The sequence below is a fragment of the Amblyomma mixtum genome, chromosome 6 (genome assembly GCF_055824585.1).
Source record: "Amblyomma mixtum isolate Tamu chromosome 6, ASM5582458v1, whole genome shotgun sequence".
In the NCBI taxonomy this organism is placed as follows: Eukaryota; Metazoa; Arthropoda; class Arachnida; order Ixodida; family Ixodidae; genus Amblyomma; species Amblyomma mixtum.
The window spans coordinates 75,673,658-75,745,746 of NC_143017.1; the positions used below are offsets into that span (position 1 = coordinate 75,673,658).

Here is a 72,089-nt window from a genome sequence, read left to right on the forward strand (position 1 = left end):
GACAACTTCTTTTACTGCTTTAAAGTAAAATCCACTGGAACTTCTTCCTGGAATTTCGTGACAATTCATCATTTGATTATAGTCATTCAAAGCATGAAAATTCTCACAATAGCACAAAAGCATCACTAGCAAATATTTTGCGCTTTGAACGGTGTAAAATTAACCGCATTATTCCACCTGCAAGCTCATGAGACTCGGTGACACGGGGCAATAAGTGGCTGCATCAACTTATATGTCAGCTGGGAACCTATGTGCCTGGTTTAAATGCGCCAATGCTTCCTGCGTGCAATCTTAGGTTTTATCAAAACGTTTTAACGCCATCAGTGCTGTTTTTGGCCTTTGTTTTCCTCTGGTGAGCGTGTTCACCCTGTTATGCAAATACAACAGAGGTGTGTATGCCTCTGAATGCCACATTCATGTTTTTCACATAGAAAACTATTTTTACACTATGTATGTAGTTATTTATTAAACATACTCATCATCGACTTCTCTGAACGTGCTTGACCATCGCCTGTCAACTTTTACTAAGACCTCACACTTCGGCATTACGGTGAGAAGTTACTGTAATGAAATCGATTCAAGAAGTAACGTACATGGTTGGCTCGCATCACTCGACTTTTCTTGGTGTAGCATACCCTTGGTTCAGTCAGCAAATATTGTCTTAGGTACTGTATATAGTAATACGCTTGCGGTCTAATAAATGAACAGCTTGCTAGAAGATCACTGCACAAGATCGACGCAAGTGTGTTAAAAATGGTATACTTGCTCCCAACCCTTAAACGAAAACTATCTGACACGTTTCAGGCAAGCAACAGTGTTCAGATTTAACAACGCCCATGATTAATATGTTCAGGTTTTTGCGGACATACACGTTTTGCTACTAGTTTCTACACAAAGCCCTTATAGTTATATCAGTCCTTTCCTACCTCAGCTTTAACTAAAAAAGGAAAGAGTTGTGAATGCAAATTTTGAACTGCTCACAAAGCTGCTCATAGTTAACAAAACTAAACTCTGTTGAAAACAGACCGAGTCAGCAAAGACGCTGAAATGTCTTCGTTGACATTCGTTGACGCTGAAAATTAACTGACAGTAAGAAAGAATGATAAATTATCAGTTAACCGTGAACCTACGAACATTGTAGTTCGTCCTAAAAGCAGTAGGGGCTAGCTCTTCATATCCGTAGAATTGCCGCGCCAGTGTTTTTTTACCGATTGCAAAGGCATCTTGAGTTGGAAAACCTTTCTTTCTTTCTTTCTTTCCTTCTTTCTTTGTTACTTTCTCTCTTTCTTTGCTACTTTCTTTCTTTCTTCCTTTCCTGTTTTCTTTCTTCCTTTCTTTTTTTCCTTCTTTCTTTCTTTCTTTCCCTCGCTACCAGGCATTAACGCAAAGGTAAGTCACATGGGATCAGATATCAAGTCACTAAAAGGTAAGGCTCTTTCAGAAAAGTATTACTCAATCTCTCGGAAGACAGTGATCTAAAAGCCTTTGTGCTTAACCTATGGCACGCGATCGAGGCCGGAAAAAAATATAAAGCGAGAGATTTAGTTTTTGAGAAGAGCAGGGAAAGGTGGTATTTGAGCGCTACAAGAGCTTGCGCAGGGCCTCAACTCGCGTTTCTCCAGGCAGTCGTTTTGAAATTATCCACTGTTGCTGCACGAAAATGGTTGCTATTTAGTTTTGGTCAATGTCACGGAGCGTACTTGTTCCTGAAATTTTACAGTGAAAGCTGCAAAACCTGAGCAAAAGCTCGGCCGGTCAGTGTTAATCCGTACACAAACCACACAGAAAGACGGACAGGACGGGCGCTGAACACAATGTCACACCAACTAGCCCAGTAAGGTAGTGTTAATCGAAATACTTATTTCAAACCCCACTGGCCCCGAGAATGTTGACACAAATGTTTACAACCGCAGGTGCGACAGTTGTAAGTTACCTCCGTGCTCTCTCTTACGGGCCTCTGGACCTACGTAAACATGCAAAAACGTTTTATGACGCATTATTTTGTTAAATACACGGACGTCAGAATACGTGTTTTAAAAGATTCAAAGAAATCGTACTGAAAACACGAGAGACGTGGGAACTGCTTGGCCACTGGGAGAAGAAATCTGGTCCAGTAAAACTCAAGTTTGGGCGAATTGGTTCATGTTGAAAGAAAAAAACTGGTAATGGCGCAAGAAACGAGGACACGGAAGGCACACAGTCTTGTCTTTTGTGTGCCTTCCGTGTCCTCGTTTCTTGCGCCATTACCAGTTTTTTTTCTTTCAGAAGAAATCTGGTTTAGACATCCAAAACTTTGGAGGCTCCTCAGAGCCCCCCTATTGCTTAGACTTGTTGCAAAGTGACCACTTGGGAGCACAGTGATTTCTTTGATTTCCAACGGACTCGAGCGGCGGGAGTGATGCACTTTTTATCAATACCGTAAAAGACAAATATGCATTCTAATCTACGCAGGGACTGACGAGGATAGCTTTGGCTTAGCGTCAGCCTACTTATTTAGCAAATCAATTAATTAAATCTAACTTAGTGAATTTGGAGTCAATGAAACTGGAGAGATGGGAATTTCGCTCTCCACGTTTACAGGTGATCAGGGCAGGTGCGAGAGTGAAGAGAGAGAGGGTGCGAAAGGACGGGTGGCCAGATCAGATTTCGCCGATTCACCTAAGCACGGCTAGGCTTTCCCTTAGGGCTGGCGATGTAGATTCAGCGGCAAAATTCAGGGCTAATGCTAAACCATAGCCGTAAAACCTTTCGCTGAGTAATGCGCTAAGCAGGTAGGCTGAGCTCTACTAATTTTTCCTAATATAAAATGACATAAAACAAAAGGTAACAAAGCTCGTAATCGGTAGTGGTTTTGCCAGAAATAACAAACGAGCAGATAACTTGCCACAAATATATGGTCTAAAAGTTCCTGGTAGTACAAGACCTCGTTAAGAGCTCTGAAGTTCGTGCAATAGCGATTGGTGCGGTAATCTGTTGCGGCCCTGAGAAGGTTTATAAAATGGCGTTCCCACCGACCATGTCAGAATCTGTCAAAAACACTGAAGTGATGCTGAAGCTTTTAACGGCCAGCCCTGCTAGTTTGCAGAAGAAATTGTGGTGGCGCTAAAGAAAAACAGAAAAACAAAAAAAAATCGCGCTTTTCGCTCTCCGTCGGAAAGAAGTGATAAAGCTGCACTGATACTTGCGTGGTCCACGTATCCAACATGCGCACATGCGTCCACTCCTCGCCCAACAGGGAACAACATCCTCGTGGCCAACAGGTAAACGCAGTAGTTCTTGTTTTAAGATATACGACCATGGCAACGCAGGCGCCTCCTACTCACCTATTGCTGCAATAACTCGTGGACCTTTCGATATCCTGTGAGGCCTAGACAATGCTTTCGGTACTACACACTCCACCCACTCGGGATGTCCGTCCAAAGGTACCGACATCGGACATGTCTTCATGTTGAACTGCATATTGTTCATGTGGCCGCCATGGGAGCCAGAAATATTCGGCTGCGACACACTATGGCATCGTTTATCACCTTGTTTACATGACCGTGATAGGAGCGGGTCGAGTGAGGTGTCCGGCAGAGCAAGTACCGAAGACTCGCGCGACTGCGGCGACGCCAAGTGTCGAGCAGTCGAGTGCAAGAGTAAAAAAGCAGCGTCTGAGATAACCACACCATCGCTGTTTCGGAAGCACGATGGCGCCAGTACAGAACAGGTCCCGATTTTATGCGTAGCATATTGCAATCACTCAGTTTAGCCCTTGGGCGCGGCCGGGCAGCCACCAAACCACACCAAACCACGTGAAAAAAATAAAAAGAGAAAAAAGGAAAAAAAAAAGGACGGCTGAGCATGGTGGCGGTTGCCACCGCCCCGTTTCAAAGGGGGCGCTCCTATCCATCCATCCATCCATCCATCCATACATCACGGAGGAAAACCTGCTGAGAAAATCGAGTGCCGCCAAGCAATACCTCGCGCAAAAAGACCGTGCAATATGCAACGCATTCTTGGCTTAACCAAGCTAAGCCTGGGCATCTTTTTTTCCTCTCCCCTCCCACTAACCTGACTCAATTCTGTACGCATTTCGCAGAGCGGGTCAGGTAGTCAACCTACCGCTTGCAATCTAGTTAACTCGACTCGCCGCGACGACTCAGGGCCGTTTCACATGCTGCGACTAGAACGAAAATAGTCGGCCTAGTCGGCGACGCCGCAGTGCGATTTTCGCTCAGTGCTTTCACATGCAACGCGTACCCAGCGAATTCGGTCGGAGGGACACGCAAGGTTGCTCGACGTCCGCATAGGCAACCCACGATTAAACGCGACAGAAACGCTGCACGGAATGTGTTGACGATGTTATGACCAGCGTGTTTTTAGATGCAAGGCAATATTTCGTATGTTTTGATTAGAATAAACAGTTTTGCTTACGCCGCGGGAACAGCTCCCACGTGACCCCACGCCGAGACGGCGCGTGACGTCACGTCACGTGTGAGCTGTTGCCGCGGCCGGTCTCGACGCACGTGCGCTCTCGCTCGCGCGCCTGGAAACCGGTCGTGGCCGCGGCAGCTGCTCCCGCGTGACGTCACGTCACGTGCCGTCTCGGCGCTGCCCATTGGTCAGTCGCAGAGCGAACACACCGACGCTGCGACTGGATTCCAACCGAACGGAACTTGGTCGCAGGCCGTCTGCGGCTAGACCGACGGCCCTCCCCAGTCGCAGACCGACAGAATTCGCAGCGTCGCAGGCGAGAATCGCATGCATGTGAAACGGCCCTCAAAAACAGGTTTTTGCGCCGCGGCGGCAGGATTCGCTAGCGTTGTCGCTTGCATGTGAAACAGGCTTCTCAGAAAGATGTTTTCCAACCGAAAACCTCGTTTACAGACGGCAGTCTCACATCCTTGTTCGAAGAGGAAAGGGGAGATACCCCTTTACCTGTATGAGGGGGAAGTTCCCGAAAGGACACAATAGAGCAGGAGTGCGTACGCTAGTAGGGAATCGAGACAGGTGCTCGTCAAGAGAATGCATCACTGTAACCATTCGGCCACTGCCTTTACGCTCTGTCTGGAAAGCTGGTGGCGACAATCGGGGCTTCAGGTTCACGCAGACGAGGTGTCAGTCCCCATCACTTAGGAGGGTAGATGTGTAGGCCAGTTGGTGAGACATGAAGGAGCTAGACACCGCAGCGGACACGGGACAGAGAAAGAAGACGACACAGGGCGGTACCAGACTTCTTGGTTAAATTCTTTCGCAAGCTATCGACGCTTTCTAAAAGGCAGGATGTCCTCTCCTCAGCCGGAGCCTTGTTGGCCACTCTGTGCACGGACGCTAGAAGGTCATACTTGTCCACCGATGGTTCCAAGCTGTACTTGGGGCCATGCTGTAATACGGCCTCCACTTCTGCAGGAACTTTCGCGTTGCCGAGGAAGGTAACTGGAACAACGCCCACTTCTTTCCCTTTGCCTTTCCTTGGGAGCTGGTGGCGCAAGCGGTTCCAAAGGAATTCTGTCGACTGCTGCGTTGTGCGCCGAAAGTCCTGCCATCGCCTCCAACCAGACGATCCAAGACCAAAGCTTCCAAAGCACACATTTCGAAGCCCAGCGTTGAGGAATCCCACTTGCCTCCAGCATTCTGCTTTTAGGATTTTCGAAACCCTTTTCCAATGTCCTACAGATGTCCCGAGGATCAGTGTGCACTGTGTTCTTCAATCATCGCTTCTTCGACGTGCAGAGCTAGGGCCTATGCCTATTGCCTGCGAAATAATACCTGCCCCCTTGACGTTTCGTCAATGTTCGGGGCGCTTGGACCATCTGTAGGACATTGGAAAAGGGTTTCGAAAATCCTAAAAGCAGAATGCTGGAGGCAAGTGGGATTCTTTAACGCTTGGCGTCGAAACGTGTGCTTTGAAAGCTTTGGTCTTGGATCGTCTGGTTGGAGGCGATGGCAGGACTTTCGGCGCACAACGCAGCAGTCGACAGAATTCCTTTGGAACCGCTTGCGCCACCAGCTCCCAAGGAAAGGCAAAGGGAAAGAAGTGGGCGTTGTTCCAGTTACCTTCCTCGGCAACGCGAAAGTTCCTGCAGAAGTGGAGGCCGTATTACAGCATGGCCCCAAGTACAGCTTGGAACCATCGGTGGACAAGTATGACCTTCTAGCGTCCGTGCACAGAGTGGCCAACAAGGCTCCGGCTGAGGAGAGGACATCCTGCCTTTTAGAAAGCGTCAAAAGCTTGCGAAAGAATTTCACCAAGAAGTCTGGTACCGCCCTGTGTCGTCTTCTTTCTCTGTCCCGTGTCCGCTGCGGTGTCTAGCTCCTTCAAGTCCCTATCACCTTTTCGAAGAATACAGCGGAGGGCGCCTGACGCTTCTTCCTTCGCGCTAACCCGTTCATTCAGCACAGCAGGAAGTGAAAACACGGGCTGTGAGCGAGGGAAGGGGAGATAGAGATGTCGCTACTTTATAAAGCTTGAGGGGCTTTAGGTCCGGTTGACTATGCGTGACACACACCTGTCGTGCAGTCCTGCCTCCACGCCCTCACCGAGTTGTTGCCAGAGTGACATGGCACATACCCACGACAGGGCAGAGGAAAGTTACCAAGCACCTCGACTGGCATCAACATCTCGCACCCCTCTAGCTGTCGCCGAAGTACGTGCCACCCTCAAAGGTAAATCCGTGAATTTGTTTGTTTCTACACCGGCAATTGTTAAAGTGGTCGTGAAAAGAAAATCAAGCTGCCCGGTTGTAATTTTCATTGCTTCAGTTAACATTAGACATGCCGATTCCGATATATTTCAGAGCAATTTAATATGGTGTATGCATTTAATGAAGCCCGTTTGAAATCGTTGCCTTTTTGAGCTCAAAAAACGACCATGCGACGCCGTCGGCCGGCATAAGAATTACTAGAATTTGTAAAGACCTTTAGAAACGTAGACATATCATTGACTTTCGTTTGCCCTAGAACAATACATTTAACTAAAGTTTGAAAGTAAAAACAAAGTGTCAGTGAATAGCACACACAAATGTACTCCATTAACGTGCGGCACATGGTCATAGATAGGTCGTCGAGCTGTGATCGGTTTCGGTTCTGCTTCTCCGTCCTCCGTTACTCCAATATGAGTGGCTCTAGCCGCGTTGACATGAACCCGACAGCAGCGGGTGGAGTCAGGATCGATTTGAGCAAGGTCAGCCCAACTCGACGACTCTCTGTTTACATGAACTCGATTCAACTCTCGTGGTACGTCCTGCGAAGTGAGACTACACGAGTAGTCAACGGGCTCCACGCTTGTGTTCTCTCCTGCAGAAAGTGCTTTCCCCGAGCGTGAAAGAGATTAGGTATAATTTGCAGAGGGGGCTGGGAGTCATCCCACCCTTTGCAACGGAGTTGAATGGTCCCGCCTACGACCGGATCGGGGAGACTCACGGTCGGGCCTTCCGCAAGCAGAGGTTGTGCCGCGGGCTCTCCTTTCGTCATTGCCGGAAGCTCGGCTGCTGTCAGCAGGCAGCCTTTCGATAGCATGCCTGTTTGGTATTTTCTGGTGCGAAAGTGAGATACACCGAACCTGCAGGCCGGCCGGCCAGCTGTGAAAGCCATATAATTTTTTAGGATTTTTTTGTTGACCAATGCCGAGTTGCTGGTCGAAGCAACGACTGTGATACGAGCAAATTTCTTTCCACAACCGCCTCGCATCTGCGCTGGCCCACCGTTGCGGTCCGGCTCGCCTGGCGTCCGCTTGCTCCGCTGCCGAAGGCGTCGCGGAAATTGTCCAGATATTATGCGAAGCATACTAGCCGCACAACCGAGCTCCTCCTTGCTGCGCCGCGCGCGGCCGCGTAGCTGCCACTTGACCTACATCGGCGCACCACGTGATATGACGTCACAACAGCTGTGAAAGCTGGGGCTCCACTCGTGCGCTCGCTTGCGGATGCGCAGCCTCCACCGGCGGCCTAACTCCCGCTCCTTCCGCTAGGGGCGCTGACGTCACAACAGCTGTGAAAGCTGGGGCTCAACCATAGAGTTTCTTACTATTACCTAGAGGGAAAGCTGGCGGCGCTGCACTTCAGCCACCATGGACGCCCAAAGCATCATGGGGCGATGAGCTACTTGTTGCGGAACAGTCGTAATTTTTCGGGAACCCGGAGCGGCACTACTAAGACGTTTCATTTCGAAAACGCTGTTCGTGTGTGCGCAGACGACTTTCGCGCGAACGCAGTGGGCAAAACCCATAGTAGTGAAAACGCGACGACACACGACGCCAATAAAAGGTTTCACTTTTCCGAAATGCCATTAAAAACCTCTTATAGTATTTAAGCAACAACTTTTTTGAAAACATATTTACTTTTAAAAACGCGCCTCTTAATTACGAAATATTAGTTTTTATAGTGTTCACTACTTGGCCAATAGGAGAGCGAGTCGTCTCTTATTTTGGGCAAACTTTGCACTTAAATGCTTTTCTGCTCGTTTGTTGCAATCATTAGACAAGATATTGAATGTTAGGACGTTTGTAGTTATCAAACAGCTTTATTTTTTTATTATTTTTTGGCCAAAAGTTGCAGTTCCGCAACAAGTAGCTCACCGCCCCATGATGCTTTGAGCGCCCATGGTGGCTGAGGTGGTCACGTGGGGTCTCCATGCAAACTCCCATAGACGGCTTGCCAGCTTTCCCTCTAGGTAATAGTAAGAAACTCTATGGGCTCAACTCGTGCGCTCGCTTGCGAACGCGCTGCCTCCGCCGGCGGTATGCTTCGCATCCTAGGCTTAACCATAAGCTAAGCCAGGCCATTTTTATTTCGTTCATTGCGAGATCATGCTGTTGACAGTAAAGCGATGCCAAGAATAGGCATTTTATTATAGCGCAGGTGACTTCCGAAGCGCCGTCCGCTGCGGCTTCGATGCCATAGGCCTAGCGACGACTAGGGCCTGAGCCAGGTAGCAGTGTAGTTTGTCGCCCAGTGCACCCGCGTCCAGCGCCGTTGCCGAAAGCTCCCTACTTGGGCAGGCATGGTTTGTAGCTGCTCGAGTACAGCAGGTAGTCTTTCTGATAACATCGCTATTTGGTCTTTTCTGGTGCGGACTTCAAACTGCTAAGCAGCGCTCAGGCACTGCATGCTGCGTGGTGGCAACCTGTGACACCGTCGGCAGTGGGCGGAGCTAGCGTCGAGCGGCGCATCGATGCTTGCCGCTCCGTGTCTCCTTGCTTCACGGTGTATGCCCTGCTTCCAATGGGGCGGCAGTTCGCAAGCGGCGACCAGTGCGGCGCGCCGGCGAAGTTTTCGCACATGTATCGCGTGCTTAGAGATGGCATCGTATACGCTCAAAGCCCAACTGCCGACTTCGTTCTAGTAGGCGACTATACACTATACAGGCGACATGGCAGCTCGCGAAGATCGACCATTTTTTAATTGCGTGACGTCATTTTGACGCCACATACCGTATGGCTCAACTATGGCTCAACGGGCTCAACAACCCGACATAAGCACTACATATTCACAGATTTTTTTTTTGTGGGCCTTCAGCTTTCCGGACTGCAAAACCAAAATCGTCTAAAGGGCTCATGTTTTGGTGAGAAATGACGTTTGATCCGATTTTTAAGAAATATTTAATACTCCGCCGTTTAAATCGAGCTCGATGGGATTTACGAGTTACTATTTGGCTATATATATATATATATAAGAAGTTGGGGAAGTCACATTGAAAAACTCAACAGATTTATTCAACGTTTCGACCAGGGACTGGTCTTTTTCAAGAATGATCATACAGTGCATGGAAGGGCATGGCACACACAGGGCTTGAAAAAGAAAAATGAGAAAAATCAAAGGGGAAAGAGGAACACAGCCAAGACACGAAACCCAAACGCTAAGATGCGCCAGCAAAGGCGCCGCGTGAAAGAGGTGAAAGAGTGAGGTTGAGTTTTTTTAGTTTTTCAATGTGACTTCCCCAACTTCTTATATTTTTAATCAGTTGCCTTGAAGATTTTGTTATCCCTTATATATATATATAGCGAAGTATACGCTTCGTTAAAGGAAACATATTTATTCGACTCGACGTTTCGATCGGAAGACCGATCTTCTTCAGGAGTGATTTTACTTTGTTAATGCATCCCCTTTTATAGGAGTGGGCATAGTACAGGTAAGTGGGAAACACAAAGCACATAGCAGGAAATACACATAAAAAATTATTAGAGGCAGTACGACGCACACCAGAAAAAAAAGAGTGCGAGGAACAGGTACTCAGTAAGAAAATACAACGGCCTCTGCATTGTTAAGCACCACAGGCTTGCTTATTGACAGGCGTGTCCAGCTCGGAGGTGCTCGACAGGTGCGTGGCCGTGCAGCAACTTTCGTAAAAAAATGCGAGAACTTGTCCCTTCTCCTGGCCGCGAGGGCAAGAAAAAAATATATATAAATCTGACCCTCGAACAGAGAGGGCAGAGAAGAGAAAACGAAAAGAGCAGGGAAGAAACCTCGGGAAAAAAAAGCGAAATAGGTTAAAAAAAAACCTTTTAAAGCAGTGCTTTTTCTTCGCACCCAGCAATACTGCACCCACGCCCGGTTGAGCGGCAGTGATGGAAGGAATATATATATATATATATATATATATATATATATATATATATATATATATATATATATATATATATATATATATATATATATATATATATATATATATATATATATATATATATATATATATATATATACACACAAGACGATCTCAGTTTACTTTTCGTCATGGAAAACACAACAGGCCGCGGCAATTCTCTTTCGTTCTCTATCGCGCTAGCGCCGCGCACTCTCCCCTCGCGCTCGCCCCGCGCCTCTTCTTTTATTCATCTAGCGTACCGCGCTCTTGGTTGGCGTAGGTCATATGCCGTAACAATATATATATATATATATATATATATATATATATATATATATATATATGTAACAGTCAACTGTCAAATATTCACTCGGAAATGCGCAATCTTTAAGCCAACGACGTACCTATGTACGCCGTTTTAAGCCAGAAGTACGCCGAACGCATGGTTTACGTTCAGGCGTTTGCGACATAGTCCTACGAGGTTATCGACTTCGTCTTGATCGATACCATTTTCCTTCTCGGGTTCTGTCTCTCCCCGATCTCCTTTTGTGGTGCGCGTACAGGCGACCCGTAACTGCGACTTGCTGTAGAGGGATATATAAGCACACTGCAGCACACGAGGTCGTCAGGCATGCGCATCGGCAGATAACGTATGGGTGTCCTCGAGTAATATTAGTTAACATATGACGTGCTCTTGGAATCAGCGCGGAGAACTTAAGAAGCAAAGTAAGACAATGTGCGGCGTCTTCCTCAGAGTCCGAACCAAAGAGCCGCGAATTCCCGCATACCACCTTTGCATCGAGGTACGCATGCATATCTGTCACTAGCTGATTACCAGACATGCACCCGCGTATAGCTGAAATGAATGAAGCAGCTTTGAGAGGGTTTTTAGGAAGCTCTAGAAGCCAGCAAGCAGCACGAACTTCCGACCATTCTATAAAAATGTTTTTGGATAAGCTCCGAAGTTAGTATCTTCCACCCCCCCCCCCCCCCCCTTCCTCAAACCCTTTATTTTCAACTGATTGGACCTGAATTTCGGGCGGGCTATTCCATGAGGGGATCCCTTACGCAACACGCAGCCTAAGCCCAAGCACTACCGTGCCCTACAGGAAAGCATCGAGGCTCACAGGCCGGCTGTTTGGAACCTTTGAATCAGAATTTACGAGGACAAGCAGCCTGACCAGCTGCCACTGTCTACTTTTGTCTTTCTTTCCTGCCTCCCACTACTTTGCGATGGTACATGGGCACGCGCGATGTAATGGAAAGAATGAAAGAAAATATAACGAACGGCTTTGGTGGGCTCTTGCATTTGAGAGCACGATCCAGGGAACAAACAAAGCAGCCCAAGAGTTTTCGTGTTTCGTGCAATAAGACCTCGGATGCTGGGTTTGGGGACGCGAAAAAGCGGCAAACGACATAACAGCACACGAATAGTGGCCCAGCGAGAAACAAAGGGGAAAAACAGCACGGCTACAGAACAGCTCAGTGACAGTAATTAGGGTGAGAGAGACCAACAAAACAACGCAGTTAAATTTTGTGATAAGTATACACTCATAAGCGATCGTTGACTGCGTATGCAACACGCTTACGAATGGTTTCGTTTGCTTCGCTTCGAGGCGCGCGAGCTGCCTGCGGCTTCTTGGAGCATTTCGCGCATGTCGTGACGAATATGCATGCACTGTTAGTTTCTATGCAATCCGCCAATACAGTTAGCTTCCGAATGAATTCAGTGCCATTCACAAATGATGATAAATTATGGTAGCGTATTCTTTTTTTTTTCCGAGGGACCCATTGACTAATCTTTAGACTTCTTATCGTGTTGGGCTTTATGTGCGGCCCTCACTGCCTTCAATAACGAAGCTTTATATTTGCGAACGGTCTTTGCATGTTCAGTCCTTTTCAGAAAAAAGGTAGTAAATAGGTGCCTTTCAGGCACCGTTTTTCGTTTCTATCGAAAACAAATATAATTTAATAATTATTATCAAGAAAATTGTCAAGAAATATAATTTGTTAGCTTTGCAGGGCTGGGGAAAAATAATACAAAGGGTGGTAATTGATGAAAACAGCAACCTCGAAATGCCAGGACTTGTCAGGTGAACACCTGAAGGATCGTGCAATTAATCTGTGTTCTGAAGATGCATATTACTTGCAAGATGCAAGATGCACTTGAAATGGGCACAAAAGTTGGCGTCATTATTGGTGACAAAATTCTGTCTGCAAAAAAAAAAAATGGCGGACGACATGCTTCACCCCTCACTGTATTGCGAAATATTATTTCATGCGTTCCTTATATGGCTAAAAAAAAAAAACATGATATTGACACCATGAAGAATGCTAAATTCATCTAAAACAAAGAAATACTGCTAGGTGGAGCACATGCTCAGAAAAAGCTGTGAATTTGCTGCTGTTACTATACGTTTGCATTAATTCGAAAGAGTAATTTACAGTTCTTGGCAATAAGAAGAAAAGTTACCCGTCTAGTACTGCTTCATAATTACATGTCTGGAAATCTGAAGGCAGATCTTCCTGATTGTGTGAAGCTGGCGAGCACTAGGAGAACACGTCATGTACATGAGCAGTCATTAGCACCAATTTTCGCACGATTCCGAATACTGTCGCGGAGTGGAGTGGTCTTCCTTCGGGTCTATGTAAGTCTAGGAATTTTGAGAAGGAGCTAAAGAACTTATTGTATGGCTCCTAGTATCTTGTTTGTTGACTCTGGATTTGTGTCCTGTTTACTGACTCGCGGTGTTGTAGCTGATGCTTTTATAGAAATTTTTTTTAGTTGTATGCCCCTCCTGCTTGGGCCAACTCTGGCTTGCAGTATACTGAAATAAATAAAATAATACGTTTCCTTGACCATTACTGCCCACACTCTGCCTTGCTAAGATTTCAGAGGACTACACTGAATGGGAAATGTCCGACAACATACCTGACCGGAATATGCAAACATTATGCTACACTCCAGATAGCATTGCTACCTGATATGTTTTATTTTTCTGCAGGTGGTAATGGCGGCTGTCAGATGTTGAAAACAGTGCAAACTTATGCGCAAAAACGAGCAACAGCGATTTGCATCCTATTCCGAGGTCTCCCTGCAATCGTTTGTATGAAGTTTATACGACATCAACATAACATATCTTACGCTTCGAAATGCCCCTGCGAAATACCGAATGTTAAATAAAGAGGGTTTTGCGCTACTTCCGGTGCTAAAAACGTCATTCCATTCATGTTTTAAGCCTTACCGAAGCTTGTTTCAAAAGTTCATGACGGCAAAATCATCATTCTTTGCTCTAAACAGCAATACTTGCATTAATTAGAGCGGTAGAACCGAGCATCACTTATACTTGGATCGCTGGTGAGGTGACTTAGACCGATGAGCGCTCGGTTACCAATCCTATGGACGTGAGTTCGAATCCTGGAGTGCTAATGTTCGTCCATTTACTATTCCAGTTCTCTTCATCCATCCTTGTAATATATGATTTGTTACGTCAGAACTACAACACCCCAATGAATCCTGGAAATGTCGGTTCATATGTTTTTCCTCTTTACCGGCCGCTTATTGGGACTGAGGCGTGCACAAATTAAACCATTCGCGTTTCGCCCCGGAAGGAATGAGCAGTTGTGGCAAACCAGTTCATCCCCAAAAGACCAACCTATCGGCCGCTTTTAGCCCTTTATTTCTGGGATTGTAAGTAAATGTTAATAACAGGAGCTCCCTACCAACATTCTTTTTGGGGCTTGCTTCTGCTCCTACCCACGATACAAGTAATAGGTTGTTCCCCCCCCCCCCCCCCCCCCCCCCCCCTGAAAAAAAATTTCTGATGGTTTAGCATTGCTAACCATGAAGTATTGCGCGAAAGCAGGTTTTTGCAGGTGGACACCAACGCCACGTACAGCTGCAACGGAAAAAGATTAGCACAAGTTACTCATGACCGGAGTGGAAAAATTGCGAGACGCGGCGCTATTGTAGCTGTATGCGCAGATAGCGAGAGTGCCTGGCACATTCCACTTTCCAAAGTGGGGGTGGCCGACAGAAAGCAGCCCATCCGAAAGCAGGCACTGCCACACATTACTTTTGACAGCGCACTCCCACCTTTGACAGTGCATCCCCAGCACATTTTTAAAGGAAAACGGTGATAAAGATAACGTTGCTCGCCACGCTAGGGCAAATAAATAAACAAAACAAGATTATGTCCTTAGACGCCTTAGCACATGGTTTGGCTGATAAGACATCTACAGGCGTTCGTTTAAGATGTTGCATTTCTGATGGGCGAATGTCTAGGTGGGCTGCTTTCTGCCAGCCACCCCCGCTTTAGGAAATGGAATGTTCCCGGCACTCTCGCTATCGGTGTACTCGGCAACAATAGCGCCGCGTGTCGCGATTTTTTCGCTCCGATCATGATTCACTTGTGCCATTCTTTTTCCGTTGCAGCTGTACCTGAAAGCACGAATGAAAGCGCATTTCCTTTCCTTTCGTGACTTGCGCACAGATGGAAGTTGATGGAGACGACAGTGTGCAACGCACAGCGCCAGAGCGCGTTGCAGTTTATCACGAGGCATCACCGGCTACAGCGATAACATAGTGATCTCGTGCAGTGGCCAGAGAAGTGATCTGTTTGCGCCGCCGCGGGTTCGAAGCCCAGTCACGGCAATATTTGCTTCATATCTCCAGGTTGGCCAAGTCACCCTCATTCAAAGTCTCGTTTATTTCTCGCCATTTCCCGCATCACGTGAATGACTACAGAGGCTTCACCACATACCGCCATTTTCCAAGCGACGGTGCCAATGGTGCTTTCGCACCCCCCCCCCCCCCCCCCCCTTCCTGCCATGCCTGCCAACGAGCGTAAAGGAGCTCATCGCTGGACCTTACAGGCATATAAGGCGCCCGTAGACTACAGGTAGTCACTCTTCGAGGTGGCGCAGTGGCTAAGGCGTTACGCGACTGCGTTGGGCAGGTGCACGGGCTAGTAACCCGGCCTCGGAGACTGCGCCCAGGTTGGAGAAATGGGTGCGAAAACGCCCGTGTACTATACGGGTACACGTACTACAAAGGGAAGGATTCCGTAGGTCTTCACTACGGAAATAGAACACTTAATAACAAAAGTGTAAAACAATATAATACTGTAACTGTAAGATAATAGAACTAATGTAAAAAACCAATAATACTACAACTTTAAGATAATATAACTAATGTGAAAGACAATATAAATTGTGAAATGAAAACTGATAATATTAAAAGTGTGAAATAAATGTTTAATGTAATAAATAGCTTCAGCATATCGTACACTGTGTGTCGCTTACCGCGACCGCTAGTGCGCATGCGCAGATGGAGGCATCTGCACGTGCGCACTGGCGGCTGGCGGCCGCGGTAAGCCGACGGTGGAGGGTGGGTGGTGGGCAGAAGCTCGAAGGTTTGGAAATTATTTTTTTGCCCGCGCGTTAACGCGTTAGTAGTATAGTCCTCTTATTAGTATAGTCATCCGATACCGCTCAAACTGCTGTGACGCACAGAGGAAACTGAGGATCAAATACAGTAATAGATACTTTCAGCATAGCGCGCAGAGATACCGCTTAACGCCTGCCGCGCCCCGCACTGCGCACGCGCAGATTGGTCCCGACGCTATCTGCGCATGCGCAGTGGCGGCTCGCGGTCAGAAGCAGTTAGCTCAGTTGGTAGAGCGACTGTCCTAGCGAGGCGGTAGTCGTTGGTTCGAACCCCGGACGAGGACGAATTTTTCTTTAATTACGAAGTGTCTGCAGAAGCTATAGCTTTCCTTTGTAGCCTTATGGCTGCGCTTGGGTGAATGCCAACGAATAATTATTCAAGGAAAACCCTTTGAACTGAAACCGAAACTCCAGCGCGCGGCTCGGAGTGCACCTTTGTGTGACGTCCTCGATGACGACAGTCTTGGCAAGCGAGTCGCATGTGCGCTCTGCAGCGCTGCACCCGCGCTGCGCCGTGCAACAGAACGAGTGACGATTCCGTACACGCAGCTTCAATACTGAGCGAATCGAAGCTGACCGATGACCTTTTCGTGAAACAACGTTACTGACAGTACGGCAGCAACTGAACGGCATTTGAGAGTTCACAGCCGATTTTAATAAAAATAGCAAGATTTTATTTGATTCTCGTACGTACGGTGAGGTGCCCCGATCATACAGGGGGTCTGCATATAGGCAACGGCCTCAGCGTTAGTGCCATAGCCATAAGTTTGTTGTTGTTCGCCACTAGTAGGAAATTACCCAGTCAGGAAGCCAGGGGCATTTAACTAAAACAAGACACCGAGTGATCTTCTAAATTTACCGCCGTTAGATTGCGCTTGATAGCTGCCCCTGCGTATAGCTGCATTCGATTCAGCCGTGGTTCTCTGCACCGCCGGAACCGGTTCACGGTGCGCTGCACCAAAGCGCTCGATTCAAAGCGCCCCCTGCACCACCATCCGCGATTGATTTTGGTGCAGTCGTGGTGCCGCTTCGGTGCAAATAACCGCGGCACCCTCAGAGACGGAGGTGCAGGATAGTGGTGCACGTGTTTGACAGCGTAAGCAGACGACGCGCGCAGCCGACGTTTTTTTTGTTAGCGTCAATGGCCAACTAAAGGAAGTTTTTCCCGTTTCTCGCGACAGCCTGAACAGCCTCTTGAATTCGAAGCTGAAATACCTAGCTACTACGCTTTCGTAGTAGTTGGGGATTCTGTTGCGGTCTGTCCGAAGTGTGTTGCTGCAAAAGAAAGCACCACGTCGGCTTCCTCATCTTCGCTGTCTGACGACTCAGAAAATTCCATAAAAGTGGATTCGGCGATGTCGTAGTCCATGACTCCACGAGACACGAAAAACAGACGCGACGCACCGCAACACAACACACCACGACGGACGAGAACCGGATAGCAGACGACAAGGCATGAGCGTGCACGCGCTCGATTGAAAATCTCCGCACCAGTGATTTGTGACGCTGCTGACGCGCTGCACCTGCACCAAGAAACTGGAATTGCACCGCGCCGGCACCGACGGAACTTTTTCAGAATTAGTGCAGAGAACCAGTTCTGAATCGAACAGACCTTATTTGTCCTGTGGCACCTTTTCTTGGCAAGGAGGTAGAGGCTAGGCAGCAACGGGAAGGAGACGGACTCTGTCTCCGTGCGGTGTTGTTCATTGTTCGGCTTCATAGGTTCCCACCTTCGCCCCTCCATATCCGTCCCCCGAACAATGAACAACCCACTCTCCCTCATGACGTGGGTCAAAAGCTCGTCTTCTTCCCTTTCCTGCCTATCCTCGGCAGCACTGCCAAGAAAAGTTGTTGGCAAAAATAGTTAACACAACGAGCGACCTCTGCAGCGCGAAACCGACCTTTTCCTTCAAAAATACGAATTTTTTTTAACCATTCCTACGTGAATTTTTCTGAGTAAACGAGCTCTCGGAGTCGGGTACCAGTTCAGGTGCTGCACATTCCGTGGTGAGGCACTTCCATCGACGCTTCCGCGTCCCGCAACACAATACCTGTCACCGCAGTCGCTCGAACGAACACACCTGTGAGCTAAGAGTAGAGCCGGACCCACGAAACCTGTTCCCTGTACGAGCTAGCCGGCCCACTGCCATCTGCTCCAAGCCAGGCTGTGCCAAGCTTTTCAAGCACAGAGTTGTCCACAGAAATCGTCGGTTTGACAACGCGAATCGGGAGAGGGGAGGAAGGGGCTATTCTTAAAATAATTTTGAGCGGAAAACTGAATTGCCCTAGGGCGCATTGTTTCACGCACAAAATCTTGACTTCGAGGAAAACTTACAAGACAAATTTCATTATTTATTTAATTATTCATTAATTTTCAATACTCTCAAGGCCCGGAGGCATTACAGAGAGGAGGGGCATACAAAATCAAAAGTAATTTCCTTGAAATGTTCGACATCGGTGATTGCAGCGATGAAGGCAGGGAGGTGGTTCCAGTCATTTGCAGTTCGAGGAATATGTGAATTCAAGTAAAGGGTGGTTCTGCAGTGCGGGATTCTTACCTTAAAGTTATGATCAGTGCGCGAGGATATATAAGATGGAGGAAGCAGTAACTGATTTTTGAGAGTAGGGTTAGTATAATAAATCCGTTGGAAAAGGGATAAGCGAAAATATTTACGGCGCAAAGAAAGAGCTGAAAGACCAAGGGTTGACTTTAGTGCAGACACGCTTGCTGTTCGCGAGTAATTTGAAATAATAAAGCGGGCGGCGCGGTTCTGAACAGACTCTAAAGTGTTAATTAGAGATATTTGATTGGGATCCCAAATAGAACATGCGTATTCTAGTTTAGGTCTTATTAACGTCCTGTACAAATGAAGCTTAATGGAACTGTCTGCAGCTGTGAAATGACGGCGTAAGAAACCGAGTGTGCGGTTAGCCTGGTTAGATACATAGTTCACGTGCATTTTCCAAGATAGATTGTGAGTTATGTGAACACCGAGATATTTGTACGATGAAACAGGTGATAACGGAGTGTTACTAAAAAGATAGAGAGCTGCAACTGTGAGCTGCACGATTCAGCTCAACTGCTTGTGGATCGCTTACGCTAAGACACCAGGGCCAGCAGAACGACCATGCATGCTGGTCTGTACAAGGTTGCATCTATTGTCATTTTTATTGCCATCTGGATTGAGTGCACGTGCGTAAAAGACTGTTCTGCTCATGCCCCGCAAGACAATTGACCATTTGCGGGAACCTGTAAGTCGTCTTCTCTGCAAGATTTGTTTTCAAACCCAGAAGTCTCAAACCCAGACGAGACACTTCCGAGCGGATGAAAACTCCGAATGGTCGCACTCTACAGCAGAGTCTAGGTAGGAAAAGGAGTGAGATCGTCGTTTGTCACAGTGCTGCAGGGAGTAGGTTCCTTGTTCTGGCTAGGGGTGCGGGAAGGGGGGGTGGAGGGATGAGGTTATAGGAACGGTGTTGTTCGGCAGAAAATTTTTAGAAAGTTTAGTATCAGGTAGCTTCCTACTGCCTGCACAGGAACATAAGCCCATTTCCTTCTATTTCCTGCCTGCCTCTACAGCTACAAAAGGTTCACTGCAATCCCCTTTTCTATACTGTACCGTTGTATTCTTTCTACGGCTCTCTCGGGGCCATCTTGAAGTAAACTGGCGACATTCATGTTTTTAGTAAAAGGGGGAACTTGACTCTTCCTTTCCACAAAGAATGCGATTGTGTCGTCTGGGAACGAAACCTTCTGGTTGGAAAACAAGCCTTGCGGAGAAGCTGACTTACATTTTTCTGCAAATCGTCCATCAAGGTGCCTGGATGCTGGCTATCGAGACACCCTAAACCTAATGAGAAAGCATTCACAGCCCTAATGGAAACTAGGCTGGTACCAGAAGGGCAAACTTGAAAGGGTACAGCAGCAGCAGCAGCCAGTTGGTGCCATTGGTACCATGCTAAGCACCATGCTTCCTCTAATACCCCTGTCAAGCGGGCAAGTTAAGTGTACTTACGGAGAGTGTACTTCGCAGTAAGTACACTTTGTCGCATCTAAACGACGCAAGTGGAGTGTCACTCGCGGAAGAGTGCACTCCGCTAGGAGTGCGTTCACAGACCACACTTTGCTGGCCGAGTGCGTAGTCTCGACGCCAGCGGTTCGAATGGTACAAAATGTATAGTGCATAAAAAGTACTTACAACTTTATTTTACGAGCTATAACACTGTTTTCAGAAAAAAGTTCGTTGGTTATAGCTACAAGCGAGGCAACAAAACAAGTAAACGCGATCAGATGCAACATTGCTGCCCGCCGCCATCTTCTTTGTCGTCAAAATTCTGGATAGTCTTGGCTGGACTTGGCTTTTCTTCTATTTTGACTTTTTTTCATCGTTAAAAATTGTTGAACCTCGTTTTATTTGCGCTACCACGTTAAGGAATCAAATATTATGAGTCTTTTTTTCTTTTCTATCGTCCTGTTCAGAAATTCGGCTCATTTTCTGACGCCATTTTTTTTTACTACGAGCGCACTTTGCTTTCCCGTTTAGCACTGCGTAGCCCAAAGTGTCACTCGGGATGCCGAAGTGCACTCCCCGTAAGTGCACTTAACTTGCCCGCTTGACAGGGGTATAAGATAGGTTCACAGGCCCGTCTCACAAGGCTGCATTCGCCTTCACATCGTCTCTCCTTCCGCGTCGTAAGAAGTCGATTCCGCACCCCTCCTAAACAACACCCCTGATTACGATCCACACGTCACCCTCTCTAGTGCTGCATAGCGAACAGCGTACGGGTCAGGACCCCACTGCCCTACTTCCCGTGTTCGAGTTTCTTTTTTGTTGCTTCTTTTAAGCCGTCCGTATGGAGCGGGTGCTTAGTGATGCCGGATTCTGCGCGCCCAGTTGTGGCTAATCTCTCGCCTTGACGGCACTCGGCCCGTCTAGCTATTCATGAATGGTAATGTACAGTCGGGGACAAAAGTCTCCGGACCACGTGTTCCTCAAACGAAGCTTATAGATCTACTATCAGACAGCGGCTGGAGGCCGCACTTGTGGAGATCAAAGAACAAAAATTTAACTTTTACCTCCACAAATGTGGTCTCCAGCCGCCGACTAATAATAGAGCTATCGGCTTCGTTAGAGGAACACGTGGTCCGTAGACTTTTGTCCCCGACTGTACATTAGTTGGGACTATCTGACAGATGATTGGAGTGAAGTGTCCGCGGCTCAGCCTGAGAAAGCATGCGCGTGCTTTTTGCGGCAGCAAGCAGAAGCAAGCGCAGCATCGGCGATCCATTGTTTGTAATCAGCTTTGGTGCTGCACCAGATTTTGGGTTCGGCTAAAGAGAACGTAAAGGATTTTTTTCTTTTTTCATATTTTCAGACAGAGCGATTTACATTGAAAAAGCTACGGAGCTTCGGGAAGCAACGGTACAGGTTAAAACTGAATATGCCAGAGATACTCACTTCTATTTGTGAGCCGTTTTACATTTTTCTCTTTGGATGTAGAAGGAATGCGTTATGGTTAAGGACCTGGTGTTAAAAGCTATTTCGTGCAGTGAATGATAACTGATGGCCGACAAAGAATGAAAGTGAAGCTTTCGTCAGAGCAAGAAAATAGCAGTTCTCAGCCAGAGAGAGCCGTGAAAAACCTTGAATTCCCTGCGTACTCAATGCACGGCCTGCCACGCAAACTATCTGGCTTTTGCGCTAGATGAAATGTGTTCGAGAATGCCGGCCGCAACATATGCCAGTAGCCTATGCCAGCATTCAATCAATTATCCAGTCAATCAATCAGCCCCCCGCAGTAGCTCAATCAATCAATCAATCAATCAATCAATCAATCAATCAATCAATCAATCAATCAATTTGAAAATATGTGGTGCAGGGTTCAAAAACGATCTACGCCTCTTGCGCAGCCTGCACAAGAGTAAAATTGCGTGATATAGTACTTAAGTTTTGAGAAGCCGCTGCGGGTTTGGAAGCTGGTCGTCTTTTAATGAAGATGAAATGCAAAAGCTGCGGCGTGCTGAAGTTTCGGTGCATGTTATTGACTCAAAATAATTGGCGGCTACTTCGTTCGTAGCGCGCTTTTGTCGCTTTAGTATGTAAAAATATGTAAGAGTAAAAATAATACAGAATAAAAATAAGAAATACATAAATATATGGGCTAATGTTGCGAAGCATGATGAAAGTAACGTCGATTAGGCAAGAAATTCTAGTTGACGATATCTTAGCGGAAACTGAGCGGAGAAAACTTACTTGGGTGGGACATACAACGCGGACAGCAGGTGACCGGTGGTCCGGGTGAGTTCTAATTTCGAATGGAAGAACAGGACTCATGGGAAATTATTGGTACAAGATGTTCTCCTGCATTGGGCTTAGCTTTGCGAATGATAACGATGCTGCTACTGTGCTCTTTTTGCTACCCAAGAGCCTAGAAAGCCCCTAACGCCGTGCAGGCTATCCTTTGACGAAATTCTTCGTCAGGTGGCCCTCTCTCTCACGAGAAGAGTGCTTTGGACCATGATATCAGCAGGTGTGGCTGCTGATCATTGTCGCCATGCGACTCACTAGGGTATACACGTCGTAATAGCTATCACGTGTAATAAATGAGTTTCAAGCACCATGTGTTTCTTGAAGCGCTAGGCTGGTTTCCTCGGTTCACACTACAACTCTATCAAATGCAAATAAGTTTTCTGCGTGCTTGTACATTTGTTTGTGTTTTATTAATTGTTAAGAAAGAGTTAAACTTTCCGAAAGTGGCCTGGAGCAACGTGATTGAGCAACATCGAATCTGCAAGACGTCAAGCACCTCATAATCATCATCATCAGCCGAATTTCTTGCACTGAAAGGTCTCTGGAGCCACTACACAAATTTGCAGCATAAAAAATCCTTTTTTTTTCGTAGCGAAAGCTACACTACTATAGCTGGGACGCATTTCGCCGTGAGCGTTCCAATGACCTTGGAGCGACCTCGAGATAAGTCATGGGTAGTGCTGCTTTGCATGTAACCTAACATTTGACCTTGAAGTTTGAACTTTGACCTTGACATCTGACCTTGGAATTTGGCCTTGAAGTTTGATCTTGAACACTGACATTGAATTTTGACCTTGCAAGTTGTTGGCAGAGGCAGTAAAAAGCCACGTGTTAACACGTTGTGTCACGTGGTTAAATTCCCAGTTGTGATGTCAGGTATGGGGGTATATATAACCAGAGATATGCGGCGCCTCTTGAGACACTACACTTTCTCTCCCTTTATACCCTTCCTCTCCCCCTCTACCTATTCTCCTCCCTATCAGCACGCCGGCAGTGGTGGTGGTGACAACTCGCCAGTCACAGGCCCGGCCTAATTTCCTTTCCTTTTCTTTCATCCTCTTACTACTACTACTACTACTACTACTACTACTACTACTACTACTACTACTATTACTACTACAACTACTTGACTTAGACGCTATGGAGGAAGGAGAGCGCGCAAAAGAGCATCTTCGAACACTGCGGCAGCTTTCGAGACGTGAAACTCGGTTCAGCAGAGTTGGACCGCTGCCTTTTTAACTTGACGTAAGCAAGACGACCGACAGAAATGAAGTGCGTTACTCTCGCAGTAGTACACTGCACTAGGTATATTCTGAGCTTCATAGTAAACACGGGAACGTAACCAGAGGAAAACATTGTGCGAAATGCACCATCCACCACTTAGCTTGTTTCCTCAATAGCCCCGGGCAACGTGACACAATGCAAAGCATTTCGCGCTTCACTCAGAATAGTGTTACCTCTTCGATTATCTGTTCACTGAGAAACGCTTTTCCATTGAATACACGCCTAGTTAAATGGTCAGAAATTATCATTTAACAGTGCAGCAAATTCAGTTTCACGAGTTCAAAAAAAGATTAATGATATTAAAGGCGCTGCTGTCTTCCAGTTTTTACGAACTGATAAGTCCCTAAAAAAAATTCATAGAACCACCATGGAACTACGAGTGTCGCTCGGTTCTACACTCATACGGCCTGAGGCGACTGCCCGTGCAGAGAACAAGTGTGCAATGAACATCAAACAAACGGTCCCTCATCTCCTGACTGCCCGAGAGGCAGTTCTTCAAACACAAAACAACGCTTTGCACACACGAACACTCAAAGCGACAAGCAAACGGACCACTTCCCGACGGCGTCGTGTAGCGCACTCACGAGAGCGCCCGCAGGCACAGCCGGTTCCTTCCACGCAAATGCACGCGGGCCGTCCGAGCAGAGGAACGGGTTGGCGGCGGCGGCTCCTTATCTCGGCTCCGATCCCGCTAGTGCAGGGAGGGAAGAAGACACCCACTGCGGATGCAACGGCGCGGCCCGGGCACGCACGAGCACTTCTTCTTCTTGCCGCCCGGCCTCATGTGCGCGAACAGCGCCAATCTTATGTATACCTCGCTGCTGTTGAGCCCCTTTTGTGTGTGTCTGTGCGCCGCACATAATACGCGCTCGCAGTGCCAGGCGGAAGTAATTGCCGAGGCACCAAGACGGCATCATTTCCCCTCCCCCGAACCATCCCAGCTATCAAGCAGGCCCGTATAGGATGCCGGCTACGTGAATACCTGTTCTTCAAGGGGCAGTAGGAAGAGATAGGTGGGGGAGGGATTCTATCAAACTTGGAAACAGAATATCGGGAACACGTAGCTCCCGTTAGTCACCGAGACGACTCAAGAAAAATAGACGACTGAGACGCCAGATTGCTGCGCCCTTTAGGCCGCTGTCGTCTCGCGTTTTGTTTACACAGGAAGCTTCCCTGCACAGCTCACCCAGGGAAGCTAGAGGCGGTGTGTTTCCTTCGTTGGTCTTTCGAGCAGCTCACGAAGGCAGACTCGGGGAAGTGCAGGTTTCTTTTCTTTTTTCTTAATGATGTGAGAAAATCAATAGGTTGAATACTGATGGCCGCAATGACAGGAGGGGCGTAGTGCTGTAGCACAATAGGCATACGAATTTCCAACTATAATTCTTGACAGATGGAAGTATAGAATAGGAGACCCAAACAGTAAGCCAACGTGCTTCTCGGGTTCTGTGCATGCCCATTGACGGCGTACTAATCCCCCAGCACGGACTAAATTTCAGCTAAGAAAGTGATTTCTCATTAGCGGGCACCTGAGTGCCACCTTGTTGTTCGAAACGACTACGTTCGTTCTCTCTCCGGATCAGGACGAATTCTGTCGTCTCTGAAAGAGCTTTTCTTTGTGGCCGTGTGGCTACGCTCAGCTGGATGCTAATGGGCTTTAGGTGTATGAGTCACCGCATCCTGTTATACCTAGTGGCAAGGACCTGGCCATTTTATTTTTCAATCTTCTCGCCTGCCGCAACATACCTTTTGTATGAGTTGCCAAGCTATAAAGGCCCCTTTTGCCGTTTACTTCGGGCCAGACTTGAGTATCACCATTTCGTTTTATTATAAACACATGCCAGCAGAAAAAAGTGGTACGGTTTTAACGTAGTTAAATCGAGTAGAGGTGCGAAAGCCTATGCTTGGCTCATGGATTTGTTTTGTTTTTTTTTTTTGGATCGTCGGCACTTCTGGCGACTTAGGTTAAGCTCTGATCGAGGGTAAGCTGATCTGATCTGTTCGCACCGCAGAATTGTTGATGAAGACGATGGTCTGCAATGCACAGCGCAAGCGTGTGTTGCAGTTTAACACGAGACGTGATCGGCTGCGGCGATATAGCATAGTGCTCTCGTGCAGTGGCCAGCGAAGCTGATCTGTTCGTGCCGCCCCGGGTCCGAAATCCAGTCGCGACAATACTTATTTCTCCACCCTCGAGGTCAGGGACGCCGCAAGACTCTTGGTTGGGTATGTCCCGCGAAGTCATGCTTTCGCGCTGAAAACGCTCGACCGCACTTCCAGTTTTTCTACCAGACACATTGCCGGTGAGTTCTACATAAGGTAGGAATGAGAGGAAGGGTGTAAATGGTGTAGATTAGAGCTGTGCACGGGCTCGGGCTCCTCGGAAGCTCTTTGACCCGGGCTCGGTCCAAACCCGGGCAAGGGTATGTATGTCTTGAACGGGTCGCCCGGGAAGCATGTTCGCCAAATGCAGCCGGTACAGCCAGCGATGAGAGCGCCGCCCACCGGCAGGTAGCAGCCACATTAAGGGTGGTTATAAATATTCATTCAGAACGACGGCTTGACATCGCCGCTATGGCGCAGTGGATTAGAGGCACGTGTTGCGTATGGAAGGTCGGCCGTTCGACTCCGCTCTCTGTACTGTAATTTTATTGTTTTTTAATTTCATTTTTTTCAATTTTTTCCCTTTTAGGTCGCAAATCGTGATGCTTAGTGGCATATAACGCCGTTTAAGCGGATTTATTATCCCTTTTAGGTAAGCCGTTGTGACAATCTTCAGTCACCGTGATCAATTCACCGTGGTTTCAAGCCTTGTGGCTGTACAGGCTGCAGTTGGCGAATACGCCGCCCGGGTTTCGCGATCGCGAGCACACGTACAGCCTTGGTCAAAAGTTTAGAGCCCAGGGGGTTTGCTTCTAAGCCGTGTAGTGAGGTTCCTGTAGCATTCGTGGAACTCCTACCCCATTGTAGGGTCCAGGACTAGAAATTTTACCTTCAGATTTGAAACTCTGGGAACGCATTACGAGCCACACCGTGCTACTCAGAACCAGACCCCCAGGGCTCTAAACTGGACAAAGACTGTATGATATGCGCAGGTGTGTGCATGGTGTCTTGCATGCACAGCAGGAAGTGCTTTGTGTCTAGACCATCCAGCAGGGAATGTGCAAGGACGGGAGGAAAGTGCATACACTAACAAAAAGCAAACAATAGCTAGTTGGGGCTCGAAACACATTTTCGGTTCCAGCAAGTACCAACGTTGGGGGAAGGCCACCGGTGCAGGTCGGGCCGGACCCGGGCCGGGCCTTAACTCAGAGATCAGGGCCGGGCCCGGGCGGGCTCAGGGTCCTTCAGTATCGGGCCGGGCAGGGCCTCCTGTTGGTAGGGTAGGGCCCGGGCCGGGCGGGGCTCGAAACTGCTGCCCGTGTGCAGTTTTTCTCCGCAGTCCATAGGCGCAACTTTGCCGAAGACCCCCACGAGTGCCCAAGGGCAGATAAGCAAAGAGGGTCCCCATCACGTCTACCCTGCGCCTGATTGTTCGGGAAACTTGCGAACGGTCACACCAGTGCGTGCATTGCGTGACCTGCGCATGGAGACGGTGCCTCCAGCGCCTCAAGCACAAAATATAAACGACGGTCAGCCTACTCGAAGAAATGGGCGGCACGCGCTGACGCACTGGCGTCTCTCTCTGGGCTCTCAAGCGAAAACGGCGCATTGTCGAGTGGTGCCGGAAAGAAAGGACCCTACGAGAAAGGGCGGCCGCGCAAAAATGACGTCTCTGGGAGGTGACGCAAGCCGACAAGAAAATGAAAAGAATAAAGAGAGAAGGTACCCGAGGGTCGCGTCGAAGCAACGCGTGCTGCACGCGAGCCTGCCGGGATGTGTCGCGGGGGTGGGCGCCGCCCTGCCGGCTTTGCGCACTATGCCTCCTCGCAGGTGAGGCGGCCCGGCGACAAGAATGGGTGTCGTGAAGCCTGGCGCTCCTTTCACGCACTACATGCTGGGTCAGGCCCGGACACGAGAGAGGACCGCCACGCCCGCACAGGGTAGCAGTGCGACGCTTTCGTGTGCGAGGGGCGCCTGCTCTCGAATGTTCCAGCTTCACGTAACGAATGCACTGAATACGATAAACTTATGTCAATGGTCCAACCTCCTTTCTTTTGTTCTTTGTTTGGCTTGTGAATAAATATTTGCGTTACGCTATGGCGACAGGCACCATATTACCTCCACAGTGCAATTATTGGCATCATAGTATCATAGTGTCAACATAGCACCCCCCCCCCTCTTTTTTTTTAAAATATAGTCTCTATCGCTTCCCCGTTTGTTTCGTTACTGCTGCTGCTGTTCCAACTGCTGCTACCACCGCCCCTGAAACTGCTAGTACATGTACTCATACACTGCTACTATTACAGAATTATCGAATGTATAAAGTGCACAGGAAAGGAATAAAGCTTTAGATGCACTGGCAGAAGAGGCAACAGCAGTTGCAGCTGCAGACGGCGTATATAAGTGGGCTGTAATTTATTTAGGCACTGCACTTCAAGCTTGTCAATACTGCCGCGGTAGCGCCGAAATTAGTGTAGCCACTAAAGCTGCGTGTTATATCTTCTTCCCCCCTCCTTTTTTTACTACTGTAAACTGTCACTCACGCCAAAATTTTTATTTCATGAGAAAATAATGTAGCATAAGAAAGCTTGATTCAGGGCTGACCTTGATCACATGATCAGATTCTCAAGGTGCACAAACTTAAAGACCCCCTGCCAACTATATCAATAACCCCAGCACATAAGGACGACCTTGGCAAATGGTTAATTTACTTTTGGAGATTTCAGCAGACAACAGAAAGGAAAGGCGAGTAGTACGACTTACATGACGGAAGCCAACAGTCCTGCTCCTGGGTTTGGGCGACTGTTGACTTCTGTCATTTTTAAGGTCTGAGTTGTTATTCTCATAAGGAGTCGCCCCACTCTCGCGCCCTCCTCCCAAATACTTAGCTTTGACAAGCTCGCGAAGCTAGTGCTGTGAATATGGCCCTGGTGCTATGCTTCATTTGAGCATCGTGCGACTTTTTGGTGAGGTTAGTTGGTACGTGATCTTTTAGAACTGCTGGGCGCCAAACTGACGTTCACAGGAAAAGGACGTTCACAGAAGCGCTTCTGCCCACTCGTACCTCCGTTTTCCTGTGAACGTCAATTTACCGCACCATTGTAAAAGTCATTTTGCTGTCTTCTCGGAATAAGCATGGAATCAGGATTCCACAGATCGACACGACTTGTCAAGCTGAACGGAGATGGGCGACGTCTCCCCTTCCCAGAAGTTAATTGGGCTTACAATGGTTATCTCTGGGCCAGTCGGGCGGCGAGTCCGCGCTAATCTGCTCGCTTCGAAAGCGTCTGACAAAGAAAAAGGAGAAAAAAAAAAACCATGCCCTTCATTCGAGGAAAGGAGCTGCTCATCCCGAGCACTCGAAGAGCAACTATACATGCTGCCCCCCGAGGCGATAGGAAGAGAAGAGGAACGGGGGCGCACCTCCCCTCCTCGGTCACCCTTCGCACCTGCGCCGGTCACCCAGCGGCGGGCGCCCGCGCGGGGAGGTCTCCCCTCCACTCCGTCGGAGCGGACGGCTCACTGCGCCACAGCGACGGGCGAGGCAGTGCCGGAAACCGGTCTCCTTCCCCGATCACCGCCGGCGAGGAGCAGCAGCAGCAGCAGCGGCGCGGCCCACAACGACTACGACGGTGCAGCGCCGAGCACATAACAGCGCGGGATACGACCGGCTCGCACGCGTGCGCCAAACGACGAGGAGGCAGGTCGTGGTGTGTGCTACCCCCCTGGTGGCCCGCTGGCCCAGCGCCGGCCCCCGCCCCGAAGTAACGGCAGCAGCAAGAAGGAAGGAAGAAGAAGCAGGAATGTTCGTCGCCGAAGCAGCGCCGGCCGCCAGCGCGGAAGTCGCGTTGCCCGCGCCGGGAACGTGATGATGCCGCCCGCTGGTTCGGCGCGTGCGCCCCGTCAACGCCACGAACGCGTCTTTTGGACATGGTAGCCGCCCGGGGCAACAGCGCCACCGGTTACTCGTCGCAACAGGTGAGAGCCGCATCCATCCCTAACGAAGGAGCCTCCCTCGTGGTACACTGTGGGATTGAAGCTAACGATCTCAGTAACCCACTTTGTTTTCGTTTTTCCCCTTCCACTTACTAGTGGTACTCGGTAGGACGATAATTGTTGAACCGCGCTTAGTAAAGAGCAGGTACAGTGTTAGTCAAAAGTCTTAAGGCCAAAGGCTTTTCGCATCAGCCGCATAACAGAGCCATTACGGCACTGTTATAGAACAAATGACCTTGAAACGCTAGCAGAAGGTTTCTTCCTGCTGTAGAGAAGCTTCTTACTTGTGTTTTGAATTATCTGCTACACGCAGCATTCTAGAAACATTCATTTCGCCGCAGCTGAACGCTGTGGCCTTAGGACTTTTGACCAAGACTGTATATTCGAACCGTACTGGGACTCAAACTCGGAGCCATGAACCAATCGCGGTAGGGGTGCTTACTATGAATTAGCTGATGATGAAGCTAAATTATCCGGAATCATAAAGCAGCCCCCAACACAGTATTTGCCGTGCATATGCGTCGTTAAACAAGGGTACTAAATACTTATATAAACCATGAAACTGGACAGACATTTGAACGGATTGTGTATGAAACGCCTTGTCTACGCTCATTTAGTACGCCCTGAGGACTTCGATTGTCGAGCCCTGCTAGACAGAAGAAAATTCTTTTCTCGCCATCTTCTCGCACAGCTGCTTATGTCATGCAGACAGGGTCGATGAAATTTGCGATTACCGTTAATTAGCAAAATTTTCCTGTTTGCTTTATTGATTCTAGCACTGACAGCAGTGTTTTATTGCTATTTTGACATTTATTATTTTAGTTTCTTCACGGTTGGAGGATTGCAAAGGGGAGGGAACACTTAAAGTATAGTAAACAAGTACAATATGTAGGAGGCCGCTTAGAATCGCAATAATAACCCGTGTACACACAAAACTTCCCCGCCATAATCGGCTAATCGGAAGCAAACTTTTCTATGACTACCTGTGAGGTGAATTTTTTACAATATTTTGTAAGCGTTATATTTATCGAAATATTTTGTAATCTTCAAGGAACGAGGTCATTGAAAGAAACGAGGCACGAAAAATCAAGCAACGGTGAAAAAAAAAAAAGCGTTGACATGCAATTCCGCAGCCCTTGCCGCCGGTAGACTTCTTTCGGAGGAAATATCAGCGCATCTAACTGAACCTTGCTTCGACAAGATGGCGTACTTATTTCAATCTCTTGAAGTAGGAGTCGCAAACTTTCTAACGAACTTTCCTCCGTAGTGAACCGACAGACAGATTTGAAATGCGTGCTAGCAAGAAAGGTGCTAGCGCTTACCAGAAAATACGCAAACTTTCAAAGTTTGTCCGAGATGTTTGGCTCTGCGCTCACCCACACACACACAAAAAAAAACAAAAAAAAAACACGAGGCCAAGGTGAAGGCCGCCTCTAACTTCACGAGGTCCAGGATCAAACGTGGATATCCTGCTCCATCCTGTTTCTTTTTCGCCTGAAGCCAAGTTGGGCCACAGAAGGTCCGAACAAGTTTCCCGACTACTACTTCAAGCTTGTAACTCCGCACCACAGAGCACCGCGACTCTGACCAGTGCCACCGAGAAGTTTCTAGATGGCAAACCTTTTCACCAGTGGCCGTGTGACACGACTTTTTGGTTTTGGCGGCTCACAAAGCCTCAGCGACCGTACAGCGCACGTGGATTCCACCTGACAGAACCCCTCCCAGCTTTGGAATTCTTTTCACTTTTTCTCCTGCCCCACGGGGGGGGGGGCGGTGCTTTCTTTGTCCGTATTTCGCCCTCGCTAACTCAGCTGCAGAGGAAGCAGGCAGGGGTGAGGGGCGTAGCAGGGTGAATACAGGCACAGGCAGGTCGCAGCGCCAGGTCAACGCTCGGATATGCGCAGTGTACTTTTGGCACTCTCGGGAAAGAAGGAAATCCGAAATACACTTTTTTCCAACTTGTCAAGGGGTTTGCTTGCAAAAGACTCTGCAGAGGCGCCCCCTTTCGCTTCACGCGTCCAACTTGGTAATCGCTTTCCTTCTTCCACCAGTGAGCAGGTCTAGTTTGTAAGGCACGTGAACTTTTTGCTGTGTTCATGCTCGGCAGGAAAAAGAGATGTGAGCACGTTACGATGGTAAACCGAAAAACGGATTCCGGCTCGCGGCAGATGTCTGTGCCAAAAAAGCAAGCAAAGTGACGCTGCCTGCAAGCGTAGATCCTTAGCAGTTCGTTTTACTGGTGAGCGTGACTCAAGTGAATAGGACGTGCTGCCTATCTGAATGCTGTCAGTTCCGGTTGTAACATTATTAATTACCTTAATTTCGTGTTCCGAACAAGATTTTTAACACGGCGGTCGAATTTCAATGGAGGCGGAATTCTAGAGGCCCATGTATTGTGCGATGTCAGTGCACGCTAAAGAACCCCAGGTGGTCGAAATTTCCGGAGCCCTCCACTGCGGCGTCCCTCATAGCCTGAGTTGCTTTGGGACGTTAAACCCCCGTAAACCAGACCAAACCTTAGTTAAATTCGGCTCTGTCCGTAATTTGCATTCTCCAAAATGCCTGTTGCCAACTTGCAGCAAGCGTATGAATCTTCACAATAAAAATCGTGTTTAGGGCAGCGAAAATGATGTGCAATACTTCGGCTCAGATCTCTAATGACAGAAAATGTCAGTCAATCAATCATTCAATAAATTCATCCTTCGCTTATTCAGAATAACTTCATTTTGCGTCATGAAGCAATACTACACTAACTATTCGGGTCAATGACCTTTTGGACTAGTACTTACTCAAACAGAAACAATTAGTTCCAGGTCAGCTGCTGGATTTTTTTACAGGCACAGGCATTAACTAACAACCAGGAGTGAACAGTATGATACCACAGGGTTTAATCTGGTAGGTAATGATGTTTACAACAGCTCGTAAGCCACTGGTAAGGGTGAACCCAACGCATGCACTAAGCAATCGGGGACTGATTAAGGATGTGTCTCCTGACCAGTGTTGTAGGCGTTACCGAAAAAAAGTAACTAAATACGTTACTCGTTACACTAAAAAAAAAAGAACGCGTTACCGCCCTACGTTACCTGCAAAAAAAGGTAACGCGTTACCGTTGCCGTTACCGAAAAAAAGTAACGCACGTTACTTTGCTGTTACTCAAAGGCCGTAAATTTTAATCAGTGCGTCTTCGCTGTAAGAACTCCAGATAACAATTTTATAAAGCTCATACTTCATATAATTCCAACTTCAGAAAGAAAACATAGCTGAACTCAATAAATTTACAGTAATTCTGGTGTGCTTTTGCTTACGAGATTACGCGGAAATTGTGTAGCAATAAAGAAATGCTTAAATGTCATAGTTCCGGAAAAGATATATTTGCGCACATAAACAATTTTTTTTTTACTTGAACCTGCATAATTATCGCAAAAATTCGAGTGTTTACGTCAGGGTGTTCAAGGTCAGCTTCGCTCGCTTACGAACTGAATAACCAGAAACGTAGCCGCAGTTGCAGTTGGAAACAGCCCTGTTGAGTGCAATCCCCTTTTCTGTGCTGTACCATTGTACTCCTTCGACGGCTCTCTTGGGGCCATCTTGAAGTAAACTGGCGACATTCCTGAGTTTGCTCAGAAGAGGGAGCTGCTTCTACCAAGAATGCGAGAGTGTCGCCTGGGTACGAGGCCTTTTGGTTGGAAAACAAGCTTACGCAGAAACTGACTTACAGATTTCTGCAAATGGTCCATTGGTGGCTCGGCATGCGTCCACTCTTTGGAGAGTTGTGTGTGTGAGTGGTTTGGGAGTGAAGACAAGTGCGTGACTGCGTGTTCGTGCTTTTTTTTTAGTTGAGCGCGTCGTCAAGGGCAGGTGTTTTTTGGCATGCAGGCGAGCCGCAACAAGGGTCGTCGAGAACACGGGTAGATTTTGTTTATTTGCAAAATCAGTTTCGGTGTTTTTTTTTTAAAGAGGCGGAGGGGGGGGGGGGGGCGACAATTGAAATAAAAAGTAACTAGTAACGTGACACCTCACGTTACCGAAAAATGTTAACGTAAGTACGTTACCCGTTACAGTTCCGAAATGGTAACGAGTACGTTACTAAGTTACCGAAGAAAGTAACGCGTTACCGATAACACTGCTCCTGACTGATCTGACAGCACCGTAACTTCCAGAATTGCGACAGCAGGTTTTGTTGTGTCGCAGCAAATTAGTTCACTTCCTTCACGCAACGCGTTTTACGTTCAGGATAAGAGGTACCGCTATTTAGGTTAGATGTATACAACGCTCAGAGTACTACGAGCTCTGATATGTTGAGACAGGGAGACGGGCATTTGTATAAACATGAATTTTTAAGGAATGCAGGAGACAAAAAAAAAAAGAAATGTCTAAACAATGCAAAGACCCCGTTAAACAATCGGCGTGAGCCAGTGGCAGGGCGGCGGCGGCTGCTTCGCGCTGACGCTTCCTACGGTCTCGCTCCAGCGCGAACCTCGTCCGAGACGGCGGTTCCGGAAGTTGAAGGTTCGCCCTCTACGCGTTGTCATCACGCGCCGTTCTCGCTGCTGCGAGGTCTTCGTCGCCCGACTGTTCCAACAGGGCAGCTGCTGCGCCATCCATGCGTTCTGGTTTTTCGGTGGTCGAAATTTCCGGAGCCCTTCACTACGGCGTCCCTCATAGCCTGAGTCGATTTGGGACGTCAAATCCCCATAGACCAAACGATCAAAGCCTGAGGTGCGTGTTTTGCAACTCGTTTTTGACCGCAGCTATTGTCGCACTGCAACTGCATCGCAGCGCGCGTCTGAGGGTCCTGCGGTGTGCACAGTGCGTTCTATAGTTGTACAGTGGTGAGCAGCCTTGTCTAGAGCGCTCGGGCGGTGCACTTCCTTGCAAACAAATCCAGATTTTGTGGCAGCCTCTAGGGTCCAGCTGCAACGCTTGCACGGAAGTAGCACCAGATAGCCTCGTAAACAAAGCAGGCACGAAAACTTTGCCCTGTAATGAGGGGCTGCTCTCTAATTTCGGTTTTTGTTACCAAGTGCGCACTGCTCAAGCGCTCTGGACAAGGCTGCTCACCACTGTACTTGTAGCACACTGCGTGTGTCCGTTGCCTTTCTTCTTCTTTATTTTCTTGTTTTAATGTTTGCTCGTACCGCAAAAAAAAAATGAACTCAGCTATCTTATCCTTTGCGGCCAGACTTCGACGTTATATTTTTTTTTTATCGGCATGCTTGGTATACACTCAATCATGTCATTTTTATTAATTTATTCATTCCATCAATGCATATCGCGATGCTGAGGGGAGTGAGTTGTCTTTTATCATTTATTCATGCTGGCAGCATGAAGGACTAGAAAGCAGTTATGTAGACGAAAAAGGCGAAATTGGAAACAATGCAAACAATATGACACAAATAGTGAAAAGCATGGCACGTTAGTTAGGCCGTCGCGAGTTTAATAGACTGGCGGAAAGATATTTAAACCCAATTTTCGTCCAAGCGATAATTGGGGCTTTTGCAGCCACACAAACGGCAACGTATCCAGAACGAATCAGAGAGTCAATGCTTTCTGAGAACAATGACTGGGTGGAGTTATCCTTCGTTAATATTAGCTATCGCGACGAGTCAGTAAAGAATATGGTTGCAGTTCATTATGCGTGGGCTGGAACATGGGCTGAGGAAGTAATTGTGGAGCTAGTCATAGTAACTAATTTTGTGACAGACACATCTCAGTGCAAATAAAACAGAAGTGCGCGATCAACAATATCTTATTTCGATGCGCATATCGAATGGTTTGGCTTGGTTTATGGGGTTTAACGTCCCAAAGCGACTAAGGCTATGAGAGACGCCGTAGTGGAGGGCTCCAGAGATTTCGACCACCTGGGGTTCTTTAACGTGCACTGACATCGCACCGTATACGAGCCTCTAGAATTTCTCCTCCAAAGAAATTCTAGCCGCTGCGGCCGGGATCGAACCCGCGTCTTCTGGGTCAGCAGCCGAGCACCATAACCGCTGAGCCACCGCGGCGGCCGCACATCGAATGGTAACACTGTCTTGAAAGTTAGAACCCACCTATTTTGTTCAGAGGCTCGTTCATGATTATGTGCAACGCAATTCTTTAAATACGCGCAGTTTTTAAACGCCATCAAGATAGCCACCTGCAATTCCTGCAGTATGCCATTTCTTGTGACAAAGGTGATAGTCAGTCACGTGCCACCGGTGGTTGTATCAGAAAATTACGTCAAGTGGCCCTATGTCGCGCGCATCGCTTCGCTGAAAAGGCGTGGCCATTATTACGCAGCGATAAGTTTGATGGACGCCACGAAACAACATGGTTACCACGAGGCCGTTATATTAATGCCGAATTTTTGCTGCTATATTTATATTTATCATGTAGATATGTAAATAGATTTATTGACAGTGTACCCCTTCCTCTGTCCTTTCTACTATCCCCTCACCTCTTTCCTTTCACTTCTACACACTGCCTGCTATCCTTAATTTCCGCTGCCCCAGCTCAGGTGCTTCCAGCCGCGATAGCAGATGTCGGGGTAGCAAAAATTCTTTTGCCTTCCATATTAAATGCAAAAAATAAAGCCACTACTACTACTACTGCTGCTGCTAATTTTATTGTATTTATACACTCCAGTAAAATGGGTGCAGGGAGAGCCCAGTAACAGGACGGACGAGGAAGGCCAGAGGTTTCTGTTCACAGCGAGGTTGCTCGCATATCACCAGTTGCGCAGTTCACTGCACACAAATACGTGCAATTGTCCCTGTATTAGTAGATGGGGCGTGTCTCTGCTCACAGTTCGAAAGAAACGCTTGGCTGGCATTGGGCGTGTTCCGTTTCGCACATCATATGTAGTTCAGCGTAGATACGGAACAACATGCGCATGAGAAGCGTGAGTTTGTGCGTGAGATGTCTTTTCTCATTTCAGCCACAGCGAGCATCAAGTTTGCTGACTGCGCCTGCAATAAGTGTTTATTTTATCAGAACTACTGTCAGAACGACTGGACGACGCTAATGCGATAAGACACGTCAAATGCGAGAAACACTCACTTGCAAGCGAGCTGATGTTTCGACTTCGAAACGTGTATTTAGTGAGCAATGTAAACTACTTAGCGGCTGATTCGTTCTGGCAGCGATAGTGATGACACGTGGTACGGGTGCTGGAACGTTAACGCCGCCGCGCCTGTCTGCAACAATGGTCCGCCCTGCTTTTCAGCAACGTGATGGAAATTCGATGGACAGCGCTGATCATCACCAGTGCCTGGCTGTGCAGCTGCGAAGCGGCCTCCTCGCCGGAGATGGCCAAGCACTACACCTCTGCTACGCCCTGTGAGTTCATATACCCTGACTACCGGAAGTCGTTGCAGCGTTTGCTTTGTCGTCTATTGTACCCGCGATGCAGCAGTGGTGGGGGCGGAGGCCTATCTCTTTAGGCCTCATCTTACTGTCTGTCTGTCAACTATAATTATATCGTGGTAACTGCACGTCATTTTAGCGGGGTTTACTATAAGTATGTAAAGTCGGCGCGAAGAGGGAGTCAGCGCTACGTCTCGTCTAATTACGCGCGTAAAATGTAAAACAAGATTGCTTTCTGGGCTGGAAGCCATGCTGCTGGTTTGTGTAAGTGTTCCATATTCGCGGGGGTCTCTTCAGCGATATAGTTTAGAGTACTGACAGAATTGACGCTGCCCATGCAATCAGTGCACAGTTAGTCCTCAGTGTCGGTAATGGCAGTCCAGAATTTATGAAACCACTGAGCAGATTAATGAATTTCACGTGATAGAATACCAGTGTGTACTATCACGCACGCCGTAATTGTTATTCATAAATTAACCGTTGATTAATTACAATTTAGATCCCTAGGGTTTTTCCTGTGTACCTCGTGTTCCTCAGTACACGCTCATCTTGGATTTCATTCCTCCGAAATTCACCCCCGCGGCCGGGGGTGAATTTTCGCCATCGAGCTATCGCAGCGAGATAAATTTATAAACAGAAGTGCATGGTCACCACAACCTCATACAATAACCCTAAATTTCGTACTAGCTCATTATAGTTGGGAGCTGCACTTGTTTCGAACTACTGTTATACTGTTGTATTACAGACGGCAATACGTTTCGTACTAGCATTCCTAAGTGGCATGTGGTCATTCTACTCTATTTCGTGTTGATCGCAGAACTACCTGTCGTGCGATTCGGTCTGCGACCTTGCGTTGTTCGCTACCTATAATGGTTGAATTCTCGAAAACTACGCGTGTTTCACCCTTTCTTCCGCCCGCAGGGAGGCAGTGGACCATCGGGAGGAGGCCATGCGAAGGCGTGCAAGGGGAAACCGGGCTCTGTATGTTCAACTGGGAATGCATACGGCAGGAAGGCACCATGCTCTCCGCCTGCATGGACGGCTTCCTGCTAGGTGCATGCTGCAAACTTCCCCACGCAGCAGACGCCACAACCGCTGCTTGGACTGAGGCCAGTAGTGCTCACACTACGCACGACCAGTCCAAAGTGAGCACCATCGTCACGGTCGACGCCACTACTCTGTCGTCCACTTCGGACACACACCCAGAGGCGTCGCGGCTTCCTCCCAGCACGACTACCACCACTACGGAAGCACCCGCGACAGTCGGAGCGAGACCGACCACGGTGCTTTCCAGGCCAAGACCACCTACCCCACTGTGGTCATTGCTGAGGCTACCGACGACGCTAAAGCGACCGGTGGTCGCACGTCCGACGCAGCCACCGGCTGCAGCTGCAACGGTGACGAACCATCACAAGCCGCCCGGGTTCACCGCGCCTGCGGTGACCACGTGGATGACGACACGGCCCAACGTCCTCTTCACGCCGACTAAGCTAGCCGTGCGCCCATCTCCCTTTGTTCCTTCGACGATGTACGTCCAGCGGCCCACACTGCAGGCGGTGCTCGCGAGCACACCTATTGGGATGCTTAGCTCTCTGATAACGAGGCCCCTGTTAAGACCTATCACGACTGCGATGAAGTTGCGCCCGACACTCGCGACCATGAAGCCGGCTAAAAAAACCACTGCACTCACCGTTCAGTCCGGCACAACGACCGCGACTGCGCAGGACAGTACACACTCACAGGTGCAAACCTCACCGCCACATGCGCCGACGAAAAAGTACGAAACGCAGACAGTAGCTTCCTCGCATACCACTACGGCGCAGAAGTACGAATACACGAGCACTTCTTCGTCACAAAGTACGCCGACGCATAATTACGCCTCTACGGGCACAACTTTTTCTCAAACGACGACGGCACAAGAGTACGAGCATCCAACTGCTGTTTCGTCTCATAGTACGACGGGTCAAAAGTACGAGCCTCCTACAACCACCTGGTCGCAGACCGCCCCTACAAGATACGAACCCTCCTCCACTCATTTTCCGTCGTCTCGGCCTCCGTTTCACACTCTTTCATCACCGACCGAAGGATATACGTCACACGCTGTCAGCAGGCTCCCACCGTCAACCCTGAATGACCTTTCCGATCTTGACGCTGAGGAGAAGACCCCCGAGTATCACACTGCATTAGGCATACTTTTGTCCACGCATAGCGGAAACATTCACCCGACGCGACAACCTGGCTTTGTCGATTTGACTGAGACAAGCACGGCGCAGCCGCCGCCGACACCAAACATTATGGAGTACACCCTAGAGTTCGACGTGGAAGATCGGCCCACCGTAACGGAGCAAGTGTACGGAGTCACAACTGGACGCCCGTCGTTTGGAGAAGTTTCGGACGTCACCGTTTCTCACGTCGGTTCAACTGTCGTCTCGTCTTCGACTGAGCCATTTTCTACGCCAACGCCATCGACGACGACCAAGAAACTGAAAACACGGTCGCCCATAACAACTCAAACGAAGCCCTGGCCTCATACGGCGGTCTCCAAACCGATCCCCTCGAAGCATCGTCCGCCACAGTCTCCAACAACTATTTCCAACGACATACAGCACTTGACATACCCTTCCAAGGAGACGTTGTGGCCTTCGACGGTCTTCAAACTTCCTCTGAGGACAAAGCTGACAATGAAGCCCGTGCAGAGCAACACGCTTTCTTGGGACTATTCCACGACGCCCGTCCTCACCTATCAGACTCAATCGACGACTGTTCAAACGACGTCCAAGCTTCCCGAACGCACAAAGAAGCCGACGACGACCCCGAGCCGGCCGCTACCGGCGAAAACGACGCTGTCGATGACAACCGGGACGACGAAGCCGAAAAGCACCCCGAAGCCCATGAAGCCGGCCCTGGCAGTACCGGCCCGCCCCGCGAAGCCCACAAAGACACCGCTGCCCATCAAGTCGCCGACAAAGAAGAGTACCCCGAAGCCGCCGTCAAAGATGCCACCGACGCCGGTCACCTTCACGCATACCTCGGCAATGACCACGAAGCTGACAACAGCGCCCGTCTTTCCAAACAGCACGGCGGCACCGGCCGAGGCGAGCAGTCAGCACTGGGACTACCGCAAACGTAAGACAGAGTACCGTCCCACTCTGGGGACGTTTCTTTCGCTCATTCTGTTCGGTTTCCGCTTTGCCGCTCTCCGAACAGTTTGTGAATGCCATACAGTCCTTTGCCCGACTGAGTACAATCTGCGAAGAAGATGCAGTGTCTTAGGTTTGGAATTGAACAATCGTAGCTTAGAAGCCCGTTATAATTTTGCTGCGGTAACTAGAGATGTTTTGTTTGTTCCCCGTTTGCTGCTCACATCTCGTCAGCTTGCGTAGTGTTACGTGACCTGCGCTCGCGCACAGTCTAAACGAGTTCCGCAACTGCTGCAGAAGATGGGTTAGTGTTGAACCTTTTTCATGTTGGTCAATTTTTATGCGCCTTCTTTTCAATCCACTTTTTTTTTCTTACTTTTGACCCACGAAGACTGCGGAGTGCGGCCGTTACGTCCCCAGGGCCGGATCGTCGGCGGAAGAAACTCGTTCTTCGGTGAATGGCCGTGGCAAGTACGTTTTGCACTAGACGCAAGTCCTTCCTGCTTCCTTATTTACGGCTCGACGTGGGCTGCTCGATACCCATCTCGGGTTAGTGTCACGCTCTTCACTTTTTTTTTTTTTTTTGCAGGTTCTCGTGAAAGAAGCCACGTGGCTTGGCCTGTTCATCAAGAACAAGTGCGGCGGCGTTTTGATCAGCGACAAGTATGCGCTCACTGCGGCCCACTGCCAGCCGGGGTAAGAATGCGCTCAGCTCTTTTACGTTTTTTTCTAAGGTAAGCCTTTGTCAAAAGCTTGTAGGCCGGGGGGTTTGCTTAGCTAAGCTGCTGGAGCGGATAGTGCAACCTGCTGGAGGGGATTTATTTATTTATTTATTATTTATTTATTATACCCTCAGGGCCATTACGGCATTACAGAGGGGAGTGGTTACAAAAAAATGAAATTTAACAAACAGGAGTTAATTAAACAGGTAAAGTAGAAACATGACTCCTACACATACATTGTTAGCTAAGGCGTTCAGGGAAAGAAAAAAAAGAAGAAAAAAACAGAAAAAGGAAAAACAATAACACAATATAAAATACATCCTAGTTAAACAATGTTAGCTATGGCATTCTTGAATAAATGATGATCGGTGACGGTGGCCGTCGAAAGGAAGGTGATTCCACTCATTAGATGTGCGTGGTACGAATGACTGAAAAAGAGTTTTCGTTCTGCAGAAAGGGATGCCAACCTTATGAATGTGATCTAATCTTGATGATACGTACTGAGGGGGTGAGATAAGTTCGGTATGAAACTGCGGGTGATAGAATAACTTGTGAAAAAGGCACAGGCGAAAAATTTTGCGACGTGATGATAAGGATGGTCAGTTAAGGCTAGATTTCATGGCACTGATGCTTGCTTTTCTGGTATAGTTGGAAAGAATGAAGCGAGTAGAGTTATTCTGAACCATTTCCAAAGCTTGTGTTAGGTTTGTTAGGCCGGGATCCCAAATTGACGCGGCGTATTCGAGTTTGGGCCGTATTAGAGTTTTGTATAGGGCCAAAAGTCTCCTTACCTTCAGTATAAGGTTGCGTTACAAGCCACACGATTAGGCTGAAAAGCAAAACCCCGTGGGCTACAAACTTGACAGGGGGGGTACCTGAGTGTTCACGTTAGCCAACTTTCCAAAATTAAATGTGCTGCACACGACTGGGAGTGTCATTGAGTCGCTAAACGCCGAGCCCCAAAATATTCTTTTCAGTTTGGTGTATTACAATTTCACTAGTTCGCGCACTCCAACTAACCGGTCGTTTCGATAATTGTGTGGCAGCGTCGGTATTGATTACTAAGGGCAAGATTCGAAAAGAATAGGGACTTTAGCTAGAATGCTGTCGTTCCGGGACGGAAGAGTACAATTCCTTTTGCTTCTTTTCGCCCGGAGAGTAACTAAGGCTTTCGTTGGCGATCACATACGAGAACCGCGCTGTAAGCTCATAACGCTTGATCAAAATTGTACCGTTGGTTCCAACGTACCGTGGATGTAAAAAATAAGTACAGTATTGGAATATTTCTTTTGATGGCAATTGGTAGCGTTGACGCGTAGAGCAAGTGTTTCTATAAATTTTTCATTAAGATTTCCTTTTGTTGGCATCTCCAACACAATGCGTAAACTGCTCAACTGGGCAGAAATATGGTATATGCAAGCAACTGAGCTTGCAATGTTCAACGCTCGCGTATGCGGCTATTTTCTGAGTTATTCCACAGCGTGAACGTGGGTGCTGTTACAGATGACCATCAGTTTGTCAAGTCGCATCCGACTTTCCGCTTGATTTTCCGGACATATCAATAAGAGCAGGTGCACGCCCTCATATAACATGGAGCCGGCCCACGGCCTATAGTCTTCTGAGCAGTGTATATATATTTTTTTGCCGCACTACACTTGCTGTCTGTGCTTCGAATGATCTGCTTCGAAAAGAAAATGCTCAAAGATTACTTCGTCAGGTCTCATGTGCTGAGTGCTCAGCGACGCATATTACTTTAACTTTGGCGTACTCAGCTACTTTGCGGGTGACGAATGCGCATTGCGCATGCGCAGAATGCTACATATCTCGCCGCGTCTTGCGGGCGTACGCACTCTACGAACCACAGCATGCGTGCGCTACGGGTAATGTTACGGGGTGCGTTGCTAAGATAATGGCGCGCTGCTCGACCGTTTCGGAATATACGTAACGTTAAAGGCAGCGGTTCCTGTTTATTTCACGCAATTTTGCCCACACGAAGGGTTGCGAGTGAGAACTGGACCTGTTTTTCAGCTAATTTAGCGATTTTTAAGCTTAGGCCTAACTAATTGCAGTGTTCCTAAAGAAGCAGTTATCTAGCTTTTAGTCAGTTGTTATACTTCTATTTGCATAGTTTTTCTTCTTGGAACAACAAAAGGCTTGCACTGCACCCACTTACGTTTTCAATAACTGCGAATAAAAATTCCTTCAACCCAGCTTTGATGTGCTTTGACGTCTTGTAATTAGATTAAAAGCGTACGCAACGCAGTGAGCGGTGCGTACTCCCTACTACAAATGTCTACTCGCGAGAGGAAAGTTCTCGAAAAAACTTTACCTCGATACTGGTATCCCCTGCTGCGAAGCTATGCGCAGGGTTCTAAAAAAATTGTATGTAAAAGCGTTCCACGAACTAAAAAACGGACTTGCAAATGCAGAAGGCACATGCAAGTGACTCTTGACACTACGAGTAGGTAGCGAGGGCTCTGCCAGCTGCGTGCACCTTCGGTCGTGACCAGCCGAAACAATGGGCTGCCCTTAAAAAATGTTGCTGCTCCGGGCTATTTCCGTAAGCCTTGAAGAATAGGTCGAACCGGCCTATATACTAGAAGTTGGCTACTGTCGCGTTGGCCCTTATCGAAGTCTGCCCAGTCAGTCTAAATTGCTTCTTGCGCTAGAGCTCTAATCTGATTCGCTAAATATATACTACGTTAACGTAATTAAACAGCTGAGCCCACTCTGTCCTTCTCAACTACAACGAAGGCATTCACGAACGCTATTATAGATAGCATTACAGGTAGTATTATACATAGTATTACAAGTGGTAATAGTATTACAGCGCTAGCATTACGTTAATATAATACAAGTCAAGGATTCATTGATATGATGTTAATTGTAAGGCAGCAGTGGAATATTATAACGTCCTATTTTGTAATTACTGAAGATAATGGTCCATTCTTCCGATTTGTAGCAAAGTCCTTTAAAGTTTGTCCATTGCTCGCATCGAGTAATTATGAATGCCGGAGAAAATTAATGGTTAGTTTTTGACGATAGCAAGAACGTTAATTTCAAGTAACTGAAAACCTGCCGAGGGAAAATCTGCTGATATGCTGCTCGTTAGAGTGAAATCGTACGATATATGAAGAAATTGCGTACGTAAACTATTTCCCGTTGAAAAATGAGCTTGTCCAGAATTAGTGTGTATGAGCGCTTTTTGAGGTGTCGCATGATACTACAGAAGCGATAAGATATAGTCATGCTGTCCAATCTGAACACGGAATTGAGCTTTCTGCCCATGCGCTGCTGGACACATTTTCATATCATCCTGAAGAGTCTAAAATTTGTTGCATGTTTTTGTATTTCCTTGTTTGTGTTTCTTTCTTTTTTTTTAAGCAGGCGTGCATTTAACGGCTACATTTTCACCTCTCTTTATCTGCAGATTTTTGTCCCTCCGTCAGTCCTTCCGTCCACACATCAAAAAAGCTCGACAAAATACTATAACAAACGCCGAAAGGTATAGGTTTGAGTGGAATTCGAACCCACGCCAATCTAAGTGCCACGGCGCTGTTGCTCATTTCATCTGGCATGCAGGCCGCAGACGCTGATAACTTGCACTTGCTCATGCAGTAGTTGGCTTGCAATTAGTGCGACATCGATAACTGCTTGGCTACAAACTGGCGCTAATTTTGCATGCAGTGAAACGCAAGGAGGAAAGTAGCTTTATCTAAAAGACTCCGTACGAAAGATAAATTTTACCCGCTCATCAATGCACAATAGCCCTATGAGATGATCAGAGACACTCCGCAGAAAGGTTGCAGCTTTTATCTTTTCGGAAAGAGCAGTGTGCCTTTCGTTGTGATGTCTTCTGTGTTGCGTTCGAGCATAGCCTGCCTTGCACGTGCATGCTTCTATCCACGCTGGCACGTGATTGTAGTGTCCGTGTTCGCTTTTTTTTTTCGTGTTTTTTTTTGTTTGGTTGACTCGTGGCGTGCAGACAATGTCTATATGCATGTGCCAACGCTAGCGTCCTCGTTCTTTGCATCCGCCAGACCGACCCCACCCGGATCACGTGACATCATTGGAAAATAAATAGAAGGAAACAAATGCTCGCGCCGAGATGCCGATAACAGGCGAGAATTCTGAGCAGTCATGTCGTGCACGCATGTCATCGCTGGTGCCACGTGGGTGCTTACAAGTGGCGTAACGAAAATAGTGCATAGAGGTTTCTTTAGCGACGACCTTGCTTGTTCCTTGTCTATGCATGAGATCACAGCGCTGAATAGCATGCATGCATTCCTGCAGTTGGGTAATCTAGGCGTAGCATGGATTATGCCGCAAATTTTTTAAATGCTTGCGTATCAACAAGTTACATTCGTTTAACGGCAGTCAGCGTTGCCGCAGAAGGAATATAAAGGTAAAAACCGTACTTTCAGGCTAAGAATAACAGATTACGATATGACACTGCTTATTCAGCCACAATGGTACTGCTTGTAAGAACATGTACGCATCGCCAGTCGCGTAGACGTGGGCGAGCCCACGCAGTGCTCAGATCGGGCAGCCGGCGCAGGTTCCTCTCGTCGCTGCTGGTGATCCTGGGCGAGCACGACCTGTCCGGCGACTACGAGCGGCTCAAGCCGGTCTCGATCCCCGTGCGACGCATGGTGGTGCACCGCCACTACAACCCGGCCACCTTCGAGAATGACCTGGCGCTGCTCGAACTGGAGCGGCCGGTGGTCTTCCAGCCGCACATCGTGCCCATCTGCCTGCCGGGGAGGAACGAGGACTTCACCGGAAGGACGTCCTACGTCACCGGATGGGGAAAGCTGTCGCACGGTACGAGTCGGAGCATGATGATAGGATTACAGCGTGAAACGAGTCGAGGTTAGATGGACGGCAGAGCCGACAGTAGAACACGTACTGTTTGGCTAGTTCTTCAGACGAGGTTCTGCTTAAACCTGGCTCATTTGTGCTCAGACTGATAAGCAGACTCGCCTGCCCAAGTCTCAAAGTTGAATTCACTCAGGGTGGAGGTGTCTTTTTAGAAATAGAGCGCTTGTATCTCCTCCAGAAGAAAGCTTTTCTAAATGTTATGATTGCTCCTCGGCCAGGACACACCGAACCGATTTTCAATGAACTTCGAATCACCCGCTTGCCACAGCTGTAGGAAACATTGATCCGACGGTGGTATAAAGCCAGTGTTAATAAAAACAATTACCCTATGGCAGAGCTGTTAAGATTGCAATGCATAGAGCCAAAATACTCTACACGAACGAAGATCAAATAGTTTGTATCTAGGATCCCAAGAAATTAGGGTTATCAAATATCCCGCATCAATTAAATAAGGAGTACGAATTGACTTACAGCTGATGTTAAATCTGTTATGTTGTTGTCTTCCTCTGAAAGTGCCATCGTGCTGTGTACCATTGCATTGCCTATGTGGGGTGCTTCGGCCTCGTCAAGCCTCCTCTCTGGCTTTTTGTCGGCGCAGTCAACACCTCCGTGATATTAAATAAACATGACTCTGATTCTGAAGAGACTAATAAAGACCAACTTAGTTACTACCGCCAATAAGCAAGTCTCCCCCGCCGCGGTGGCTCAGTGGTTACGGTGCTCGGCTGCTGTCCCGAAGACGCGGGTTCGATCCCGGCCGCGGCGGCTGAATTTCGATGAAGGCGAAATTCTAGAGGCCCGTGTGCTGTGCGATGTGAGTGCACGTTAAAGAACCCCAGGTGGTCGAAATTTCCGGAGTCCTTCACTACGGCGTCCCTGATAGCCTGAGTTGCTTTGGGAAAGCAAAGCAAGTCTCGTTGCATGTCATACGCGCAACCTGCATACTTCAGGGCTCCCTGATAAAGGAAATGGACACTGCTACTGAATCGCCTTAGCAGCTGTTTACTACGAGTGTTTTTTTTTTGTTTATTTCTGTGCAGGCGGGTCGGTGCCGAACGTGCTTCAGTACGTGCAGGTGCCCATACTGAGCAACAGCCACTGCCAGAAGATGTTCATGGTGGCCGGACACGTCAAGTCCATCAAGGAAAACTTCGTCTGCGCTGGCTACGACCGGGGAAACCGCGACTCCTGCGAGGTACGCGGCGCTTGAGCAGATATTAAGGCGGAAGCCTTTAATGCCTCATCGTTGTAAGCAGAAGTTGTCGACAGAAATGTCACGCTTTTCAATTGGTCGAAACGGTCGTGACGTCACAGTGCGCGAATTTCAAACGGAGCCAATTGTACTTTGGCTACTAACCATGCAACCAATTAAAGGGATCGCATAGTGATGCTCCAAGTTAGTGGGACTTACTTAACCAATTAGCCTAATTAACATTTCTAGTCATACCAGATAAATAAATAAAACTGAGTAGGAAATTAGCCGAGCTCGGGAATCGAGCCCCGGTCTCCGGAGTGCGAGACGAGCACGCTACCACTCCGCCATGCCAGCTCGATGGTTTAGAATGAACAAAGGCGCGTCTAGTGAATACGGTGTCTTCGTTCACTCTCATCTTCCTCCCTTCCCGTTACGGCGAGGTTCAGGTGTCCACCGAGATATGCGAGACAGATACATTTCCTTTCCTCAAAAACCAATTTACCGACGAGCAAAGCGTGTGACCTTTCCTCAAAAAGCGTTGCATTCAAAGGGCAACGCATCGAGCCGAACAGGTGGTGGCGTTCCGTGGACTGCCTGACAGCGCTACAACACGCTGTCGCGTTCCACTCCTAAAGGCAAAGATTAAGCGTCATTAATTGGCAGTTAATTTATGCACCAACAGAATGTGAAGCGAACAATCGCGTAGCAGAATGCAGCACTCAGGCTTTCGCCTTTCACCACTTTAGCCGCTAAAGTTCCTCGTAATTTTTGTGCAACTTGTTACCTAACGCCACTATTTACGCGCCACGGCTGTGCGAGGTTTACCCAATTGAAAGCGCGTAATTGTGAAGTTTTTTTTTTCCGGATTGCAAGTGATATTTCTTAGCGCACACCGCACAGACTAAGCCAAATGATTTTGCTGTTTAACCCCAAAATTCAATTGCGGCACACAACTGGGGTAAAAACACACTTCATAAAACAGCGCACCTGTACAGGGATGAGGGAAGAAGAAACGAGACGCAGCGCTCCCTCGTACCTGTGCAGGTATGCTGTTTTAGCCTGAGTTGGGCTCTGAGTTGGGCTCTGAGTTGGGCTCTGAGTTGGGCTCTGAGTTGGGCTCTGAGTTGGGCTCTGAGTTGGGCTCTGAGTTGGGCTCTGAGTTGGGCTCTGAGTTGGGCTCTGAGTTGGGCTCTGAGTTGGGCTCTGAGTTGGGCTCTGAGTTGGGCTCTGAGTTGGGCTCTGAGTTGGGCTCTGATACTGCTGTCACACGGGCACTTTCGATCGCGATCGAGTCGATCGAAATCGAACTCGATGCAGATCCGGCGTTGCTACACGGCGAATTCAATCGCGATCGACCGCGATCCTGCTCGAGCGCATGGAGCACGATCGCGGGGATGCGTTGACAAGATGGCGGCGCCCTGCTCGCCCGCTTCGGAATAAATACATGTCACCGCTGCATTCTTCGACGCGATAGCTCGCTCAAATGGTAGCGGTTCGCTTTTATTTCGCGAACTCTCGCCCACGCGTAGAGATTTAAGCGATAACTAGCCCCTGTTTTTCAGATAATTTGGCGATTTTCAAGCTCTTAGGCCTAACTAAATACAGTGTGTTTACCTCGCAAGAGCTACACCTGGCGAAGCAGTTGTCTTGCTTTTAGTCAGTTGTTAATTTTCTACTATTTGCAGTTTTTCTTGGAACGAAAAAAAGGCTTGCAATGCACTGACCCTAGCTACCAGTAATTACGGAAGAAAACTTCTTCATCACAGAGTTGATGTGCTTTGGCGCCTTGTCACTAGATGGCGATACCGTTCACGCGTGCACCGAGCGTTGTTTTGCTGCTATTCGCTATCGAGTCCACTGTTGGTTGCAGCAGAAAGTAATTAAGCTGCCTTTTCTCCTCATAGTTTGAAATTTTCATAAGATTTTTATTAACGATTGTTATTTTTAATTTATTAGAAATCGATAGCGATGACGACAGTAGGCGCAGCGCCATCTCGTATGTAGCAATCTAACTTGTTGATCGGAATCGGGTGGATACGTGTAGCAGCTGTCCACCTCGATCGCGCTTCAAACTTCAACCGCGCACGAGACCGATCGCGATCGAAAGTGCCCGTGTGACAGCAGTATGGGTTGGGCTCTGGGTTGGGCTCTTAGTTGGCTGCTGCTGTAAAATTTCTACTTAGATACTTGCGCCTTTTACGATTTTATTCGGCTATCTGTTATTTTACAGCCATTGCTATGAAGCACATTAGCCGAAGGAACACGACGGTTAAAGATGGAGACGGGACAGGTGGTGTAGCGGCACTTTGTTTGTTTCAGTCCACTGCTTGTACTTTTAGGACACTCGCCTTCGTGCCCGGTATGTTTCCTATAACTTTCACACTATTCAGAACCTGCAATGAAGTATCATAGAAATCGCTTTCGATTTGAACACGATGGCAGGTGTATTGCTGATACAGGCTTTCTTTTTCTTAGGTTAGTTCTCTTGTCTAATATTTTGATCTCGTGAAGTCGACACTTGCACGAAACAAAACCATCCAATGCGCAGCCAAGTGGGTAGCGCCCATGCTTTCTAAGGTAAGGCCAGTCGCGTTTCTTGCACAGGTCACGTCTTCCTCATATCTGAACTGACATTTCTGTACTTTTGTTCAGTTGAACTACAATGTCGTATCAGCGTGTCCTTGTAGCACGGGTACAAGATAGCTCATCCAGATGCAACAACGCTGTATTCAATTTGCATTGAAATGAGGGCTAGCTGGCGGTAATTCATACCCTAAATCTAGTGCGAGAAACATTGCAGTGTAAATAACTTATACAGAAGAGCCCTTATCAGTGCCATTCACGTACAAAGTCGTTAGGTGCTTATGGTCCGTGTTTAATTATTTTTATAAGGTACACTGGGACCCTAAACCATGCTCAATGATATGCCAAGTGATATGCTTACTCCGCCATTGTCTCAAGACATTTAAAATGCTGACTTAGCACCTCTTTTGTTCCCAGAGGAGAGTCACTTGAACTAGGAAAGTATGTTCAAAATCGGAGCGAATTTACGCTCAGTATCTCCTTTTCATTGTTTTTTTTCCTATAAGTTAGTGAGCCGGTGTGAAAAGTTTGAGGGTCCGGTTAGTATGAAGGGTCGGAGTCATTTAAATCATGTATTTCTTACTTTTATTTTTTTTTTTCAAATTGTAGTCTACTGCATATCTCCATTTCAACTTTCTGATTTGCCCCTCCCCCTCCTGCATAAATCGGCCCCTGCTCAAGAAATTGTACTCTTGCGAGAACACTTCAGAGCCACTGTAACGTTCTCGAGCTCGCCCACAAGTTATTTATTCATACATGACGTAAGAACACGATCTCTGGCTTGTGCGTGCTGCAGGGTGACTCCGGCGGACCACTGACCCTCGTGCGAGATGACGGGCGCTGGGTGCTGGTGGGCACCGTGTCCCACGGGATTCGATGTGCCGAGCCCAACATGCCTGGGGTCTACATGCGGACCTCGGCCTACCGCCCCTGGATCGACAGTGTCACTGGCCAGCGGTCCTGACCACGCGTCGAAATCTCTTCAGCATCCACTCATCCTTTCTTCTCGCCGCTGTCACCAGGAAACTTTGCACAAATGCACCTTATACCTCCCATTTGATTCTTCTTCATAACCTACTAATTCAGAACATGGGCCAGCGTAGCGCTCACTTCATCAAACATGCTTGTTAGGTCTACGGGGAAGTTGCTGTTTTCTGCACGACTGCAGCAAATAGCATGGTGGTAATTCTCTCGTGTCGACTTCTCATATCATTTGGTCCTTTCGGCCCTTTATTTCACCCTTGGCATAGCCTTTCTAGCAATTTCTTCATGCAAGGTATGCCGTCGGCTGGAGCATGTGCGAGTCTCGAATGGAAGGGACGAGAAGAAAGTGAATCCTTCGTCGTTCTTCGCAGTCATCGAAGAGGAAAAGAAATGACCACTGATGAACAACTGCGGCATTGCTTCGAAATAAGGACAGTGTGTTGTGTTTGTCTTGTGTGTGGACTGTTTGACGTGTGGTGAAGTGATGCAGCGAACCGGACGGTGCCGGCAGGTGTTTTTCTTGGAGAACTGGATAGCTTCAGTAAGGCTGCGGCGCTTAGGATCGACCGATAGCTGGACTTCATCAGTTACCTATTTATTGCTTTTATTTATTATGACACACAGAAGACCACAGACTCACAAATGACTTGTCACAATAAAACATAACTATGATGTCTGTTCCCTTTTGTAAAAAAAAGCTGGAAGTGTAATATACATATTACACTTAAAGAAATATAATGCTTTGAGAAGAGCAAGAAGTAACGCCAGAAAATATGGCGAGTAAGATCTGACGCATCGATGCTTGCTGGCTCAAATGAATAGATGAATAAATGTATTTGTAAATTCGACCCGAAGCCTCCTGTTGAGAGTAGATGTGAGCAGGGATCGGGAACATAGAAGGGCGTTAATAGCTCGCAGCGTTTCTGTGCAAATCCATTTTTGGGACGGCGAAATTTTAGGAGATTCTTGCGAATGTCATAAAGGTGAACGCGGCTTTACATGCGCGGCGCTTTCTTTCAAGGTCTAAGTTTACTAAGTTATAATGACGATGCAGCCTTTGTTGTTTCCGAGGTATTTGTAAAAGAGAACTTGTGGCTGTTTGGAGACCTGCACTGGCAGGACAACTCAATTTCAAATCGACCGCGTGCATCCCAAGTCACACTGCATGCTGCAGATCTCGCGCGGTGTGCCTTTGTATCGGCTGCATTCGCTCCTTTCTCGTGCCGATTTTCTAGTGTGCACTTAACGAGCGAATATGACTTTTTCGTGAGTCTAAAATAACGTTTAGGCTTTTCGAACGCAAGAACACCTTGCGCGTTTATCGTCAAAATTTTTCCAAATTTTCAGCGTCGAAGGATACTGGGGTAGGTGAACGCGTACTAAAATACCGTTTACAGTAAGCATGGTGGATACGTCCGCACTGATGAGTTAAGGCGCGTTTCGTTTTTTGTCGTCGTAATCAACTATTACTGTTTCTGAGTGTCATATCGCTTTCAAGAATTCGAAGGCTAGAATGATTCACTACGCGATATTTATTGTCACATTCTATGACTTGACATAACTGCCACAGTTAGAACTAGTAACGCCTCCTCAGTGTCCTCACTTGAGCTTGCAGCAGTTTTGGCTAAATTACAACTTCAGCAGCAAGGTGCCTGCGATGACATCGCAGTGAACCACCACGGCTTGAAATGGTATTTCTTTGACTCTCTGGTGAGTACTAGTGCACCTTAAACAGAGGCAGAAAAAAAAAATTCGAATGGATCAATGCTTAACTATAGAAGCTACCACGACAAAATTATAGCTAACAAGTATTTTCGATTCGCTCTAGCATTCCAAAATTTTGCGAAAAACTTTTGAACGCCCGTAATGTACTAATACTTTAGGAATCGGCGTAGCAGGAACGAATTATTGTGATAGCAAATAGGTTGTCGCCTCAAACAACTTCCAGCTTTTCTCATGAAACCCCCTGATTGATCGAGAGGTCACGCAACCTCGTGACGTCATCGCGACTTGCCCACAGTGACGGGATGCATATTTGGCAATGCTATTAAATAAAATGAATTCAGTGCAGTTGTCACGTGCCAACCGTGCCGCTCCGCACGCCTTACGGGAGGGAGCTCGGTAAGAGCAATCAGGATCTCACAAGTCCCACCGGCAGATATATGAGATACTTGAGGCCATACCTCATGTTACGAACGGGCACCACTAAAAATGGCTGTGCTTGAAACAGCACCAGCCAGGTCAGTGACGCAGCTCTTAACCGCTGCTACACTGTACCAGTAGTGGCATGAGGACCCCCCCCCCCCCCCCGCATTCTGCCAAGATCTATGAATGCGATTGAGAATGTTATGCCATCAATATCACGTGACCCCTAGTGGACCAATCAGGGCACCTCCAAACTTGAAGATGTGAGGCCCCCCTCAAAAAAAAAATTCTGAAGTTAACCAACGCATAGAAATTCTAAAGGATCCCCAAAACTTTAGTAGGCCCACCCTAGAAAATGGAATAAGTTGAATTATACTAGGATACAACTTAAAAAAACAGCAGCTGCTAACACTGGGCCGCGGCGTTCTGTATTACTCCGCTGGCCAATCGCCACAGTAAGCGAAATGAGCTTTTTAATGTTTGCCTACATCAAATAATCCAGATGTGAAAATTATAGAGCTGATAATTTTTTTCTTGTTGTAAGCTTTTTATTTACGTGACAAGAAACGTTTAACCAGTGGACTACTTTTTCGTCGTGGAGGGATTCTGTGCGCGGAGGCTGAATGTGGGAGGAGCTTCACTGCAGACTTAACTTGTATCCGACTATAGTAGGTAGATTCATTTGGATTAGCAGGTCGGATTATTATAATCGTATAGGACGATTTAATGAAAGATAAGGAAAAATCGTAGAAGGTGATGAGTGATGCATACCATATAAGAGCAACTGAACCGTCTCCAACCGGAGTCCTGACGGGAAAATCGGAAGAACATCAGCCCCTCATCGAGGACACCATGGCAGGCAACCTAAATGTCATCTCATTTTATTCTTTAGGAATGCGGTCAGGACGACCGCTAAGTTTTTTCATAACAAAATGCTTTCCGCCGCTCTACATCTTGCACCTACACCTTCCTCATCTACACCTTGGAGAGGATATTGCTATCTCTGATCGCCAGGCGGAGTCTTTCGTTTAATGTGATCAATATCCATCATCAATTCTGCCTAAACATCTGCATTTTCACATTCCTCTCCCTTCAACTCCGCGCCTTCCTCGCTTCACTTGCAACTTACCCTCCTTTAAAATTGTTATTCACTCTCTCTTTCTCTCCTTACGAATGTTTCTCTGTTTGCGTGTGCGAAGCCGTTATTCAGTAGCTAGCGCCCCACGTTCACTGACTGAGCCCCCTCTAATTTACGTTCGCCGCAGTTTCGCCGTGTGTGTCGCACAAGCCTGCGTTTCCGGTCATGCACGTTGGCGGAGCGGATTGTAGTGGGCTTCCTCCTTTGCGCAGGCACTCGTCTTCACAGCACTCTCCCGGAGTCGTCATTCCCGCGCACGATGATCGCCCTGCAGAAAAGGTGCGCCCGCATCTGCAGCCTTTGCAGTCCGGTGCTGCTCCCAAGCGGCTGCTCGGAGCACTGTTGGGCGCGACACACACATTAACTTTGTAGAGGAACCTCGGCCTGCAACGATTGCTTGGCTTCTCCCGTACACTAAAATGCACCGAGGCGAAGCCCGCCTTTGACCGTAAGGAGGCAAAACAATTGAAAGATATATGAGAAAGAAGGCTACAAAGGGTCACTTTTCCGAAAATGAAAATAATTGGCTCAGAAAAAAAAAAGAAAATACCGAGGAAAGGGAATAGACCTCTCCAACAAAGAAAAACAACAGTGTTGTTCACAAAAAAAAAATAAAAAATAGTGGCACACCAGAGAACGCTGCTTCAGCCGAGAGCAACTGACTCAAGTCTGAAGAAGAAACAATTAAAAAGAAAACGTGCTGCATACACAGGATGCTCTGCACAGATGGTCGTGATAGGCGTGTTGAAGCTGCGTTCCTTGGGTGACGTTCGTCGTAAATTCCCACACAACTCAAGAACAATAGGGCAAATGTCTCCCTAAGGAGGGCTTCTTGCCAATGCGCTCGACCGATTGTCATGGCGTCGAGGTTAATCCGTCGTTAATCTCTTGTTACACTAGCGTGAGAGCGGAATAATCAAGCGTGACTTGCGGCCAGTCATAGGGGCTGCCGGCCGCACTCTTCGACCAGGCATTTCAGCAGCGTTCGCGTTTCTTCATCCTTTGCTCGGCCCCCATCTAGCGCGTGATGCTGCCGTTGAACAATCGGGCGCTTATCTACTCTGGCGTGAAATACGCGTTGTACTGTACGTTTTGAAGGCGCTTGCTGGCTGTTGCAGCAGGGCTGCCACCCAGCCCATCGATGATTGTTGAACACATCATGGACAACCTCGCCGCGATGGTTAAGTGGTGTTACGTCCAAGCTGGCTACTGGCATGGGCTTGAGTTCCGCGTATAACACGCGATAGTGCTCATTACGCGCATGCCTTCTGAGCTGTATGCGAATACTGTGATCAAGTAATACTCTCGTTTGGGATTGTTGGTTCAAGGTGAAAGTAATAAGAAGATGGTGCGACCAACGGGAACAGAGAAGGCACATGGCGCTGGTCCAGTCGTCTGTGTGTCTTCTTTGTCCCCCTTTGCGACGCCGTCTTCTTTAGCCATTAACTTTCGCCATGAACTTCTTATACCGGAGGAGTTTCGAGCCTCTCTCATGCAGAATGGTGTGCGACAGATTCCGTGCAACATATCACCTGGCGACAGACGGACTGGCGGGAAGATTTGCCCAGTGCCTCAAGAAAGCCATGAAAGGAGTAGAATGCTCGTAAAATTGAGCAGCAGGAAGTGAACAAGGACGTTGAAGAAACATACAGACGAGGACGATGCTGCACTGACAACTGAAGAATTTATTTGAAAATCCGCACATTTATACTGAAGAACAGGCATTGCTTCGAAATATAATCTATCGTCTTCTGCTTACATCGCCGCGCAGATACTTGACTTCTTTTTTCGATAGGCAAACTGATGGCTTCCTGACGCATTACTCTCTCGAATCACGGATGGCCCAGGCTTCCAGGATCTCTCGTACCAGCTGGTTTTTGTTCTTTTTCAGCACCTGCACGTTTTGAATGTCAGCGGGGCTTGTTTGCTTTTTGCAGAATTCGCAATCCCTGCAGTGGATTGCAAGGCTTGTGCCGGACTTCCCTGCTGTCGCTGTGGCGTGCTCTCTTGCTCTGTCATTAACACACCTCCCGATTTGTCCGAATTAATGCTTTCCGCAGAAAAGGGGGATGCGATACACGATGCCTTGAATGCACAGAGAATTTCGTTCTGTGCCCGATTTTACATGCATCGTGCAGCAGTCAAGAAACTTTATTTTGACATACCACACGACGCCTCACGGCCCTAACTATACTCGCGTGACGCCAGCAAACCTCTTTATGTGACGTCAAGTACGCACTCGAACGACACTTTTTCGAACGCAGCCCAGTGGACAAGAACAGATCGGCTCAACCGAATATTGGCCGCAGCGCTCTCTTTGTTGAAGAAGAACAAGTTCTGTGCGCCCCTACAAGGGGCACAGAGAGTGGGTACCCTGAAGTGTCATAAACCGGACAGCAGTCCTTCCGTAGGAAGTGGAAATCGTAGGAACGAGGTGGAGATGTCACTTTGATCAACTGCGGCTACACTAATGCCGAATGCCACCTGGGGCCGGAAGCTGAATTTCGATTCAAAATACAGACCTGCCCCGGCGCTGAGACGTCGGCCATTTGTGTTTTATATGAGGACAGCCTTCCGTAAAGTTTCTCTCCCTCTATCGGTGGGATCAGTGCGAAAGTGTACCAGTATAGATAATCTCGATACTCCTCCAGCCCCGGTGAGCTCCCCTGTTCCTGCTTGGCAGCCACGCAAACTGGACGTGCGAAAACTCGCAAGGGAGGAGGTGTCGTGTGCTGACAGCAGCGGTGCATCTTATGTGTACTGGCAACTGTGGACACAGCGGCGTGTGTTCGTGCGTATGTATCGTCAGGTACCGTGCACCGGGCGGCATGGCTACGGAATTGAGTATTCCTTTTTTTTAGTTGTGCAGTAAATAATTTGCAATTACATACGCGACAGTTCTAATAAACGGTGCTGTATATCCTAATGCGCCGCTCAAGAAAGTACCGCCTTCGCGTATACGGAAAGCTCATATTCAGTGGAGGTTGACGAGAAAATAAGATTCCGTTTTTGGGCGACCAGCTGCAGACCTAACTGTTGCATGTTGCGAACCAGCACGAATACCGATTTTCTGGCTGCCTCGTTATGCTCTGACAAAAAGCATTTGTCACCACATAGTGCGGCTGCCTCCTTTTAACTGCAAATTGAACTCAGTTGAACTTGCGTGCAGCCAAGTGAAAGTATACGTCATTGCCAGCAACAGCACTTGCTCACTGGCCGCTATGGGGAAATTCGTGGACGGAAGGATCTCATCGCCCATGTTGCACACCTGGAAGAAGAGGTATAAGAACGCGATGGATAGCATAATATCTCCACTCAGATTCTAGGTCGTCCACTGAAAACAGTGGCCTAAGTGGCCTAGAAGGACTGGATGGCGCTCAAAAAGTCTGCTGATTAAGGTCACTTGTTCATCGTTTCCGCTGAAATTATCTACACTATATATTATTGATGTATCTATACTTTATGCTTGAGTTTTAAATAACTTATTTGATTGTAGTTCTGTGTGTGCCAGGAAACGTTGTCCACCGTACCTGTCCGTACAACAACAACAAAAAATATTTGTTTCGTTCCAGTGGAGCAATCATTTATTAATGGCTAACTTATTCTGAAATATAGACACCAAGGGGGTCTCAGCAGCATTAGCAAATATCAGTTGAGACGCCGCGTCTTCATCACAATTCGCTTTTGTTTCTACAGGAAGCTAACAGAAGCGTATCGCATTACCGCAAATTTTGTGCGTTTGTGCGTGTGTGTGTGTTTGTGCGTGAGTGCATGTGCGTAGTGTATGTGCGTGTGCGCGCGCGTTGTATTGCGCTTGTAATCCATGTCGTAATCGATTGTAGTCAAAGGACTAGTCAACCTCTTCTTGTTGACAACCGAGAACGCAATCGTTCGTGGTCATCTCACCTCGTCGGAACGTACCACCTGGGTTCTCGGTAACATCGAACTAACTTGAGGCTATCCCTTCTTTTCATTAAAGACTGTAGCCTATTAATCTCTAGTAAGGCCAAAACTGAAATATGAATGAATAGTTTGAGCACCCGGATTATCGCACATTATCTCTTTTCGCCCATCCCCCCCGCCCCTTTTTTTTTTGCATCGCTTCCTAACAGGTGACGTCAACCATTTTAATCGGATAGCGCTGGCTGCTGATCCATAGCAATAAGCACAAAGCATAAAAACGGACTGCCGAGAATTATACCTCATGTGCCTCATTCCCAAATTTAATGTTTTAAAGCGTTTATTTCCCCTTTTTTAACCAGCACTAGCCCCGTTAGCCCAACACATAGAAATTTAGAGCAGAACCCCTTCATGGTTGCACCAACAGTACTACACCCTAGTACCACGGCCGCTTGATGCAAAATTTTGTATCTAGCGGCCTTGCTAGTACTACCAACAGCGAGGGAGAAGCAGGGCCACCTACATGCAGCTCATTGTACCTGAGCGCAGCAGTCCGGCGTCGTCCCAACAGAGGGCGCTGCTTAACCCGAAAATAGCATCACATGGAAAACTAATTCGATGATAGCGCGTTGTGCTGCGCCTACGCGGAAGTCGGAAACGCCCACTGGATATGGGTCATACCATGCCAAACATACCAGAGTTTGCGCTGTGGACCCCTTCCGATCTTGCCCATAAAATTTGTTACTTTTATTTAACGATCTAAAGTAATTCCCCCGTTAAATTTTGGAGAAAAATATTTCTGGCCATGTGACAGCCCTTTGAATTTCTCAGAGGAGTGCAAAAGTTGGACTCACTGATATGTTTACAAAAATCAAATATTTTACTTTTGCGTACGAAAAGGTTTAGAGATAATGCAAAAGCATTGTCGTATTTTATCGCACAGCAAAAAAAAAGTTTTCGCACAAAGTTTTTGTGCTAAGGAAAAAACGTTTTTTTCTGTTTTTAATATTGTTTCGCGACATTGGAGAGCAACATCATATGTTTCGGCGCTTGTCTATAATATGTACTATCTGATTAAATGGTTTGAACACTATTACAACAGAGTATACTTCAGAAAAAGAAGTACAATTTAGAAAAAATCTGTTGTGCCATGTTTTCGGCCATAACTGCAGAACATGGCCGTGGCGACACGCCGCACTATGTTATGACGCGGTGGACTAGCAGCTGCCTAAGCACTGTTGCTTATCGTTTCTTTCAGTTTCTGGACCTGGAGCAAAATTCACCCATTGCCGAGAGGCAGCTCGCCGAACATAGCCTCATGCAATTACAGTTTCATCGCCGTCTAATACTCTTCTAGGCGCAGGATATCAGAAATATGGTGGCTCACCTCCATGACGATTTTCAAAAGCTGCAGACTGACTTCCTTGCATAGATTCTTCTGTTGTCTCCATAACCACTGCCGAAGTCATGAAGTAGCTGATGTGTTACGTACAGAGCGTAGCCTACTAAAGCCACCGAGATGCCGCTATCAGAATGCCGCTTTTGAGCTGCCAAGCGATCGGCCTCTGTAGTTGTGGTGACGACGCAATTTCGTTAACCCTACGTCATGCGTACTCAGCGTACCGTCGCGACGGTAGTCATGGCGCTGAGGACCGATTTTTATTTTTCAGCCGGCCCGCACGTAGTCTTCGTTGCCGACACGGAGCCCCCTCGAGCACTCTTGTTTCTTTAATGCTTGCTGCAGCACGCTTCCCGGCCATCGTATGACACTCGGCAACAGGAGAAAGCATGCAAAGCACTGCAGTGGCAGTGCCGTAGCAGTACGGAGCAACACTGGCTCGAGGTGCGGCGCCGAACTTCAAAAATTTTTTCTCGCTTAAAACAAAAAATGCTCCGATAAAGATCACTCCGAGGAGTTTCAACGCAACTAGCTATCAGTTGGGATACATTTCATATTTTTACTAGGAACGCCTCTGTGCGAAAGTTATGGCCGAAAACATGGCACAACAGATTTTTTCTAAATTGTACTTCTTTTTCTGAAGTATACTCTGTTGTAATAGTGTTCAAACCATTTAATCAGATAGTACATATTATAGACAAGCGCCGAAATATATGATGTTGCCCACCAGTGTCGCAAAACAGTATTAAAAAAAATAAAAAGACAGTGCTTCTTGGGGAAAATCATGAATCAGAACAACACAAAAACTTTGCGCTAAAATTTTTTTGCTGTGCGATATAATACCGCAATGTCTATGCACTATCTCTAAAAACTTTTCGAGCGCGAAAGTAAAATATTTGATTTTTTGTATATATTTCAGTGAGACCAACTTTTGCACTCCTCTGAGAAACTTAAAGGGTTGTTGTATGATCAGCAAATTTTTCCCCTAACGTTATTAAAGGTAATTGCATTTGACATTTCAATAAAGAGTCACGAAGTTTATGGACAAGATCGGAGGGGGTCCACAGCGCAAACTCTGGCACGTTTCGCATGGGATGACCCATATGTAGTGCACCCTCAGGGCGAAATCTACTGACATGTGCGCTTTCACAGTGCCTCAAATTGTCGCATGGCCTTCCTGTTAGATCCGTGACAGCTGGGAGCAAACAAAAGCAAAAAATAAAATGGCAAGAAAAAAAAGGAACGTAAAGACTATAATAAAAAAGAATTTTCAACTACCACGGCAAACACAGCGGGAAGGAAAATTGCTTAAACTTTGCAGTTGCAACGTATGACGTGTAAACTGGAAGCTAAAATAAAATATAAAGGTATAAAACAGAAAAATAGTACAGAAAAAGATTTTTTTTATAAACGAAGACAGAGACACAAAAATTATTAAGTTTTTAATTTTATAAGTTCCTACGGTTTATAAGGAAAATAATGTTGCCGAGTGAATTTTGCGCTCGAAGCTGCTGAGTGAATTCAACGTTCGACGGCAAATACCTAACCGCAAGCCGCTTATGTTCGGAAATATGTTTATTTACACGAATGTGCGCCGTCGTATGCTCGGCCAAATTTTGTTCAAACTCCGCGCAGAGATTTAGACGGTACTGAAGGTGACTCCTGCATGTCATATACGAAGACGCAGGACATCTAACTCAGATTCACTTACAGGCTTGCCGAGTCGGCTATCTTTCATCATTAATTATTATAACCGAAGTCGTGACGAAGCAGAATGTGGGTGTGGGAGCAGATCTTCTTGGGCATACGCCTAAACATGTTTCACTGCCTTGAGACGCCCTTCCGAAGTCGCTCAGACAATTTCCGAGCTTATTTCTGCATTACGTATAGCTAGGGTCTTTTTTTTAACTTTTGTAGATATTTATTTTAAAAACTGTGAAAGATACGTTGGTGCGGTCTGTTGAGCTGGGTTGTACAGCAAAGCGGACAATATGTACCCCATATGGATGAATAATTCAACGATAAATTAACTAAAATTAACGATTTTTTATTTCAGGGAAAGGTTATATTATTAAATTGATGGCCGTCAACATCGAAGGTGAGCTGTGTTTTCGAATTTTCCTAATTGTCAGAAAGTGTTTCGAAATATCGAACGTCAAAAATACGCGCTTGAAAGCTGTATGAGTTGGCTTCTTTGGTGTCTTTCGGACTTCTCATGCCTCAAAGCCAGGTTAAGTTGGTGTATTTGATGACGTAGAATAAGTTAGCTTGATTTCGGCGACCATACCATGCGCAGCAACGCCATTTTATAATTAGGTAATGCAGGAAAGGCAACTCAACGAGCTTTTAAATGCGCCTTTCTGACGTTCGATAGTTTGAACCACATTGCCATTTAGGAAAAATTAAAAGCAGGACACTCATCACCGTCAATTTCACAATATTGTTACAAGGTGACAAGCCTAGGAAAAGGACGACATGACGACATATGATAATATGATTTTTAATAGCTCCGGGCCTAGCGCGAGCGCTCCTTCCCGCGCCACTGCCCTCTACTTCGTCGTCGTAACATGACCCGGGTCCTCCGAGCGATCATCCCGATCGACTGCTTGAATTCTGAGTGGTGAGGTGGCGATGACCATGATCAGAAAAGATAGAAGATGGAAGGCCTGCCACCAAGATGAACGAGATGACCAGATGAACGGTTGTCCCTGGAGCTTCAGGTCCAGCGGTCGGTCGCCTGCAGCCGAAGGTCAACTGTTAAGGACTTCGTAACAATATAAGCTTGCCCCTAAAATAAGAAATAGTTTGTTGGTCAGTGTAAGTAAGTAATCGTTTAATCCCTGCGTAACAGACTGGAAAGACGTATGAATGCATGCTTTCGCAAGAAAGCTAGTTGTAGCGCTGTCTCCTTACCCAGTCCCCTGATATTGATACCAGAGCATGGAACATGCACGTATACATGCCATCGTATACTTTCAGGCATTTCAGACAGCGTGCTTGCCCGACTGCACTAAATTTTTTTTTCGCACACGCGCGTCCGGCAGTCTTCTATTCCAAGCTGTGCATTAAGAAATTTGCTGTATGCAAAAAATTCAAAATTGAAAGGGAATTTCTCATTCACTTTTAATGCTTTGTGACGAGTTAGTCTAGTCGATTACGGACGGCTTAGAGATGTAATCATGGGTACTGCGTTATTAAAGTTAGACCAGAAAGACCTGATTATAGAACCGCCGGGGTTTTTCAAAGGACCCTGAAACCAAGCAATGAAAAAGAAAAAAAAAAGAATTCCTTTCTTTATTACAGGCGGCTTGCAATAATTGGGACTATTCTCTGGAAACTCTTGATATCCCAAAAATGCTTGCTGCAAGCGCATATGAGCGCGATGAAGTGGTTCTTGAGGTGTCCGTTCAAGTGGCAAAATTTTTGAGGAGAACGTTGGAGGAGATTTTAGCGGTCTCTCGTTCAACACCAAAAAGCAATGACATCCTCAGCACAAATAGACCCCAGTATTACTTACATCGTGCACTCTTGCGGATCAAAAAGTGAAAGCAAGAGGCCGTGGGCTCCAATTGATAACCTGAAGTCATTCAAGCCAGTGGACCATAAATTTTGGTATATTTCATTTTCACACTTCATGCCAGTCGCAACAATGCGAGCTCTTGCTGCTGTGTTTTATGCAAGACGTGGTGGCGCAGTGTCACGTTCTTTTCCACCCTCCAGCAGCAGAAGCGTAAAGTTTGTATTAAGCCTTTGCTTACCTTTTGTCTTTCATTTTAATTAGAGTAGTCTTTAAAGTCGGTGAGCAGTGAATTAGACCGGCATGTACGCCGTTCTTATACACGTCGCACATTGCTGGAGTAAATTTATTCTGTTTAATTATTTACTTATTTTTAATACTGCGATTCTTTTTCGCACTGATGCAGTCTGCAGAATGGATGATGTTCAATAAAATACAGCCAGTTTTCTACTCATTTTCAAGGTTTTTAAGCGAATCAGTCTTGTTGAATAGGTGTCCGATATGCAATGATGGGTACTGCTTTATCTGCTCTCCGACTGCACTCGAAATATGCACACCCGCGTATACAGCCTCCTGCTTCTCTCTCTTCAAGGCATTGTTCTAGTGGCACAGGCGTCCTTACCAATGTGCTACAGCACGTCACAGGTAATGGATATTGCTTACAATAAATTACGTTTTTTTTGTGATGCATTGGTTACTTTTTGCGAGGGGTAACGTGATTAGTAATCCAATTACTTTTTTCATTAACCCTTTACTAGTAATCAGTTACTTATTTCAAAAAAAGTTGTCACCACCAGCTTAACTTCGAGAACACAAACTTGATGGCAAATAATATAGACCAGATTTTTGAGCCTCTCCTGGGCGCGGCCATTTTGCACCGACTGGCGCGCCGCGGTGCGGGCGTTTCTTTGGGGACTGCGGGGCTGCGGCAGTTCCGCGGCCGCGCCTGCATATAGCCGCGCTTCGGGCGCTAAAAAAACATTGTCGAGCATACTTCCGCTGCGTGGTTGTGTTGCAGGAAGTATTTACGTTATCAAAGCGATAACATTGACGCGTTTTAATGACATTTAGTTTGACATTCAGGTTGATTGTGCCGGCGCTTAGAACGCGCTCGTGCTTAATCGAATTCCGTCTTGGTGCTCCACCGCAAAGAAACTTTTTATTCAATATCAAGAATTAGGTGTGCGGCTAGTATGCAGTTCCAATTCCCATGCACTCTTATTCCTTCCTGCCGGCCATAAACCCCCCCCCCCCCCCCCCCTTCCACAAACGGCTTTCTTTTCGCCGCGCCAGTTTATCAACAAATTACCGCTGTGAGGTCAACTGAGTCGCAGCGCCAACAGAAAACAAATTTTGTCATGGTTTATGCAACCTGGTGCATAAAAACGTACTTCCGTTTAATTTATAAAAGCTTGAATAGATATGAGCAGCTAATCCAGCTTTCACTAATTCTGAGGTCCGAAGTCGCGTTATTTTATTCAGGAGCTCTCGCCGCGTGTGAGAGCGCTGCGTAGGCGTTTGGCTAAGTGGGGAAAATGTAATGAAATCGCGCATATTTTCCTATGAATAATGTAGATACCGCACCGCTGCGGTGGCTCAGTGGTTACGGCTCTCTGCTCTGGCCCAAAAGACGCGGGTTCGATCCCGGCCGCGGCGGCCGAATTTCGAAGGAGGCGAAATTCTAGAGGCCCGTGTACTGTGCGATGTCAGAACCCCAGGTGGTCGAAATTTCCGGAGCCCTTCACTACGGCGTCCCTCATAGCCTGAGTCGCTTTGGGACGTAAAACCTTAATAAACCAAACCAAGCTAATGTAGATACCAACAGCAGAAAGATACTATAGATAAACCTTTACCCCCCAGATACCTCTGACATGCGTGCGGAAAAAGCAGCTGAAATCGGTAGCGGTCGTGCTTACAATCCTGTGCATGAAATGTTCTTAATGGGAACAAGAGCAAGCTCAGCGCAAGGATGCTGAACACGTACTGGTGATCGAAAACACGCGCTCCGTCGGGACAACCTTCAGTCTGCAGCTCGCCTATCCAGTTACTACTCCACCGAGTCAAGTCAATAGATCTACATTCTGATGCATAATATTATCATAGATGATATCGCACGTAAAAGGCGACAACAAACGACACGACAGCGCAGAAATCTGCTTCGAAGTGCCGGTTTCCAGTCAGTACACTACCTGGTCGACTACCCTCGGATGTCACGTTAACGAGTAACTGCGCACAATATAACCGCAGCACTGTCTGGAAGAGGGCAAATGTGAGTAGTGACGCACAGCACACACCCTCATACGTTAGCTGATGGAGCACAAAACGGCAGAAGCGAACGCGTAAACATGCGTTCTATGCGCGGCGCCGGCGCGACCCGCAGTCCCTCGGGCCGCGCGCGCCGACTGATGGCGACTGGCGTCGAGAGTAGGCGCGCGTCCGCAACCTGCGTGCGAGGGTAAAAAAATCTGGTCTATAGTCCTAGCGCATGATATTCCTTCGCGATAGAGAGACAGTGGTCGAGCTGGGGAAAAGCCAGGCCAGCAAGGACGTCCGGACATCCAAATTCGAGCTGCCTGCGTCTGACTAGCCCGTGTTCCACGGTTCACCTTTTTCCACGACGGCGCAGCAAAATATCATGTTTAGTGAGCTTGAACGCTGTCTCCTCAGAGCGCGAACAACAACCAAGCGGGATGCTTTGCGTTACTACGAGCTGGTGTATGAGGGATTCGCAGGTTGCAACTCAGCCCTTCCCTCCAGCGCGTACGCCGAGACAGTGTTCAGCGTAGCTGCTGATATTTTGATTTTTTTTTTGTAAATAAAGGGGAAGAAATGCTGACGATCGAGAACTTACAAAAACAACTGCTGGAAAAACTAACAGGGTATGAATTGCAATAGGCGACACATCAAGGAAGACATGCCGGCTCATTCGAGCCCTTGTATATTTGTCTTATGCTAATAGAACCGGTAAGGAAAATAACGTAATAGTAATAGATTACTCCTTTGTAATTGCTCAGTTGCTTTTTGGAGGTTGTAACTGACCACTGAGATTAGTAACGTTTGAGATGAAGTAATTGTAATTGATTACTTTTCTGAAACGCGTACAAGACTCGTCCTTACCCATCATCAATTCGCAAAAGTCACGATCTGCAGCCCACGCATTCTTGCTATCAAATGACAAATGGTGCGATGCGAGCTGCGATCAATGCTCTTGTTTTTCTAAAGAAATTTATTTGTTTTATTTATTTGTACAATTCTGCAACGCGTAAAGGCTTGCAAACAGGAGTGGGATCATATAGTATACCAGCTTTACGCATCACCAAACGCAGGGTTCTGTAGAAGCGACGAAGAAAACACAAAAGGAGGAAAAGCCGGGAACAAGCTGCGACAAATTAGCGGCAAAAGTTATCAGCCAAAACTTGTTCAAACGCAGAAATAACCTTTTCGGGTGCAAACACTTGAGGGGGTAGCTTGTTCCCTTTGGCTATAATCAAAAGAAAGAAAGAAAGAAAGAAAGAAGGAAAGAGAGAAAGAAAGGAAGAAAGAAAGAAAGAACAAACAAAGGAAGAGAGAAAGAAAGAAAGAAAGAAAGAAAGAAAGGAAGAAAGAAAGAAAGAAAGAAAGAGAGAAAGAAAGAAAGAAAGAAAGAGAGAAAGAAAGAAAGAAAGAAAGAAAGAAAGAAAGGAAGAAAGAAAGAAAGAAAGAAAGAAAGAAAGAAAGAAAGAAAGAAAGAAAGAAAGAAAGAAAGAAAGAAAGAAAGAAAGAAAGAAAGAAAGAAAGAAAGAATAGTTAAAGTTGTTTGTGCGGGCGAATAAAGGAGATAGTTTGTGAGGATGGTAATGCCTTGTGACTCTAGACGAGAAGGCTGCATGTATATTGCGGGGGTGAAACGGAACTGGCAATGGTAGAGTTTACAGAGGAATTTTATTTTGGCTAAGGACTGGATGTTTGTGCAATTATGTAAATCGCAGTGATTGTGCATGAAGCAAACTGCTTATCTTTCAGTCTGTTGAAGCTTGTTAAGCTTCAGTTTGTTGAAGCTCTTGGAATAATTCTATGTAGATGAGAACCTACACTGGAAGCCCTAAATTCAGGCGCTTTGAAAAAAGTTAGCTGCAGCATGCTTTGCACTGTACAAATGCCGAGATTATTTTGTAATGGCACACTCAGAATTATTTATTTCTCAATTTTTCAAAGCCAGTTATCATATTGCATTGAATCATGGGGCCACACCTACCGATCTTATTTGGAACCACCTAGGGTCTTGCAAAAATGGCCAATTCGATTCATTTCACATTCAGGATACAACGCCCACACTGCTCCTCTTTTTAAACAGATGGATATACTGCCACTACAATCATTACTTGAATACAGGACTGTCTTGACAATACACACATGCCTTAGAGACAATTACCCGTTACACTCATCGCTATTCTGTGTCCCACCACTATGCACTCGCAACGCCACTCATAGAATTCTCCTTCTTCCGAAAACGAAAAATGTCTATGGAGAAAGAAGGATGGCCCATGTTAGTATTAAGGTGTAGAACAAGCTTCCAAGTGAACTCAAACATTTTAAGACTTTTGCTGTGTCATTGAAGAAATATTATAAACAATGAGTGAAGCCAGCGTTTTTTCTTTCTATCTATTTTTGTGTGCTTGTATGTGTTTGTAAAAGAGGCTTGGTGCTCTGAATATTGTTGCTCTATGTACCCATTTATGTCTTTCTAATTTCATGAGCTTTTATATGTATGTAATTAATTTTAGTTATGCCTGCAATTTTCTTTGAAACTGAATCGCATCGATCCCAACTAGCTTTTAGCTAGAGATCCAGCTGTTTTCACAAGCATGCCTTGTATGAATGCTGAGAAATAAAATTGAATCAATTGAATCAATTGAATTGAATGTTTTAATGTTTTTTTTTTAGTGAAAACATCCCAAAAGCCACCGCGGTGGCTCAGCGGTTATGGTGCTCGGCTGCTGACGCGAAAGACGCGGGTTCGATCCCGGCCGCGGCGGCTGGGATTTCTTTGGAGGAGAAATTCTAGAGGCCCGTGTACTGTGCGATGTCAGTGCACGTTAAAGAACCCCAGGTGGTCGAAATTTCCGGAGCCCTTCACTACGGCGTCTCTCATGGCCTCAGTCGCTTTGGGACGTTAAACCCCATAAACCAAACCAAACCAAAACATCCGAAACTTCGCAGGCCTATGCAACCAAGGTCCGGTTAACGAGTCATATAGGCCAGAAGCTTTATGTCGGAGGGGCAGTAATTGAGCCCCTCTCTAACTTGACAGAGCTTGCGACGCGGAGAAGTTCAGATATTATTAATATAAGTGACTATCATTGAACATGCTATGAAACATAATATAGACAGGTTACCATGATTAACTAATTTCATGGTGTGGCATTCGTGGAATTAGAAATAAAAAAACGAGGCGTAAATAACATCTTCAAGCTGACAGTCAAGCGGTGTTTATTACCCCTTATCAAAACTTACTACTCCGTAGCCGACGACTGTTGTCGAGTACCCGCCTTAAATGCCAGGATTTCTGTTGCCAATAATAGAAAATGAATTACGTATCTCCCGTTCTTCGTGACGCTTTGGCCGGGCAGACGTGCGTGCGAGAGTAACCAGAGAGTGACCTCCCGATCCCTTTCTAAGCACGGTTACACGACCCTCTTTCTTCGTGCTGGGCATTCCATCCACTCCAAACTATTTTCGGCATCTCGAGTTTGGTCACTGCACGGCGCGTCGTTAATCACGCCGTAACCCACGTGCCTAGCTTCAGTTCCCACGGAGTGGCGCGCACAGTACCGAGCTTGTTCGAGACTATACACGCCGAGTGAGATGCCGTGGTCTTGCAAGCGCTGCGGCTCTGGAGCAGTAATCCCCCTCCCGCCTCCTCCACCTTAGAAGCGACACGCGACGATAGCAACCTCGCTGCAGCTAGTCCATACGGCACGCTCACTCGCACTCTGGAGCTCTAAAAATACCCCTACAACTCCTTTCTTCGACGTAATGAGCGTAGCTACATAGAAGCCTGCAGCATAACCCATCGATTCAATAGCTTGTCAGCGACGCAATCTGTTTCACCGTTGCCAGCGCCCTGACTGAGTGACTGCCGTGAGAGTCATCGCGGCGAAGCGTGGGCGGCGAAAGGAGGGATTCGAGTTGGCTTTGTGTTCCTGGTTCGCGTCTGCCATTGTGCTCGTCGGGCCTCAAGGGTAACCCAGTTTGAGAAGGTCAAGAATGAAACGGCAATGATGTCCCAGGACGGGCCTTTACGCTCGTTATGATGCGCTCCGCTTGTGTTTGTTGAAGACCCGTCTCGCGGGAGTGAGGGTAGCGCGAGCGCCTCCCGGCTCTATCGCGGTCGAAGATGATGTAGCTCCGCCTAGTGTGGCGTCGGAGGCTAGAGGGATTTGTTAGTCTAATAAGCCTTAGAGATGATTGATCGATTTGATCAGACTCTTCTGCGCTTGTCAAGAAGAGAAATGGGACGGACTATGCTGTGTGATGTCTGTGCCGTAAATCAACACGCCGCCAAGGCTTGAAACTCGCAGCGCCTTTGTGATGTCTCTGCATTCATTGGCAGAGACCAGCGAGAAGTAATCTTTTGTTAGTACCCCGCGATTAACACAGAGGTGCGCATGCGTAACGGCTTCATTTCAGGAAGTCAAGTCACTCAAAGTCGTATAAACAACTTCATAATCATTCTTTTGCAGTTAACTTGTTTCTACTTGTTTTGCACTGAACCATACATTTCAGCCATACTATAGATGCTTCGTAAGGTGGAAATATTGTTATCTTGTTTACTGGCCTGGAGGCATTTACAACGTTGCTACATATTAACCACGATGGAGACTAAAGTGTATAATTCAGACTCCATCGTGGTTAATATGAAAATATATTAATGTATGCTGCAGTGCGTATTGCAAATAGGCTTTTGAAGCCCATTGTGACTCATCTGCCGATTTCCTTGCAGGATATCCACTCAGCGTGATTGAACGGTTTGAAACTGGAAAAATTCAGGGGGCACTTTGGCTCTCTAAAGTGCTGCAAGGCGAAAGCGTTTCCTAGCGCTCTGTTTGTTGTTATTTACTTTTATTTTTTCATATTTTTTGTTTTTGCTTCTTTTCTTGTTTTTCTTGTTTTTTATTTTCATAACCTATTTTATTTCTTATTTTTGCTCATTTTTTATTTTTATTTTCCTTTTCTTGACTTTATTCCTTTTATTTTATTTATGAAACCTATGCATTCACTAGATGCGCCTTTATTCATGCTGGAACCTTGAGCCTTCGTGGCGGAGTGGTAGCGTCTTCTCTTCAAATGCCATAGGCCCTGGTTCGAATCCCACCCTCGGCGCAGTTTCTTTTTAAGCAGTGACGCCGAAAGGCGGACAAATCTGCCTGCGCGTCTGTCGACACGGCTGCCGACGCGTCTGTCGACATTCCTGCCGACGCGTCTGCTAACGACAGTATGAGGCATTAAAGGCTTTCGCCTTAATAATGAACCATAGTGTATAACAGCGTGTTATCTTGTTCTTCGTTCGTCCTCGTTTTACGCGCTGTAATACCATTTATCGTAACCAACACGCTCAACTTTCTGTCTTTCCGAGTAATGAAGTTTGGATGCAATCAAGAGCAAAGACGGTTATTTTTAGAGCATGCTAGCCTAATAACTTAGTTTAAACTAATCCATTGATATTTCAATCGTACAGGATAAGGAACAGGCTTTATTATAGGGATGCGTGCCTGTGCGAAGCAACCCACAAACACGTTATTTTTGCGGGGCGTGAATTATTGTACCAGGAGATATCCTGTACAATATGATTAGGCTTTCTAGCCTGGGAGATATACTTTGACACCAGTAGTTAAAAGGCCCGTAAATCACCGAATTTACGAAGTGAGACGGCATGTTTAGAACATATACGACGCATGACAGCCGGTGTTCCCGTATCGACAGTTAGCGTGGCGTCTACAAGTTGGGCTGCTGCAATAAGGACGCTTCATTAGAAAACAGATAAATCTTTGAAAATGAAGCTATAGCTTGTCATAAATTGTACAATTTTGTGTATTTTTGATTCGCTTCCGCTTCAAGACTTTTTATAGCACACTTTGTGCGCCTATCGAGAGGTTGAAAACAACACTTTTTACTACCTAACTATTTTAACAACGAAATGCTGCTGCTTACTGCACCCAACCACGAACCATGCTGCACAAGTTTCTTTCGGGCAACGTGCCCAGTTTATTGTTTTAACCTGCGATCAGAATACTTACGGTGCCGTGTGTACTCGGTAAGGAGCGAATAAATAGAGCAGCAATCGAGTCAGAATTGATTGATTACGAGATTTTCAGCGTGTGAGAATAAGAGCTGCCATATTTGGTCACGTGATAACGGTGCTATATTGCCTCCCCTCCGGCGCCCCCGTGAAATGCGATGGTCCTCATTCCCCAGTACTTTCTTTACGCGAACATGAGCACGCAGAGGAGTCTCAAAAAGTTTTATTTAACTACCTGATTTATTTATTACCTTCAGACAGACCGATCAGTCTTAATTAGCTAACAAAACAGCCAACCTGCTGCTCGAATTTTTTTAATAATTTTCTTGACTGATTATTTAATCGTAGTTTTGTGCTATGGAGCATGCTTACAAGCAGAGTTAATTATCCTTAATTCTTCAAGAATTCATTGCCCTCTGTGGTACTTGTCACACAAAAATCTTTTACCACCTGCCAAGAAGAGGAATGCAAAAGCAAGGTGTCTTTCAATCTTTACAACAAAGAGTTCGGCTCTCTAGAGGCTATGTTGCATTGGCGGTAACGTGCGAATGGCGTGTTCTTCTTTTTTTTTTTTATAATGTATACGGTCACTGTTCACCACTCACGTCACTAATTTCGTTTGGACGTGCAGTAGTATACACACAGCGCTATCTGCGGCTAATGGGAAGTTAGGAAAGAAAGTAGTGCTCGTGTCAAGTCATCTTTGTTTCGTGATTGTCGTTTTTCGTTCGCCAATCAAGCAGTTTCAAAGAGAGACCAATGCAATGGCTTAGGCGCGCAAAACATCGAGGTGACTGCAGGACATAGCACATTTTCAAGCCGCCATGTTCAGTTCTAACAACGTCTGTCCAGCGCGGTAACATAACTATGAAAAACGAAATTTAAAGGAATTGAGGTCGTTATAGTTATACAACGGGTGCGCATGATTCCAGGCAAGCACAGCTAAATACTCTGAAAACCAACAAAAATAAAAATAATGAAATGACGAAACAGAGGGGAAAGGGTAAAGAGTAGTGAAGGTAGGGAAGAATTAGTTGAACAGATGCGAAGAAGCAGTTATTATCAGAAGTAAGGTTTGCCGAAGGGGTCGCAAGTTTCACTATTTTTTTTGTGCCTGTATCTTGTGGCTGCAACTTAGGAATCTTAGCTTTACAG

The 72,089-nt window shown here is 47.0% G+C and overlaps 1 protein-coding gene across 1 annotated transcript; it reads left to right on the plus strand.

Annotated features, from left to right (window-relative positions):
* Window positions 1-36,915: 36,915 nt before the first annotated feature.
* Window positions 36,916-51,143, plus strand: LOC149339415 (uncharacterized). Its single transcript, XM_089550467.1, has 8 exons — window positions 36,916-37,025; window positions 37,974-39,021; window positions 39,067-40,178; window positions 40,584-40,663; window positions 40,782-40,888; window positions 45,473-45,738; window positions 46,836-46,990; window positions 50,370-51,143. The coding sequence occupies exons 1-8, from the start codon at window positions 36,920-36,922 to the stop codon at window positions 50,535-50,537; spliced, it is 3,042 nt and encodes a 1,013-aa protein (XP_089406593.1). The 5' UTR covers window positions 36,916-36,919; the 3' UTR covers window positions 50,538-51,143.
* Window positions 51,144-72,089: the final 20,946 nt, after the last annotated feature.

What these genes read in the sequence shown, in the direction of transcription:
- LOC149339415 (XM_089550467.1), top strand. Translation starts at nt 36,920, where the DNA reads ATGGAAATTCGATGGACAGCGCTGATCATCACCAGTGCCTGGCTGTGC. An exon ending in TCGGTGAATGGCCGTGGCAA is followed by an intron (nt 40,664 to 40,781) that starts GTACGTTTTGCA and finishes TTTTTTTTGCAG; the next exon opens with GTTCTCGTGAAAGAAGCCAC. An exon ending in GCGGCCCACTGCCAGCCGGG is followed by an intron (nt 40,889 to 45,472) that starts GTAAGAATGCGC and finishes CAGCCGGCGCAG; the next exon opens with GTTCCTCTCGTCGCTGCTGG.